The 72,089-nt window shown below is 43.8% G+C and overlaps 1 protein-coding gene across 1 annotated transcript; it reads right to left on the bottom strand.

The window, feature by feature from the left end:
• Window positions 1-1,936: 1,936 nt before the first annotated feature.
• On the bottom strand, window positions 1,937-25,698 carry KCNA10 (potassium voltage-gated channel subfamily A member 10). Its single transcript, XM_081195263.1, has 2 exons — window positions 25,632-25,698; window positions 1,937-3,705 (listed from the first exon to the last, which is right to left on the bottom strand). Exon 2 carries the CDS (start codon window positions 3,626-3,628, stop codon window positions 2,075-2,077), a length of 1,554 nt encoding a protein of 517 aa, XP_081051389.1. The 5' UTR covers window positions 3,629-3,705; window positions 25,632-25,698; the 3' UTR covers window positions 1,937-2,074.
• Between the last annotated feature and the right edge of the window lie 46,391 nt (window positions 25,699-72,089).

Raw genomic sequence — 72,089 nt, forward strand, 5'->3', positions numbered from 1 at the left:
GGTCTAAACAGGTCTAAATTGCAGACAGTAGCATGCCTAGAAATATTGGAGGGGCTCAGAAAGGAGCAGCAGAAAGAAGAATCCTGTCAGAGTGAAATACAAAAGATGCTACCTGAGAACTGGATCTTTCAAGTTCTCTCATACTTAATAGTTGTAGCGTTGTTGCTAAATAAACAAGACAATCTAGAGGTGGTGTGTGTGTGTGTGTGTGTGTGTGTGTGTGTGTGTGTGTGTGTGAATTACATACATAGTCAGATGCTCAGCTGGTAAAATTTGCTATATTTAATATCTGTTTGAAACCAGTGCTGTGGATTTTGCCCTGTTAATCTGACCCACAGGGCAATCCTATGCACCAGAAGGATTGCAGTCGTTGTCTAGTTTTATGCAGGTTCCCTCTTTCTGCTTCTGTAGCTTTTTTTATCTTATACGCAACTTCTATTCAACAAACAGCTTTTGGTAGAAGCTGTGAGAACAGGGGAGCAATCTCAGATTTCATTGGTAAGGACGGGGGGAGAGAGTTTTCAGCAGTGCTGGCGGGAAATGCATAACAAGGTTCAAAAATATATGCTCAGATATATTCTAAATAAATGCAAAAAAATAGATTTATTTTAATAGCACATCTTGTGATCAAAAATGGCTCATAATAACCAGACATCCTGCCAAACAATTGCATATGGGTCAAATTGAGTGAGAAATCCATTGAGGAAGACCATAAAACAGCATTAATTTACCACAGCAATTCATATCGCCTAATATCATGTATATAGTATGAAAACTTGAATCGATGCCATTAATACCTTTCTAACTGTAATTTGATACATGTCTACTTGCAAGAAAGGGGCTTATTTTCAAAGTTAGTGGCTATTAGATTGCAGTGAAAATTTGCATTTTTAAAAACCTACCTTAGTAATATAGTACTACAGACACTGATTAATATTAGGAATGCTGATGTAATTGTTAATTTCTTAAAGCAAAAATAAAACCAAGTGTTCACGGTCAATGAACTGCCAATTATAGAGCTGAACAAAACATTTTTTGCAGCCGGATGTCTTCTCCGACGCTTCTACATGATTACCAAGTGATTCATCATGCATCATGGGATATTTATGCAAAGTTATTATACAGAAATAGTTCCTTTTATCTTCCTTTCTATTTTAAAGTTTCACTTCTTCTTTCCATCCACAGTCAAAATATTAGCACTAATCATTCTTAATGACTGACTTGAAAAAAATCTTCTTTTGGGGAAGTGGTCAGTTTTTGCCAAAGGAAACTGCATGGCATATTCATGATAGCTTCCCTGAGCAGGTATAATTTAGCAGCAGGATTCAGTTCTGAAAGCTGCAATGAAATAAATAATATTCCTGAGCATATGCAGAGCGCCTTCCCTTACTACCAAGGATACCTCCAAATGTTGCTGAAAACTGTAATGAAATGGAGAATATTTCTGAGCATATACAGAGTGCCTTCCCTTACTACCAAGAAAATCTCCAAATTTTGCTGAGATCAGCAATTGTGACAGGCTGACAAAAAGGGCAGCAGGAAGCTTTCCTGTTGCAAGGAGTTGCAGCAACTGCATTTTGGCACAATAGTCAAATTCCTGCTACTTCATCTAGACTAATAGCAATTAAAACAAAGATCAGTTTAAGTTTTTCTTGTTGTTAATTTCAATCAACAATAACCCCATTTGTGTAGAGGAGGCACCCAGAGTATCTATGGCCAACCTAGGATTAAGGGAAAGAGCTTGTTTATAAAACAAAGCAAAAAACAACAACATTGACAATAAATTCTCACATTAGGGAACAAGTATTGACCTCAAAGCAAAGAAGCAAATGTGAGACAGCCTAGCACTTGGTTATAAAAATAGACAGAGGATCAAGGAAGAGAGATAAGAAATACTCTGTTTATTCGAAAAGTCACAAGAAGTCAGATAGCAAAAATGAAAGACTGAAAAACCCAAACCAAGTTGTTGTTGCTGTTTAAAAAAAAAGAGATTGAGTTACACAGTAGACATGGTTTATCAATCGGTCAGTCAGAGACCCTTAGACCCTTCAAGGCTTTTATCTTCTGTGACTGCTCAATATTTTTTTGTCTTGTCTTGAGAACAATTTTCATTTGTGTTGTTCAGGGAGTCCATACTCCCATTCCCTGTAACCACACCGGTGAGTATTCTTTCTACCTCCCTAGGTAATATTTGTCTCTCTTCATTCTCTGTCTCCCTATGGTAGAAATAGTTAAAGTTGGAGACAATGACTGGCACAGGAAGTGCAATGGTGAGCACCCCTGCAATAGCACATAAAGTCCCCACTATCTTTCCCCCCAGGGTGATAGGACACATGTCTCCATAGCCAACAGTCGTCATGGTGACCACAGCCCACCAGAAGCCATCAGGTATGCTGGAGAAATGTGACTGTGGTTCGTCCACCTCTGCAAAGTAGATGGCACTAGAAAACAGGATGACCCCAATGAAAAGGAAGAAGATGAGCAAGCCCAGTTCCCTCATGCTGGCTTTGAGGGTCTGCCCTAAGATTTGTAGCCCCTTGGAGTGCCGGGAAAGCTTGAAGATACGGAAGACCCTCACCAGGCGAATAATCCTGAGAATGGCCAGGGACATGTTCTGTTGGCCGTTTAGCTCAGTCTGTTGAATCAGCTCCGTGGTGAGGGTCACAAAGTAAGGAATGATGGACACAATGTCTATGATGTTCATAATATTCTTGAAGAACTCAGCCTTGCTGGGACAAACAATGAATCTGACAAACAACTCAAAGGAGAACCAGACGATGCAGGCAGTTTCTATCACAAAGAAGGGGTCTGTGAAGGTATTAGGGACCGCAATGGCTTTGGTTAGATTGTTAGCTTCAGCCTTGAGGTCCTTGATCTCCCTCTCATCTCTGAACTCAGGTAAGGTCTCTACACAGAAAATGATAATAGAGATGACAATAACCAGGACCGAGACCAAAGCCACCCCTCTGGCTGCACTAGAGCTTTCAGGGTACTCAAACAGCAGCCAAAACTGCCTATGAAAGTCATTGGTTGGCAGAAGAGTGACAGGGTCCTTGATGAAGCCTTCATCCTCTCTGAATTGGTCCATGGCATCTTCGCCCAGCTCATAGAAAATGATCTCGTCAGCAAAGACATCTATAGGGACGTTGGCTGGGCGCCGGATTTTTCCTCCCGATTGATAGTAGTAGAGTATCCCATCAAAGCTAGGCCTGTTTCTGTCGAAGAAGTACTCGTTCCTCATGGAATCAAAGTAGTGTATCCTCTTCTCAGGATCTCCAAGAAGGGTTTCTGGAAACTGATCAAGAGTCTTGAGCTGCGTCTCAAACCTCAGCCCAGCAATGTTTATGATGACTCTCTGGTCGCCCTCATCCATGCCCACATTCTCCAAGCCCAGGTGGTCACTGAACTCAGTAGACAATTTGGAGAATATGGTCTCATTGTTTGTGTTCTCACTGTTGATGAGAATTCTCCAGTTGGACAGGAGGCTGGTACAGCTGGGATGCCCTTTGTGCGATTGGTCAGCAGCCCTGAGGTCATTTGAAAAACAAGGCTCTTCTGCTACCTCGTCGGTGTTGTCAAAACTAACCAGTGCCACCTCCATTTCCTTCCAAGTGGACACGTCCATCATATGGGGGTAATCAGATTAGCGGCATAAATCCTGAGGTTAGATACCGGCAGCTTGCGTCTTTCCCACGCTATGATGATCTGCAAGTGAACAGACAGAGAGACCGAGAGGATTTTATGTCTATGTGTCGCTTGCTCGCAAAGAGTGAAATCAAACTGAGTCCAGGGTAACTCATCTTCAAACAAACAGAATTAATTACTTTTAATGCTATTAACTTAGTACTGCTGCTGTTATCCCTTCAAGGGAGGATTCGAGTAGGTGTTTCGCATGCACTCGTTATTTCTGCAACACCTCCCAGCACAGTGCTGAAGGTTATAGGGTTTTACAGGGGCAGTGTCTTGGATGGCTTCCAGAAATCCAGCGCCTCTGCTCTTTTCCCAGGCACTGTAGGTTATCCCTATAAGAGTTTCAAAGCAAAGATCCTTGGGGCAGGAAAAGAGGACCTTAATATTTAATTTATTAGCATCTTTTTAGGACCTGCTTCCCCCCTTTCCTTGTTTGGGGTAGAGCAGAGTCGGGCAAGCAACAGAACCCTCAGTGGCCAGTTTGGATGAGTTCAGTCTTAACCTGCTTACTGCAGCTCCCCCCTCCCCCCCCCATCATGGTTTCTGCTCCCATACATATGGGAAATGCATTGCTCTGGCTTCTTCAAAACAAGCAGAAGCTGCAAATTTTGCATGCTTCCATGTGACAAAATGCTAAGAGGACAATATGCAGATGTTCAGCTTCTTCTGGTAACAATGCCTATTTCCCATATGTCTGGGAGCAGAAACCCATGGGAGAGTTATTCCCCATGGGCTCAGAGCAATCATCAAAGCCTCAAGAAGAAGAAAATCAGTTGCCACTAGTAAAGGCCATTGTGAGCACTGGACTGGACACACAATGCATTTTTTACCCTACTACTACTACAACAACAAAGCAATTTTATAGCAGGACCAACACATCAAGGGCAAAATCACACAAACTTGGATTTAAACTCATGGCACCCCAGAAATGCCAGTATCTGAGTGGTCCAAAAATAATCTGGAAAAGGGTTTATAGCATTACAATGAAGTATTGACACTTTTGAGAAAGGAATTTGTGCTACTACAATTATTGAAAAGTATGGCACTCCTCTATAAAAAAGAGGAGCAAAAGTGCTGAAACAAATTTGGGAGGGGGTTGATTTTTGTACTAGAAATGTTTTGCTCAGCTTTTCAAATTCTCTGTTGGCTTGTAGACACCCAAAGTTCTGACAATCTGACTTTGGAATCTGATTTTTAGTTCTGTGTGGTGCTTGTTTGAGAGAAGCCAAACCATTCCCTCCCATGTCTGCACCGTTTTGTGACTATTTCCCCAGCACAGACAGCACCATTGTAAATGTACTTACACAAAGTCCCATGGAGTTCAATCAGACCCACATCCAGATAAATGAATATAGGATTGTAGCCTGAACATCTTACATTTACTCTTGTGATTTTCCCTGTAGAACACAAATTATGTCATGATTGTGCTGGAGAGATATGGCTGAACTTCAGATATAAACGTCTTAAGTATAAAATGGGATGTAGCACACTCTTGATCACGGAGGTTAATTCCTGATATTCCCAAGTGACATAGGAGACATAGGACAAAGCTACCCTGCTCAGCATGCTATCTCTAGCTGCTGCAATCCCAAATAGGAATGGGCAAATCTGTCAATTTCAGTTATCTACCTTTTCCATTTTTTCCATTTTAAAATTCAGTCCTTCACACTTCTGTGCGGGGAGGGGGGGATCCTCATGAAAAATTGTATGCATTTTAATGCAAATGTCCTTCAATGAACACATTTTGATGTGCACTTTTGTCTAATATACACATTTCTGCAACCAATTTTCTGTAATCGAATGTGTTTAAGATGTTATTTCCATGAATACATGCATTTTTTGCACATTTCTCCCCAATATATGTATTGTTTCGTTGGAGAACTGTATCGCAAAATTCAGAATTCAGTGCAAATTGCTGTTTAAATTCATATATTGGCTGGAGAAGTGGGAATTAGGTAGTTTCTCATTAAAATGTGAACAAAATCAAATTTCCCCTCTGCCCCTAGCCCCGGAGGAGGGGTGGGGAGTAGTCAAGATCTAGCAATTGTATTTGCTCTGCATCATTTTTATTTTGGTCTAGTCAAAAATATCTGGTACACTGAGAAGGAGCACTGGAGTGGTTCTACTGGGGCTCCTGTGAAGCCCCTAATCTCACTGCCTTTGTTACACCTCTACACTGTTCCAGAAAATGGCAGTAACACTGGTGTTAGGAGGGCAGCTCTGGTCCATCTCTGTGATCACTCCTGAATGAGCCCAATCCCTCCTCTACAGGAGTACATAGAAACAGATATGAAGGATGTACACTATTCAGAGTTGTGTGACCATAGTTCCCGCCACCCACCATATTTGGGAACTAAATAAGAATTAAAACTGTGTGCAGTTCTTGTGGCTAAGATACTGGCTTTTTTTGCACTGGGTGTGTGGTCATGCATGTAGATGCGTGTGCATATATTTGTATATGGCTCTCTTTAATGCAAGGATGAGGATTCAGAACTGAATATCCCTCCACGAGCCACTTTGACAGGTAGTGGGGTCACCCATCTGCCAGTCATCTGATGCCATAGGACATCAGGTGGTTCCAATTAAAACCTGTGACTACAAAGAAAGAATCAGGAGCGCTCCTGATTTTTCCTTTAAAGCTATGGCTTGAGTAAAAAAATTAAAAAATGAAGTCACAGCTGCACAGATTCTTCCTTTTCAACCCATGCCTTCAAAGGAAGAATGGCACATAGTCTCTCTAAGCAGGCTCCCAATTCTTCCTTACCAGCTTGGGAAATTCAGTGCTTTTTTAATTTGTTGCATTTTCTGTCACAATTCAAAACATTCGGAACTCAAGTAGCAAACTCCTAGTTTTCTTTTCTTTTAATTTTGCACCGCATCATCTTCTGTCATACACACACCTGGCATCACAGAGCATCAGGTGGGCATAGCCTGGGCCAAATCAGAGCATGGGCAAATGCAGGAGGTGCTGCTGGACATTGTTAGGCCCATAGAACAGACGTTCTTGATTGCTGCTTTGATGGAATCCAAAATCTGCTGCATTACTCTGCCTTGGCAACACCAGCAACACAAAGGGGAAAGCTATTGTTACTGAAAGCAGTCACTTTGCATCCATCTGCAGATGCCACAGAGCTCTGTTACCTTCTCCCTCTTACTACGTGAAAGCAATACTTTGATGATGATGATGATGATGATGATGATGATGATGATGATGATGTTCACAGCACACCAAATTAGCCACAGCTCTCCCCTTAATGGAAGAAAGCAGAGCTTGTTCAGCCTGTGTATGTACAAATGACTGGTGAGTCTTATCTGTGTGTATTGGTTACAGTTTGCCGTCGCCACTATTGCTGCACTCTCTCAAGATAGTAATACAATACACCATTGTCTGAGAATGGCGAATGGCAGGTGAAGTTCTAGAACCACCAGACAACTAGACTCATGTGCCAATGAAACTGCTGATATGAAACTGTTTCCAACTTGAGTAATTGCAGCTGTGTCCATTATGTGAAATGACACTTACAAACATCTCCCCACTCATTTTCCCCATGTATGGTCATCAGATCACCCTTTCTATACACCTGAGCAAAACGGCCTTCAAATGCTATCATCTTAAAAGGGAATATTTAGGGGGGTTCTGGGGTCCAAGGATGCGGGAGATGTGGTCTTCCTTTTGCTCATCCTTCACAAGGAATATGGCCTCCCTGGTGCACTGCTTCACTGCAAAACTGCTTATGTTTCGCACATTGTAGACTATGGGCACAATATAATAAATAATAATAATAATAATAATTTATTTATACCCCACCCACCTGGCTGGGCTTCCCCAGCCACTCTGGGCAGCTTCCAACAAAATATGAAAATACAGTAATGCATCAAACATTAAAAGCTTCCCTAAACAGGGCTGCCTTCAGATGTCTTCTAAAAGTCTGGTAGTTCTTGTTCTCTTTGACATCTGGTGGGAGGGCGTTCCACAGGGCTAGAGAAGTCTCTTGCCCAAGTCCAATTGGAATGAATGGGAGCGATATGGAAACCACAGTCATAGATTGCTCTGCATGAGCCCTTTTCTCTGGAATTGCCATCCTTTGCACACTCTTATTTTATGAAGAATCAAGACGTTGAGGCCCAGCCTTTGCATTCTAGTTCACACACACACACACACACACACACACACACACACACACTGTTTTTAATCTATATTTCTCAGGCCAGTTGTTGTTGCTCTTTTGGGGTGAGCAAAGGTGAATCTAGGGGAGCGCAACTGGTTTGGTCGCACTGGGTGCGCAACTTCTGGGGTGCTGTGGTAGGTGCCACAACTATTGACATCCAATGGAAGGTAAGAGGTAGGAGGCAGTGCCAGATTTTGGTATCACACAGGGCAGCACTGAAATTTGAGGTGTCAAGGACCACCACTGGGGGTGGGGGGAATAAAACATAGTTTCTGTGCTAGCTTGTCTGTGTGCACATGCAAAGTTCTTTTGATGCAATTGAGGGATGCTGTACCTTTTAATTAAAAGCTTCCTATTTGCAGCTTCTGCTCATTTGCTACCTCTTCCTGTTTGGTGCAACATAATTTTTTACCTTTTTACCTGCTTGGATGGATTTAAGTACTGGTTTCCTTCCACTATTTTACTTCTTTTAAATTCCATAGCAAAATAGCAATATTTCAAATAATGCAAGGAAATCAATATTCATACTTACACCCAGGCACGAACTTATATAGCTGGAACAGAAGCTGAGTAACTAACAGGCATCACATACCCCCCACTGCATCAAAGAGGAAGCAAGAAAATGGGAAGATGCTGCAGGGAAGAAACTTTTAATTAAGCTCCACTAAGCAGGATTAACTTCTTTAGTATGCATTATGGAAACATTATTGGCCATGTGGATTGCCGTGGCTCAATAATACAGCATAGGAGAACATCCTAACTGTTCCATTTGCACCTGCTATGCAGATTATCGTAGGATCAACATTGATCAGTACCATACTCTGCTCTGCCATAAATGAATGCATCAAAGTCAAACACGGGAACACCAGTAGTCATGTGGACATGCTTCTATTTTCCACTGTATTTTTCTTGTTGCTAATTGCAAAACTTACTCATAGCTAACTGCAAAAAAGCTAACAAAGGAAGCCAGGGGCTGCTGGCCCTATTCATGGACTATTTAAGGGTATTAGTTGGCGTCCTTTTCAGAAAATAAAAGTACAATGTATTTGCAAAGCCACGAGGAAACATGCAATATATAACTTAGTTTTCAGCATTGATTTCAAAATGGAAAGTTGTCTCATTTACTCCTCTCTGTAAATCATCCAACAGCTGCTTCCCAGAATCTGATTAACTAATACTCTTTATCTTAAATCCTCTGCCGGAAAAAAATAAAGGTCATTTTAGGAGGTAGAGTGTTTCTCCCATCACATTCTCTTTCTAAATTAGTATATTTATGCTGTGCTTTCTCTTCCTCCCCCCCCCCCACCAAACAAGCTCTTGCCCTTGTCCCATCCCAAAATGCAGTTACATAAAATTGGTCTCGTTTCAGAGAAGAAGGAGCTCTTGGGTTTCTTCAGTGACTAAAACTCACTGTAAATGGGGGGAAAGCAGCAAAATAGATGCAGCAGTGCATCATTTTGTCCCCACCTCACCCCAGCCCGATTGCTTAGTCAAGATGACCAGTGAGTTTTTAAAAGCAAGTAACCCTCTGTAATATACTTAGCCTCAGGACTTACCGGTACAAGGCTGAGACCCACCAAAGCTCAATGCATCTGTCACATGAAACAATTTTACAATAATATTTTAAATTAAAAAAGAAAAAACTTAGAGGAGGGAAAAAAGATAATTCACATCTGCCTTTGCTAAGTTCTTCCGAATAGGATAAAAGCCGCAGGCAGGCAATGTAACTGACACTGCTCTCTTCTATTTTATTAACTTTACATCCGGATAGCTGGTACCTAAGAGGCTGCAGTAGCATATGGTGCTGTAGCCCAAAACTTTACCCCCCTGTTTTTTCATGGGAAGAAGAAAAGAAAAGAAAAAGAAGACTTTCATCTTATTGTCCGGCTGGCTTCTGGAAGAGGAGCTGAGAAGTACAGTTAATGTTCGAGACGCAGCAAAGTCGCCTTTGAAAGATGTTGATGAAGTAGCCAGGCTTGGTGGAAATGGCAGGTAAGATCAAATAACCTCCGGGGCAATCTCATCTCTTATCCCATTCCACTCCTTCAATATGATCACCCTAAACTGCTTATAGAATCATCCCGCCTGCAATATTTGATATGCTTGTAGTCTAGACAGGAATACATTTACTCCAACGAGCTCCCATGTGCACCACGGGAGGAAAAGCTGGAGCATTTCCCTGTCCCTCGCAAGGAGCATAATGTACACTGCCAGGTTTCAAAACAGAAAACGTGCATGATTTTCCCAGACCCTCTCATAATGCGCCCTGTCACAACAAACAGGTTTGAGGAAGTTGCACATCAGTGTTGAAAGGATGTTTTGCGTTGCTTCAATATGTGGTGTTTTGTTTTGTTTTGAATATGACTTCATTCCTTTCCTGTTGTTATTTACAGCCAATCCTTATCCGGAAACTATATCTTTTAAAGGTACTGAGCTAGACTAGCCGCCCACTGCACCTCCTGCCCCATTCCACAGCTGTTCATGTCATCCACCCCAGTGGCGTAGCGTGGGGGGTGCAGGGGGGGCCGGCCGCACCGGGCGCAACATCTGGGGGTTAGGGTTAGGGGGTGCAAATCCACGGGTTAGGGGGCGCAAATCCACGGGTTAGGGGGCACAAATTACTTGCCTTGCCCCGGGTGCTGACAACCCACGCTACGCCACTGATCCACCCTTCTGTTCCATGTGCTGTAGCCAGCAGGACTCCAAACTCACAGCATGGGGGAGAGGACCAGGGCACACATGGAGAAATTGTTTTATTATTATCAGTTATTTATGTAATGGTTATTAGCATAAAGGGCATTTCAAGTACATGTGTGGCTCTCAGTCATCAGGAATTCATAAGTAAGCAGTGAATGCAAGATTTGGTGGCATATATATATATATATATATATATATATATATATATATCCCACAACCACCCTGCAAGGTAGGTCAGTTATATTATTTTCATTCAAACATGGGAAGCTGCCTTGCCCCAAATCAGGCCATTGGTCCACCTACCTCAGTATTGCTGGATAAGTGTTTAATAGTTATTGTATCTGTATTTGTTTAAAAACCAATAAAAATTTGTTAAAAAACAAAAAACACAGACTGGTAGTAGCTCTCACACAGGGGTCTTTATTGGGCCTACCTGAAGATGCCAGGGATCAAACGTGGGAGCTTTTGCATGCAAAGGGTTGTGTTCTGCCCTTACGCTATCCCCAAATGGCAGGTGAGGGGAGAGGTTAGGAGAAGCAGTAGCTTGCCTATGGCTGGGGCAAGATTAGAACCAGGGACATCCAAGTTCATTGTTCACACTCTTCTTAGCTATGATGCTACACCAGCTCTTACATAGCATCATCAGTGTGCAAGGCACTTCAAAGAAGCAAACGAGAGAGATCCCTGCCCCGAGGCGCTTGCAATCTAAATTTCAAAGGTGAACACAACAAGTGAAGAGGAGGAAAGAGGAAGAAGAACAAATGTGAGCTGCACATACTTACTATAGAATTGTAGAGTTGGAAGGGAACATGGAGGCAAATAATAATAATAATAATAATAATAATAATAATAATAATAATAATAAAATTATCCTGACTAGTCCAACGACCTGTAATGTAGGAATAATTTGGCCACTATGGGGCTTGAACCCACAAACCTGAGATTAAGAGTCTCATGATCTGCCAACTGAGCTATCCCAGGTTACGCTTTGGTTCATTTGGCAGTGAGGTGAGGAATGATGTGGGAGACCCAGTGGCTGCATCCTGCAGTCTTGGTGCTTCAGAGTTTTAAAGGTGACGTGGCAACCCGATGCACAATAACAGTGGGGAAGAGGAAAACCTCAGGAACACTTGCCACAACATGTGCATACAGAGTCAGGAATAACAGTCAATCCCCCCTTTCCTTGGCAGATGTATCTGCATATTACAAGTGGCTGAATCACCTGTCCCTCGTGTGCATGTACTACTTGCTTAGGTGTGCATGTAAAACGTTCAGCAGTTACACCCAAATACCTTAATGTGGGAAGCAGCCTTCAGAATGATCCCGGGCCCCTCTGAGGCCTTTTGCTCAGATATTGCAGCTAATCCCTGATGCTACTCGGTATTTCTCAATGGAGAGGGTACCAGGCAGAGAGCTTGCTCACAGACTTTCTAAAGGACCCACTAATATCTCAGCCCAGAGACCAGATCTCTATGCGAAGAACAAAAGCAAAGATTAATAAACACTCAGTTAGGTGTGCCTACCTCTTGCCTGAGACCATGAGGACAGTAAGCTCCTTTAGCGAGAGTGCGCTCACACTCACTTTGAGGCAGCCGTAGCCACTCTGAATCCCACAAGCAGCTCATTTTAGTCCAGGTTCCTGCCACAGATAGTGGTCAGTGCCTTTCAGACAGCTGTTATGACTCAAGCCATAACGCCGTGAGCGTTTATATCCTTTGCAAATAAATAAATAAAGGAAATGACTTCTATAATGAAGCTGTGGATTAAGCTCACTATTTATACACTTAGCTAATATTTGCCCTCCCTTAATCCTGTTAACTTCTTTGCCTCGGTATCATACTGTTGCAGTGAGTTCCACAAGTTAGATACGTCTCTTGGATTTTTTTTTGTAAAAGAAGTATAGGGTTCCTATATATAAAGCTCAGTAGTTATTAGAATTCAGCAGAATAAATTAATCGTGTAATACAGAGTTACATATTTCACATGCATGGAATATGATAGCTGGTTACTAAAATTGGCTGTGTTACCAAAATTTATAAAACATAACAAATGATAATTCAAAGAAAGTATTGGGCATTTTAATAAGTACTGCTTCACTAAATGCTGACTTTCTTGTGCTTATATTAATCAGTATTTTCACAGCCAGAACAATTTATATGGCTTTTAAAGCCCTACGTATTTTCACCTACATATTTATTTCTGACCAAACTGCAGGAGGCAGTGGAAGACAGGAGTGCCTGGCGTGCTCTGGTCCATGTGGTCACGAAGAGACAGACACAACTAAACAACTACACTAATAATATTTATTTCTGCTGTTTAATGCTGCTGTTTAGTTTTTATCAGTTTTTGTTGCTGTGATTCGATCATTGTATCTGATTTGATGTTGTCAAACCTCTGGAGTCTGTCTGAAGAAGAGTAGGATAGGGGTTGGAGGGGTTCCCCTTAAAGCAACAATTAATGTGTTCCCTAGGAGGAGGTGGTCTTACCCCTGAGCAGGTAGTCATAATTAATGGAGTTGTGAAGGGTGGTGGGATCAGTGCATTATTCCTTATTTGTTAACAGTTCTTTGCTTCTGGAATTCTTGTAGCCTAACAAAAACTGGATCCTAGTTCTGTTGGCTGCTGTTGCTGCTCAGAATATAGCAGAAGAACCTTGCAGGTAGCCTGCTATGTAGGCAGCATGCTGCAGATGTAAGGAACCTTTTAAAGTATGCATGACGTGGAGCTAGACTGGCCATGTACCCTACCTTACAGTGGGTAGTGATCAAAACCCTTAACTGAAGGTCTGTCTGTTCCAAGTCTAGTTCAAAGAAGGAAGAGCAGGGGCTTTGAAAATGCCCATCCATTGGGGAGCAGCTGGATAGCAGATAGCGCATGCTCCTGGTCAGTCTCCCCCATGATGGTGTCATATACTGTATTTCTATCGAAATTACAGTAACTATCTCTAAATGTGCATCTATAGTTCTAGGCCATCTAGGCTCTCGCCCCCTCTATTTGACCCTGTGTAAGCGGCCACCCTTTGTGGAACTGTTTGGGTAAGAGCCCCTTTCTGGTAAAATGTTTGTATCCAACTCAACGGTCATAAAAATATAATAAAACTAAATAAAAAATATAAAATGATATAAATTAAGGATCCCTGCTTCACAGAGGGTTGGACTAAATGATGCTTTGAGGCCCTTCCAACTCTACAATTCTACGATTCTAATTATTACTATTATTATTATTATTATCATCATCAAAACATCCAGTATTCTTGCCATCTGTAATTTTCTGTTGGGCGGGGAGGAAGATCCAGACTTACATATACCAGACTGTGTGTGTGTGTGTGTGTGTGCGCGCGCGCGCATGCGCATATGTATGTGTTTGTCTCTTGCCAGTGCCACCATTAGCACCACTCATCAATGAGAACTATGGGTCCTGGTTGCACTGAAGCCAATCTGAGTCTTCCTGGAGGACAAAAACAGGAAATCTTGCCCTGCCTCCAATCATGCATGCACATCTTTAACATTGGCAAAAGGCTACCAGCAGTAAAGATTCAGCACCACTTGCTCAAGCATGTCAGCTGCTATTTGGAAGACTTGGTCATTGTTGCCTTTAAAAGGCCTTGTCTGAGAAGTTTCTCATTTAAGAAATGCATTGGCTATTGGTCCTCATTTGAAGCATTTAGTGTTGAGTTTTGACCTCTGGTGACATCCCCCCCCCCAAAAAAAAATGTGCTAACAAAGCAGATTATACTGGGGAGAGTTGGAGCAAGTGAGGTTTGCATCTTTTCCAGGTGATTTATGGGTGGTTCTTCTGTTAATCCACACACACTTCAAAGAAGAAGAATTGTCAACAATATTTTAAATATTTCCAAGGGTTGTTGTGTAGCTATATGTACTTCTTGTAATGTGATTTCTACCTTAATTCTAAGCATTGAGAATGTGAGATGTTTTTAAAATCTGATTTGATCTTAATCAAAAGTAATCAACATATGACATACTTATTATTATATTCATATATTTGTAACACAGTACAAGTATTACGTGCAAGCATGAAAACTGGCTTCTCTAATTCAATATTCTGCCCTAACTCACCCTTACTGAAATCAGTGAGTCCAAAAAGGACTCAACTTTGGGTGATCATGCCAAATTTTAACAATTTGTTACAACTGATTTCAAGTTCTATTTCTAGCTGCAGTTTAATTTGATTATACTTTTTCTGTTTCAGGGTGGGGGCAACAGAGATGTTTCATGGGAAGCTATGTATGATGTTCTGTCCTTGAAAGAATTTCTGGCACATGAAGAAGCAAAATGGACTACGCCTCATTTCTCAAAAGGACAATGAGCATCTGCCAATAAACCTATAGGGGATAGCACCAAACATGTCAACGGTTTAAAGACTATGGCTTTGTAGTTGGTTGGTTCATTTTTCTCTACATCAACAACTCCATTACTGTGTAGTGTTTGCTTGGACAGCACAGAGGAAATACTGGGTGTCTTTACAGCCACAACAAATAATCAGAACAGAGAAGCCCAGCTGCATTCCTGCTGCCAAGAAATTGGCTGGTAGTAAGTTCAAGACACACAAAAGGAAGCACTTCGTGCAATTCATAATTAACTCATGCAATTATTGCAAGCTGTGCTGATGGACGCTAGTTCAGATAACTTTGAAGAAGCATCAGGCAACATTTATAAAGAATAGGCCCATCAACATCCATTAGCCATGATAGCTAAACATGGAACCTCTATATACAGACCAAGCTTCCCAGAGGCATCTAGCTAACCAAGAAGACATAATGTTCTGCTAGATGGAATTATTAGTCTGATCCAACAGAGCAATTCTTATTATTTTCAAGATGTATCTCCACTAAAGGAATAAGTGAACCTAGACCAATTTTTAATGTGATACGTGATTCCTAGCTTAATGACCTTCTTCCCAGCGATATGCAATTGACCCTATCAGTGCTGGTCTTCAAAGAGGTTTGGAAGACTCACCTCTTCCAGCTAGCTTTTTAATTAAAATTACCTCATTAAAGTAGCTTCAATAACTTTAAAAGGTTCATGCAGTTTTTCCGGTCATATTTCCATGATGTTATGTGCTGTTCATTATTTGTAAAATAAAACATTACCTTAAAAAGCGGGGGGAGAATATTTTATTAAGGTTGTTGGGATTATAAGAGTATTAGTTTTAGTCTGCTAGCTTATGTCCTGTAAGATGACCTTAAAACCACAGTGTTCTGTGGATTTTGTTTTTGCTTATTAAAATTATGAGAACTGCAAAGAATGTCTGGTCTTTCCTATTGTGTGATTGATTCTAGAAGTTCTTTAAGTTAGTCTAATGGAGTCACCGTAATGATGTGAAATAATGATGTACCTGCAGGTACATCAGAGCAGTGGAGAAAGTGGAGATGGAAAATGCAATGGCTTCACCCTCTTTCACTGTCTGAAACCCTTTAAAACTGAGACAGGATCTCTGAGGATCCCTCAGTTTCATAATTCCTCCCACACCCCATGGAAGTAGCCCCTGTGAATGGGTTGGTTTCGCCCTCTAAGGTCAGAGTCACTCAAGTAGGAAGGTAAAAGGAGGGAGTTGAAGCTGACGCTTCTTTTGCTGGTGATAAGAGTTCAGAAAGTTTTAACAGACCAGAAATATTTCTTCAACTCCGCAGCAGAAATTTGCCTTATGTCTGTATTGGTGTTGCTTTCTGAAAAGATGAACATGCTCACAGAGGATTGGGGGGTACATAGATATAAGAATCTATATATATGTTTTGGTGTCAGGGCAGGGATGGATGTTTAGGACACAGTAATGACAAAGACAGTACCTAAAGCCAAATAATTTGAAGCTGTGCCAATACCACCACACCACTTGGTGTGATTTTTCACCTACATTGTAAGTGTGATGCATCCAGACACAGAGAAGTAAATGTAGACTCAAACCAGACTCAAGAGTTCTCCTTGGAGGCCCATGCTTAGAGTCCCGTCATGAAGTTCTATATAAACTTGCTTAATAAACTATGGCCAACTCTTGTGGGGAGCTTGCATCAATAGTCAAGTTTCAGCACAAGAGAACATAATGAGAGCATATTTCCTGACTCACCATCAGTATTGACCTGTATATCTGCTGTAAGACAGGAATGCTTCATATGAGCAGTACAACATCAGAAGAGGGAGCTTGAGCAAGATTGCAGCTCGTCCATGATTTGAAACATTTGACCTTTTAAGAACGGATGTACTGGCTCTTAGTCTGCTTGCACTGCCAGAATGGCATAGAAGAACTTCTCTGTGCGACTCAGATTCTCGGCCAGTACTGTTGATGCCTGCCAAAACTGCTTCAACTTGAAACCTCAGGCGCAGAGGCTTGTCTTCTTGTGTGAGCAGTGACAGCCAGACTTGTTTAATCCCCTCCTCCAGTTTGCACATTTTATTCAGATTTTTGCTTTATAAATAAAAATCAGATTAACAAAGAACCTGGTACACCCAGTACACACCATGAGACAGAGGAAATCTTTCTGATACCCAGACATTCAGCGCATATTAATCAACCGTGGATTAACCGGGTCAGCCTGTAATTTAATAACGAGAGAGATCAGAGATCAAAGCTAAAAGGCAGACTTTCCACATATAAAAAGCAGCTAAAAACCATCAGCCATTAGAGCCCGCTATCAGTTAAGTGAAACTACATGTGCTTTCACAATGACATATGGGCTTGCCCTAGAAAAACAAGAACTCTGTTTCACAGCAAGTATTTTAGTATGCTCCTCAAAGATCTTTCTCAGTAATATTACAAGATGCAGAACTGTGAGCAGCCTGGTACCTGATAGGAGTTTTGATCACTCTCTGAAGATTTGAGATTCTCAGTCACACAGGAACCACTTTATATATTCTCCACCAATGAGGAGGGAGCACCAAGTTGGTTCTGCAGAGACTACAGCTTCTACAAAGGTATCATCTAGGTGTCAGAGTTGGTTAAGGCCTCTCCAGCTCTGGGGGTCACAGCCCTTCCCCACTCTTCTGCTTTATGCACAGGCAGTGGTTTTGGTGAAGATGACTAGATTTTGTGGGATGTCTCCCTGAATAGATGACAATGAAGGTCTGGCCAGAAACTGCTCTAGATCTGAGGGTGTCTTGTTCAAAGTGAACCCTGGATGGGCTCCCTCCTGTGTGAACAGCCCTACTGGGGCTTACCTGGTGGAAACAGGCAGCAGCACTCTGAGCAATACAACAAGCAGTATTGAGTGATTGAGATTGGCCACCAATTTAATTTCCCATAATGTCCCAGAGTGGCACTACACCAGGGGAATTGTGGGACATTAATATGGTAGCTGGACGCAGCTGGGCAGGAGTGGGCCTGCCGTGCCCTGCCTTGCAGCAGGATAAATCAACCTGCTAAGACAGTACAGACATACCTCATGTTACGTCCGCTTCATGTTACGTTCTTTCAGGTTACGTCCCACAGCGACCCAGAAGTACCAGAAAGGGTTACTTCCAGGGTTTGCTGCTCGCGCATGTGCAGAAGCGCAAAATGATGTCACGTGCATGCGCAGAAGCGGCAAATCGCAACCTGTGCGTGCGCAGATGCGCCACTGTAGGTTGCGCTCTTTTCATGTTGCGAACGGGCCTCCGGAACGGATCCCATTCGCAACCAGAAGTACCACTGTACCCTAAAGGCAAAATGGAGACAAGAACTGGTATCTGATTGGTGCAACCAGACTTATTAAAGTGCTGGCCCTAGCAAATGCATGTAATTTCCAGTTTAGGCAAGAAAATGTTTTGGGCTGGCAGTATGGGGACCCATTAGATCTACTTGAACCCATGAGAAATCTAGTAAGCCTTGGGGGCAGGACAAGATCTTCTGAAAGATTCCTGTTGAATCAAATCAATATTACTGCTCTCTGATCTCTGCTTCTTGGGCATTTTTAGCATGGCAGAAATTTTCTGGCAAAGCAGCACCATAACAATACATTGCTGTAGGAAATGTTTCACTTCAGATCAGTCAATGTATGCTTGCAGTCAGAAAACATTTAAGTGGCCATTTGTCATTTATGATCTTGCTGAGATTCCTGCATTGCAGGGGGTTGGACTAGATGATCCTTGGGGTGACCCTTCCAATTCTGCAATGCTATGATTCTGTGAAGTGCCAATGGTTCTGAATATTCTATTGTTGCTCTCAAGTTATGCTCTAGAGGGGAAGTCAAGGGAGCCACCTAGTGGCACCTGAAAGCATTACAGTAAAGCAAGAACAAAACTTTTAATTAATTGCAACTGATGCTTGCAGAGCAACTTTTCGGAATGGGGGAGGGCTAGGTTCTAAGCTAGAGGCCTGCCCCTTTAAGGCTTTCCATCCCTCAAGGAAAGGGGCAGAGCTTGGAATGGGTGAAATGACCCTGGGAGCAAATTCTTCACTAGGAGATCTTCTTGGAAAAGTTGCTTTGCTGCATCACATCCCACATGGGAGCCTTGTTAGCACTAGGACTGGCAAGACTCCCATTTTTAAAGCTGGTGGTTAGTCAACACCAGATCATGTGGCAGCAAATTCACTATGGTGAAGAGATGCGCTTTCCCTTCTCTGCCAGAATCTTCTGCCAGAATCTTATATTGACTTGTGTCTACAAGAGTAGCTTCTAGAGGTAAGATGTGTGGCCTGTTCACTGGCTCTACATTTCTAGTGAACAAAGATATTTACAGTGGTACCTCAGGTTACAGATGCTTCAGGTTACAGACTCCGCTAACCCAGAAATAGTGCTTCAGGTTAAGAACTTTGCTTCAGGATGAGAACAGAAATCGTGCTCCAGCAGTGCGGCGGCAGCAGGAGGCACCATTAGCTAAGGTTGTGCTTCAGGTTAAGAACAGTTTCAGGTTAAGAACAGACCCCCAGAACAAATTAAGTTCTTAACCCGAGGTACCACTGTACTTTGGTGTGGGATAAATGACAAGGCTACACATGCCTTTCAGTTTTATTTTTACTTTTTAATGTTTTCAGTGTGTTTATACCATTGCAATTTTTTAAGCTGAAGACAATTCTTCAGCAATTTGTAGGGGTAGAGTTGAAAGCAACAGGTAATTTATTAGAAATAGGAGGGGGGTGACAACTCTTATTTTAAACAAGATAGCCAGGGGGGTTATTTCTTTCAAATACATATACATCCTGAAAATTTCTAAGAAACTTGCCTACCCTCTCAGAAACAGCAACCCCCTTTCTTTCTTTCTTTCTTTCTTTCCTTTCTTTCTTTCTTTCTTTCTTTCTTTCTTTCTCTCTCTCTCTCTCTCTCTCTCTCTCTCTCTCTCTCTCTCTCACACACACACACACACACACCGCAACACACTGCTTTTTCACTGTTTGGGGATCAGGGTTTTTATGGGGTGACATAAGTCTGAGTTGCCACAGCAGCATATCACAATTTTTTGCTTCATTTTTTAAAGTAACTTGTCTGATTTAATATACAAAGCACAAAGGAGACAGTTCTTCATCACTTTTCTCAAATACAATGGTAACTCGGGTTACAAACACCTCGGGATACAAACAATTCGGGTTGCAGACTCCGCTAACCTGGAAGTAGTACCTCGGGTTAAGAACTTTACCTCAGGATGAGAACAGAAATCGCGCAGCTAAAGTAGTACCTCAGGTTAAGAATGGTTTCAGGTTAAGAACAGACCTCCGGAACGAATTAAGTACTTAACCCGAGGTAACACTGTACTTGAGATTGTGTTTTGATGGCTGCAATTTTGGCTATTAGTCAGAAAGTATATGAATTATCTGGCACTGGTTGTTTTTCAAATCCCATGAAATAGCTATTAACAGTGTTACAGTAACATACAAAATTGCAGGTCATTCAGCTCCCCTTTTCTTTTTCCCAGTTCAGGTACAAAATATAACAGTGACTCAGAGAGCAGTAAGGAAAAGGGGCAACAACCTCCACTTGCCTTGCCTCTCCTTCTAAATGGTGCAGATTGATCCCACAAGCAAATGGGAAGTAGTGATGAAGACAAAGTGGTGTTACTCAGTTAGGAAGACTCTTGAAGTTGGGTTGCTCAAGCCCTACCTCAGGGGTGGGGAACAAGATCTGGCCCATGAACCAGATTGGTCAGCCCTCGACCCTCTACAGGCCAGCTTTGACCGGCGGGCAGGACCACCCACCAGACAATCCCCTGAGATCACAATGTCAGGTGATTGACACCTGGGAAAGTTCAACGGGGATCGCTGCAAGCACTGATTGGCAAGCACTGAAAGGTGGTGTGGTTACAGCGACCACCTTTCAAGGCACACTTCCAGAGGCTTGCTCCATTAGCACAAAGCAGTTTGCATCAAAAGGGCTCGCTAAGATGTAGGGAACAAGCCCACCTCATCCCCCCTCCACAAAAACCTGGAGATGACATTGCTTTAAAAAGCTTATCACATGGTACCTTTAATTATGTCCAGAAGCACTTGTAACATGGTTAAATCCACAGGGGAGGAAACACCCCCATAGCCACTCCATTCACTTGTAGCCACTGTGCCATAAGCTTTTAAACAGCTACCCCTAGAGAAGCAGGAGTACATCAATTGCTCTACATGTTTAGGTGACCTGACCTGGACTAATACATCAATTGCATTAGTCATTTAGATTTTGCACTTCTCCAAATTTTACAATACAGTTCTTGTCTCAAATCACATACCCCAATGTGTGAAAAGCTTGTCCCAACAATATTTTAGGGCAAAATGTTTAGAAATGCATACGTTAAGGTAAAAAAAGTCATATTTTGCGGTAAAATAGTATTTTAAATACTTTTTAAAATTAAAAAAAAAATCTGTATGAAAATCTGTTTCTTTTTAAAAACAACAAACCCAGATCAGTGCAAAAATGAGACTTACGGTACTTCTGAATGAACGCATGTGAAATTACCATGGACTGAAATTAAACTGAACCCTTAGGGACCGTAGAGCTGCCGGACTTGAATCACCCATACCACAGAAAACATCGAGGGAGACCACTGTCAATACTTTCCCTTATGAGGGTCAGTTCTGAGAAAGATAGAAACGGGATTGGGGTGACGCGGTCAGGGCTGGGGCGCCAACCTCCCACCCGCAAGCCAGGGTGCTACGTGGGCCCAGGTGCCCGGCTGCAATGCCGCCCTTTCTGAGAAAGATAGAAATGGGGAAATGCTAGATCAAGAGGCCGCGGTCACAATGCTATCCCTCATTTTTAGCTGTAAATATCCTCACTTGCACACAAAGCCTGATCCAAGTCCAGTGATATCAGTTAAAGCTCTTTGGCGCTAGCGTGGTTTGCATGAACACTTCTAAGTCAACAGAACATCCCCTGCAGAAGAAAAGCCTCACAGCAGATTAGCTGATTAATGTTAATGCATCCCGAGTATACGTCTAAGGTAGCACACTCTGAGCTTTTGTCATTTTCTGTTCTATGACATTTGATAGTCTAATTACTGTTCTAATTGCTGTACCACAGGACATCAGGTCTAGCCAACAGAGGTGTTTTCATTTCCTTTGGAGAAACACCGGCATTGCCACTCTGCATATTTAGCACATCTTGTGTATTCCACACATTCACTTTTGAATATGGAAACATGCTGTTCTTAAACACACACACACACACGCACACACACACACACACACACACACACACACACACCGCTTTATATTACAAGAATTCATCAACAAAAGGCTTTTTAAGCAGGCACTTAGTTAGAAACAATATTCTCACTGATATAGGTGACTACCTGCAACAGGGTTAGTGATGTCACTGAACTAATATTTCAAGGGTTGCAAGTACAAGTTTCAGGAGACTCATCACAGCTCAACAGCAAGTGAATATTGTAACCTCTGAATTCCCCTTCCACCTCTTCCAGCTGACCTCAAATCTGCTCCCTCCCACCCAAGCAGCCCACTTTCAATGCATCCTGATTCCCCAAGCTTCTTGTAGGAACATAAGAAGCTGCCTGGACCACTGATCCACCTTGTACAATATTGTCTACTCCACACCACCTGGAAGCAGTCCCCCAGGGTGTCAGGAAGGAGTTTCTTGTGGCTCTACCTGGGTTTGAACCTGAGACACCATGCACTTGAACTAGGGACTGCATGTTGAGATTCTTACATTGCAGGGGGTTGGACCCTCGGAATCCCTTCCAACTCTGCAATTCTTTGATTCCTCTTCCATTCCCTTCAATGCTACTAAGCTCCAATGGGTGGTAGAAAGATAAAGATAGGGAGGGAGGGAAGGAAGGAAGGAGGATTCCTATCCCTCCCCATTTAGCACTGCAAAGTAGCACACCAGGCTACAAGACTGGGAAATGTAATTTCCCCAAGGCAACTGACATTACAGGAGCTCTTGGGAAAATTACATCTCCCAGGGGCTACTTCAGCCTGGCTTTCGACACTCCTATGCAGTACGCACAGCTGATTTTGGAGGGGAGAGGAAAAGTAAGTTCCTTCCCCTCCTTCCCTCTTTCTGTGGCTTGTCGTAGTTTGCTGCTGGTGCTTAGGAACCAGACCTCCACTGCAGCTTGGGTCAAATTCACACCATACATTGCAGGCACTCACAACAACAGTCATGGCTTTCCCCCCAAATCCTGGGAAGTGTCGTTTTTTAAAGGGCGCTGAAGATCCAGGCACCCTTAACAAGCTACAGTTCGCAGTACTCACCATGACTGATAAGTGGTTTGAATGTAGGTTGTGGGGGTGACCCCAGTCATTGAGGTGAGAGAATGGGTCAGTGGGTTTGATAGATTGTAGGGACTGTTTCAGTGGAAAAGAAGGGAGGGGTTTCACATTGACTGACAAATAAGCCGATTTAAAATTGACATACAGTGGTGCCTCACAAGACGAAATTAATCCGTTCCACGAGTCTCTTCGTCTTGCGGTTTTTTCGTCTTGCAAAGCATGGCTATTAGCGGCTTAGCGGTTATTAGCGGCTTAGCGGCTTAGCGGCTATTAACAGCTTAGCGGCTATTAACGGCATAGCGGCTTTAAGAAAAAGGAAACAAACTCGCAAGAACTCGCAAGACGTTTCGTCTTGCGAAGCAAGCCCATAGGGAAATTCGTCTTGCGGAACGACTCAAAAAATGGAAAACTCTTTCGTCTTGCGCGTTTTTCGTCTTGCGAGGCATTCATCTTGCGAGGTAACACTGTAGTTTGGTCCATTGAGTAGTTATGGCTTTGCGTAGCTTGTTTTCCCCTTTTGCCAATAGCTAAGCACAGGGACACCACACAAGATTGGAACCACAGTGTGACGGTAGAGGGGCTTTTGACCATTTTGTCTCTAGTTGCAGTCCCATTCCTGACAGGATCCTTACAATATGCAACCATAGAGGACTGGGCACAATCTCCGTTCATAGCATATGATGGTGAGGCCTTGAATATGTTCCAAAACCTCACCAGAGGTCCTGATGAAATGCCCTGGGATCTTTCAGGATAGAGTCATAGAATAATAATAATAATAATAATAATAATAATAATAATAATAATAATAATAATTTATTTATACCCCGGCCTCCCCAGCCAAGGCCAGGCTCAGGGCGGCTAACAACCAATAATAAAAACAAGTTGAATGAATACAACTTAAAAACAAGATTAAAATACAACATTAAAACATTAAAATGCAGCCTCGTAGAATTGTAGAGTTGGAAGGAACACTGAGGATCTCTTAGTCCAACCCCCTGCAAAGCAGGAAGATGCAGCTGTCCCATATGGGGATCAAACCTGCAACCTTGGTGTTATCAGCACCATGTTCTAATCAACTGAGCTAAATGTTCATTGCAGGTAAGGATCTTGAAAGACACCAAGAGAGCACAACACTTTTCTTTCTTTCATAGTTGCACTGAAGGTGCAGCTATTTTCACCCCTGCATACCACACACAAGATCACACAACTAGACGTACAATGAAATTCTGAACAACCTTTAAGAATTCCTTCCTCCTTTGCCTGAGGTCACTCCATTGTGGAATGGTCTAGCCCACTGGAAAGTGGGAAAGAATTCCACTACATTGAATGAAAGGTATCACAGATATCTGAGCAAATGGACATCAAAATCTCATGCAGCATAGTAGTTTAATTTCATTAAATCACATACCAAAATCAGTCATTCATACACCTTCCATTGTCTGAAGCAAGAAGGACTTCAGAGGGCTAGTCAGCTTGCAGGTGAGATCTGGGCCTTACTGATTACCAACTTTTAATAAAGTGTGGCCAAAACAATGGCTTTGATCCCAGATGTCCCTTCTTCAAATGAAAGGGCTCCTTCCATTTGTAGAAGCCCTTTCAAGCCAGTGGAGGAGACCAATGGTAGGAACCAGGTGATCTTCACCACTTCTAGCTCCCACTATAGCACCACCATGCCAACCTACCCTGCACATTGTTCTGCAAGGTTCTCCAACTCAACTAAAGAAACAAAACTTCCAAAAGCTGTGTGAGATGCTGATGCTGCTCCTCCTCCTCTCTCTGTTGAGTGCAACGATCCAGGCACAACCTTAAATTTGATAGACCCCAATTTTCATATAGAGCCTGATCCATAAGAGAGGCAGGATATACATACAGTAAAATCACCACCACTGGTCCATAAAACAGGCAGATAACAACACATTGTGGACATTGACATCCCTAGTCTTGAAGAACACACTGTGAATTTAATGAATTCCCCTTAGGGCCACAATACTGCGAAGGGTGTTCTCCCAGTTTTGTTTCTTCACTTGAACAAAAACTAGTCACCATTCCGACCATTTTTTAAATACAATGCAAATTATTCAAAGCCTTGTAGAGCAAAGTCATCAATAAACATGAATAGTAGGAATATTTATATCAACTCAACACAAGGAAAACAAAAGCTATTGGAAATTCTGATTCACATGGATTTTCCTAAATTGAGGTTATTGTCTTGAGGTCCACAAATGGAGGCATTGTAAGATACTTCATTTAGAATTGTTAAGTAAACAGCTTTTGTTCCATTTTAAATAACTGAGTTGCTGCAAAAGAAATTGTTTTACTACACCCATTGTACCCTGTCTGATTGTATCTTGTTATGTTTCTATCACATCATTCTCCCTGCCCACCAAATGGGCTCTTCTTTTAAAAAACAATGCAATATAAATATTCAGCAGCTCACCTCAGATCCAATTCAGCTGGTCTTTTGAGGGGCAGGAACTTGCATGGGAAAGGCTGAGATATCTCCAATTGTCCCATATGTGACTGGTGTCTGCTTGTTATCTCCGATACAAAGATAAGCATTAGAAAGAGTTTGCCTTGGCTAAGACTCAGATTCAGAAACACTATATGCTGGTGAAATCTTATCTCCTTGTTGTCATAGGCTTTAAAAGGAATTGTTCTCAAAAACGGGAGCAGCACCAAACAGAGACTGGGTGTTCTTGTGCGCTTAAGTGACACAGGCAATGTGATCCACAAATTACTTAAGCAAGCATAATTGCACTCAAGCCAGGTTAATCTCGCTGAAGTCACTGAGACTAAACCACTTTGGAAACAATTAAATCAATTACTTATGGATTCAGACAAGGTTAGGAAATAAATTGTCCGCATGGATAAGACTTCCATCAACTAAGATATTGCTTGATCTTTATGTATACAAAGAACTCTTCACTCCAGATTTGTGCATGGATCAGAAATCGGCAAGCCCTAAGTACCCATTCATATATTCTTATATTTCCTATAGATTTCCAATAAGCTCTACAGTTAGACCATAAGCACATTTCCTTGAAAATAAATTCCACTGAATTCAACTGGGATTTCCTCCCAGGAAAGTGGGCACCAGTTTCAGTCTTACTTCCTAGTATGTATGTCACAACTGTAGCCTTAAAAGTATGAGAAGTCATTTCCCTTTTATTTAATTAATTGTTACATTGATACACTGCCCATATAACTGAATTCTCTTAGTGGGTTAGATGTAGAGAGAGATGGTTAAGTGCCACTGATTTCACTGAAGCCACTTACTTCAATCCTATATATACTGGCAGCAAACTTCTTCCCTGAAGGCCGGTAGCAAAAACAACACCATCCATGCATGAAAAGGAAATACCAAAACAATATTCAGTCAAAAAAAAACTCTAAGTGGAGGATCCCAAAAACAGCCCTTTGGAACTGAGCATACTCCAGTGACTAAGGAATGCCGATGGACCGATGGAATGGAATCTTTTAGGAAAGGGCATGACTGGCAGCGTGGAAATCTAGACAGGTGCACTGCACACTTCACCATTGTGATGCAGCTTCCTCTTATTTTTTTCGTAATTCTACTCAAAGTATGCATTTAGCTAGTTCACTCCATTCTGACTTCCTTCTAAGTAGCATGTTTAAGCTGAAAGTGTATGGTACAGGAAACAAAAACAATTGGATCTTTCTGTTACACATCAGTAGCCGCAGTCCAACAAATTTTTAAGTGCACTTTAAACCATTGATGTCAACTCTTCTCTGACTTATATGGCTAACGGTTATAATCTAAGATTATGGGTGCTTAGGTGGCCCTAATAGCTAACTGGCCCATTATTGTTTTTGTACCTCTAGGGCAGACCCAGTCCTTAACTATGCTGCAGTATGACTGAGCTCAGGCACTCAGGGAACCAGGCAGAGGGCCTTCTTAGTAGTGGCACCCGCCCTGTGGAACGCCCTCCCACCGGATGTCAAAGAGAAGAACAACTACCAGACTTTTAGAAGACATCTGAAGGCAGCCCTGTTTAGGGAAGCTTTTAATGTTTAACAGACCACTGTATTTTAATACTCTGGTGGAAGCTGCCCAGAGTGGCTGGGGAATAAATAATAATATGATGTTGTTGTTGTTGTTGTTGTACCAAGTATCAGTCAATGATACCTGAAATGTCAGTGAACTTCCTTTCCTGGAGTTAGGTCTCCCCCCACCATTCTGTTCAAAACATCTCAAGGGGATCCTACAAAGCCAATAGGTGTTTACTTCCATTTCTCTTTTCCTTTTGGAAGTTTTGTTCACTACCTTCAGTATTTTTCATCCTCGTGTTTTAAGTTTTGTTTCCACATTACCAACAGCAAAACCACCATTAATGGAATCCAGATGGAATCCTGGTTGCGGTTGTTAACTTACAAAAGGCCTCTGTGCACACTTACCCCAATGCCTTCTTGTGACTTTTGCCATGGGGTGAGCTTAGCTGATCAACATATCAGCCATGATGAGAATTGGTTTTATCTCTTTTTGCCAGAGTAATGAGGTATTGCTTTGAATCCAAACAGGGCAAAGGAGGCGAGGTGTTCATTTCTAGCAATTATAAGATGGAAAAGACCAGAACAGAGTTGAAATAATGTATATTAGGTGTGAAGAAACACATGACAGCTTGGGTGATGCTAAGTCATTTTGCCACCCAAGCTTCCTTAGGGTTTGCTAGCTGGTCTCCAGTGAGGAGATGGCCCCAGAATATCACATCACTACTCAGCATCAGGAAGGAGGGGGGAATCCCCCTGAAAAGCAAGGAGCTTGAAAGCAGAGCCTTTGGATGGAAACAAAAGCTCCCTAGGAAAATGTTCTTTCTACTTACTGGCTGTGACCATGTCCTGCCTGCCATCTGGCAAAGAGCAGTCTGCAGATGCTGGTAAGAGATGGTTGCCAACAGCCTTGCATTGTGTTTCTCAGCCAGGCAGGTAGCTGCCCTCAAAGGTCACGTTAGTCAATTTGAAGGTGCTCACTGACTGCTATGTTGGGTCATGAATAGGGGAGAGTAGTGTTGCCATTTTCTCTACTGACCTAGTTCCAGTGGACCTGCCTCCTTCTCCCTATCTCTCAAACACACACCCAGTGAAACTTCCCTCATTCCTTTATTGCCAGTCTACTTCCTTCATTTCTGCATGAGTAGGACCAAAAAACAGTGATGTCCTCAAGTGCAAGCTGCTTGCTCCTCTTAGCACCAGATTGAATTCGTACTTTCAGATTCTGTACAAGCCCAGTAGTTTTTTACAAAGTGAAAGCCGTTTCTGATTTTCAAATTTAGCTTTGTTTTCTTGTCAAGGAAAAGTGAATTGAACTAATTACAGTGGTATCTCTGGTTAAGAACTTAATTCGTTCTGGAGGTCCATTCTTAACTTGAAACTGTTCTTAACCTGAGGTACCACTTCAGCTAATGGGGTCTCCCACTGCTGCTGCGCCGCTGCCACACAATTTCTGTTCTCGTCCTGAGGTAAAGTTCTTAACCCAAGGTACTTCCGGGTTAGCGGAGTCCGTAACTTGAAGTGTTTGTAACCCAAAGCGTTTGTAACCTGAGTTACCACTGTATTACAGTAAATATTGGATTTAACCAAACCTTGAAAAACAGATGGGATTTTCTTCTTCTTCCATGCATACTGAAGTCTGTGGGCATGGATTTTTATTTCCTTGCCTAGATTTATTCTCCCTATGTCATTCATCAGTGGAAGGCAAATGGGATATGTTCATTGTCTTCGTTGAAATATATGCATACAAAAAAGAAAATGACCACCAGGGGAAGCATTGCTCTGGAAGAACAGCTTGCCATTTTAATGCTTGGTATGTAGAGGCTGTGAAGGGCCTGACCTGCAGCGGCGGGCTGCAATGGCAAGTCAGGCTAACAGTGTTCCTCCTTCCCTCACCAGCACCACCCCATATTACGCCTGCCAGTGTCATGATATTGGTGATAGAAACTAAAATCTGTCACTTGACCATGGACTGGGGTCAGCAATGCAAACTGATCACAGTGTAAGAATGGTCAGGGTAGGTCAGCCCCCTCTTCTGATGGAGGGATAGACTTTCAATGTTCATTTAGCTAATGGTTTCATCTTCCATGGAACAATTACCAGGGCTTAATCTGAGCTAAGCCTCAGCTTGGTTTGTAATGCTAAGGTTCAAACCTTTGAACAGCTGGAATGATGAAGAAAAGAAAAAAATCATTGACCACTATATCTTCTGCAGCAAAGTCTTGTGGCACCATATAGACTAATGCATGTATTGTGGCAGAAGTGTTCATGAACCACAGTCTGCTTCTCCAGGTGCATGAAGTATCCAGAGACATGGGAATATGGCTGGGGGTAAACAAGGGTCACACACTGGTGCTGCTGTGAACTGCAAGATGATGAGAAGCAGTGGATTGAGGCCCAGGAGAGTCACAGAGGGACAGACACCAGAAAGAGCAAAGGAGAAGCACTTGGGAGGATCACAAAGTCCTTTCACTTCTGATATTGGTGGTGTAAAGGAAGAGAGGTGCAGAGCCCTTTCCCACTCTCCCACTTCCAACCTTTGATGTTGCAAGTTGAAAAAGTTGATGTGGAGAATGAAGGTTGTTGCTGTCTCTACTAAGCTCATGAACCCACAAGGGATTTTGACAGGTGGGATACCCAGCTAACAACCATGAGACTGTATGTCTTTTCAGAACAGAAAATGTGGCATGCATGCATGAGATCCAGCTCTTTGTAATTTGGAGATGCTCCCATAGGTTTAGTTTGATTTTTTTCATTGTTTACACATAGGACACATCTGCACATATGTGTGAGCACCTGGGGAGGAGATCACAACCTCTTTGTTCCTCCTTGGTCCTTCAGTGCATCATGGCAGCTAAGCCATGGTTCGGCTTAATGTCATCCTATGTGTCCTTGAAGCATGATCAGCCACAGGTGGAGTCACTTGGCCTTCTCCCCTTTCAGGCTGCTATTCAGCAGGTGAAGCTGACTCTTGGTCCATGGAAACTTTTTTTAAAACCAAAGGAAAACCAGAACACCCAAAAATCAAGTCTGCATAATCAAGGCTAAATTTACAGGCCTCTCTTTCATATCCAAAGATGTAAACTCTTCCAGTCAGAGAAATGCATTCTTTATTTCAATGCAATTTACTAATAACACATATGAATCAAAGAGAAACAAAACTGCATGTTTGGATGTGCTGATGTGCTTAAAAGGTAAAGGTAAAGGGACCCCTGACCTTTAGGTCCAGTCATGGCCGACTCTGGGGTTGCGGCATTCATCTCACTTTATTGGCCGAGGGTGCCGGCGTACAGCTTCCGGGTCATGTGGCCAGCATGACTAAGCCGCTTCTGGAGAACCAGAGCATAATAATAATAATAATAATAATAATAATAATAATAATTTATTTGTATCCCGCCCATCTGGTTGGGTTTCCCCAGCCACTCTGGGCGGCTTCCAACAAAGATGAAAAATACACTAAAATGTCACATATTAAAAACTTCCCTGAACAGTGCACAGAGCAGTGCACGGAAACGCCATTTACCTTCCCGCTTTCAAACTGCTTTCAAACTGCTTTCAAACTGCTAGGTTGGCAGGAGCTGGGACCAAACAACAGGAGCTCACCCCGTCGCAGGGATTTGAACCGCCGACCTTCTGATCGGCAAGTCCTAGGCTCAGTGGTTTAACCCACAGCGCCACCTGCGTCCGCTGATGTGCTTAGGAAGTATTCAATAAGACATCCCCAGTTATGCATAAATCTATTCTGGTTCTGTCTTTCTTTTCTTCCCATTTAATATGTTAATTATGTCAGCAAAGTGTAATCCCATAACGTATCAATCCAATCCTTTGTCAAAGGTAATGTACATGACCTCCAATTTTTTGCACAGAGAATTCTAGCTATCTGTGATCATGTAAACAACCATGTCTGTTCATGTCTAAAGTTACATTGGTTTTAATGGCTCTGGATCATACCCAATATGTAATACAGCCGCTTCATGTAACAAAACAATGTTGTTATTTTTTCCTATTTATCAGGGAGGTGAATTATTTTACAGTATGGTCAGAATCAGAACCTTCATGCCTAGGCTTTGCTCTTTACATTAGGAGTAGGGAACTGAATCTAGTTGGTGGACCGGATCATTTTCTCCCCCTGGCCTGTGGATCAAGTGTGACCCTACCCAGCTGTCAATCACCTAATGTCACTATGATTTCAGGTGATCACTGTGCATAGCATTTCTCAAGCCAGCAGATCATCAGGTCTTGTAGAGTGCTGTGCATGGAGCTTTGCAAGATCTGGACAGCCTATTGTCAGGACTTGTGAAACCCCATGTTTGGCACTTTGAGAGATCTGACCATCACTTTACATGTTCCCATGGTGATATGTAGCTCTTCCCCCACCCCCTCCAGCTCATGTTGCCTTTGTCCTTATTGGCCTTCATCTGAGTAGTGACAGCCAATCCCCCTGAAGGTTCGTTTCAGTTTGTAATTCTCACTGCAAAATATCTGTTATGTTATCCTTCCAGCTTGGTGTCACCAGGGAAACAAAACCTTCTCTCGTCTTCTCCATCCCCTGATTCATTTCAAAATATAGTAATTAATACTGGACCCAGCTGTGACCCCGAAGTGAAGCTATCTCTCCCCCTTCTCTTCCCAAACTGATACATTGACATTAATAATTACAGTGATCTCACTGAAGCTGTACTTCCTTTGTGTAAATTTATTGAGATCTGACTGTATCCTGTGCTTTTTGTCTGAAGTAGTGGCACCTCTTCTGTTTGCTGCCCATGGCAGCCAATATGTGCTGGCGCCAGGGCTGGCCCACCTATGAGGCAAGATGAGGTGACTGCCTCAGGCAGCAGGATCCACAGGGACAGCAGATTCAAATGCAGATCTTTAGTCCTCCCTCCCCCCTTGTTCCTGAGACAGACTTTCACTCACGCCTTTATCCTGGTGGGGAAAGAGTCACCATTTCACCGTTCATCTCAGGAGCCAGCCCTGGCTGGCACCCACGACACGTTTGTTATTATACGAATACTGCATTTAAAAAACAAAAACAAAGAAGCACCGACTACATCACTCTGGTTCCTGCATAAGAACATAGTCTGGGAAGCTACTTGGTGCCATCAGAGAAAGGTTCTTGTCCTGGAGATTGGATGAAGATTAAGATTTCCAAATTATGTTATATGCTAAAAGAACCATTGTATCTGATTGTATCTTTACAGATAGTAAAGCAAAGACTGTAGCAAGCGGGGAGAAAGTTGCAAGTGGGCAACAGGCAGGAAACGTAGTTCAGTGTTTCCCAAAGTGAGGGGTATCACTCAGGCAGGGGGTGTGATATTGCCTATGGAGGTGGCAGAGGTGTAAATGACCATCAGACTTGAAAACATGGTACCCCTGGATCTAGTTTATCAATTTTGTTGAATTAATTAAGCTAAATAGTTTTGATTGGATACTGAATAAATGTGCAATTGAACGTTACTGTTTTGAAATTTAATCTTCCTTAGTGGGTCATACAAAGTGCTATTCTAAACAATGCTTTTTATAGGGTAGGGAGATGAGTTTATGGAACCATAGAGGCAGTTTCCCACCACCACCAACTGGGAAAAACTGACGTAGCCTAACTTCCCAGCTGCAGGATCACAACTTGCACAAGCACAACTGGGCCACAGGATTGTGTGTTACTCTATTTTGTTAGGCCATTCACCCACAAGTTAGGATGCTGGATTTAGACTGATGGATGCATTCTGAATGCTTCTGGAGCAGGCAGATTATGCTCAAAATTATTTTAGCGTTGTGTTTAAAGCTTCCCATATGCCTGCTGAATTAGATGGGTGTGTTGTGACCTCTAGTGGCATATTTGTGGATGTGGAGAGGAATATCTGCTCTCACACTTTTTTAGTACATACAGTTTTAAGAGAGCCGTTTCGTTCATTTTAAAACCAGCCCTGCATACACTGTCCCATGTAAATCTCTGCCACTGCAGGGTGTGGGATTTGGAGAAATGAGCCTTGTTACTTTTAAAAGACAAATTCATGGAGGAGACGGCTATCAATGGCTACTAGCCATGATGGCTATACTGTTGCCTCCACAGTTGGAGACAGGAATATTTCTGAATACCAGCTGCTGGAAACCATAGGAGAAAGGGTGCGCTTGTGATCGAATCCTGCTTGTGGGTTTCTTACAGGCATCTGGTCAGCCACTGGGAGAACAGGATACTGGACTAGGGTTACCAGACATCCCCGGTTTCCAGGGACAGTCCCCGGATTTGCAAATCTGTCCCCAGGAAATGTGGCAGCGGCAGCCTCAGCAGCCCAGAGCCAGCCTGGTAGCGCAGTTGGCTCTGGCTGGCTTCAGGAGCTGCTCGCTGCCGTGACGCCCGCCATTTTTCCTCACCGGAAGTCCCCATATGATGGGTCTTGTGTGCAACACATCATATGGGGATTTCCGGAGAGGAAAAATGGTGGGCGCCATGGCAGCGATCAGCTCCTGAAGCCAGCCGGAGCCAACTGCGCTACCAGGCTGGCTCTGGGCTGCTGACTACAGCTGCTGCTGCCAATGCCAAAGGGGAACCGGGGATGTCCGGTGGTACAGATCTCCTTCCCCCTTCCCTCTTTGTTTTGACTGATTGGGGGAGGGTCAGGAGTCACAGGTGGGGGGGCGCACCATTGCCCAGGAGGGGCGCAAGGTGCATGGTTTCTCTGCCGGGCAAGGTGCAAAGCCCTTCTTTCGCACCCTGTGAAATATAAATGCGCAGAGGTTTTTTTTTTAAGAAACTGGGCAACGGCACACTATCAAAACAAGGGGGGAAGGGGGCAGGAGATTAGGGAAGGCTTGGGAGTCACGGGAGGGCAGCGCACCATTGCCCAGTTTTAAAAAAACTATGCAATTAGGTTTCACAGGGTGTAAAAGAAGGGCTTTGCACCTTTATACAATACGCATGTGTGCTTGGGCCCAGGGTCTTTTGCCTCACCATCCCCTCTACTGACTCCCTGTTGCTACTCAGCTTCAAAAAAAAAAAAGTATCCCATTATTCATTGAAAAAAATCTGGTAACCATATACTGAACTAGATGGGACATTGGCCAGATCCAGAAGGTTCTTATTCTATACTTAAAGTGTGCATAATATAATAGTGAAAATAACATAGAAAGATGTTGGGAAAATTCTTTGGCAAAAATGTGTATAGTAGGCAAAACTGCATGCAAAAAATGTGTATAGGAAAAATTCACACTGAAATGCTGATCAATCTTCATGAGAATCTTATTTTAAAAAGTTCACAAACTGTTTGGGAAATGTGGAGAACTGAATTTGAGACTGGAAAAATGAGAAACCGGGAGAAATTGAAAACGGAGAGAGTCCATTAGATCTCTAGGTTGTGACTGGCCTCACTTCAAGCACATCATTGTCATGTTCAGATGGGAATGACTGCATAGGAATCCAACCTAATTTCTCTCATCAGTTATGTCACCATCATGAATAAACAGCATACTCTTGGGCTGCTGTCATTTCAGGCAATCCCCAAGAGGTGACATTTAAAAGAATTGTGTTAAATTAATGTATCTTCCCCAACTTCAGTGCTCAAAATAAAACCAAATCTCTGTGAATTCTCCTACTCTGGTGAATCATTGTTATGACCCATCACATCCTGATCTGTCTGATGTTCTGGTTTGTTACAAAGCTGCATGACTAATGGTGACAATTGAGAACAATGGGACCTCAGCCCAGGATGCAAGGCGGCATTTTTGTTTCATTTCATCTGTTTGGTTTCATTCTCCCACCCTGAACTTTAACTAAGAGGGCCACAAATATAATAAATAGGTGTTAGTTGATACTGTTATTATTATTATTATTATTATTATTATTATTAGCCTGATCTGCCTTTGGTTTCAGCTGGTATGAACAAGGGCTGCTTCAGAGTTGGCTTTAGAGAAGGGGAATGACACCCCCATTTCTTCATCTTGGTATAATCCAAAGGCTCACATATGCAGGACAAGAGCAAGCCAGCATTAAAGCATTGGCCTAGATGAGGTAGTGATCATAAGAGCGTAAGAAGAACCTGATGGATCTGGCCAACAGCCCATCTAGTCCAGCATCCTGTTCTCACAGTGGCCAGCCAGATGCCTCTGAGAAACCAGCAGGTACTGTATTTTTTGCTCTATAAGACTCACTTTTCCCCTCCTAAAAAGTAAGTGTGTGTGCGTCTTATGGAGCGAATGCAGGCTGTGCAGCTATCCCAGAAGCCAGAACAGCAAGAGGGATCACTGCTTTCGCTGCGCAGCGATCCCTCTTGCTGTTCTGGCTTCTGAAATTCAGAATATTTTTTTTTCTTGTTTTCCTCTTCCAAAAACTAGGTGTGTCTTATGGTCTGGTGCATCTTATAGAGCGAAAAATACAGTACACATTTTCTCCTCAGTCTTCCCATAAAACAATGTTCTTTAGTCTTAGGTCAGCAGACGTTGTTAGATCATCTCCAGTTAGCTTAGCCAGTGGTCATGGATGATAGGGGTTGTAGTCCACCACCATCTGGGCAACCAAAAGTAGAAAAACATTGCTGTAAAATATGCCTTCTTCCATGGATTTAGAGACTTTCCGGTGCATTTTCCCCAAAATACACATTTTGTACACCTTTTAAAATGTAAAAATAAGTAATTTTTTGGGTACACTTTGAAGGACCTAATCTGCATTGAAAAATCCAGAAAAATGCGTAACTCAACAGATAGTTGCATTCTGATCTGCAAGCAAGTTTGAGAACACTGAATTGGATTGGTTCACTGTGAAAAGTGATTTTAAAATATGGATGTTGATTTTGGAGAAGCGAATGCACAGATGTACTGAGCATTTGTGTCTGTTGCATTTCTTTCCAGATTTTGCAAAGGAAGGATGTAGTCATAGTTTGATAGAGAAAAATATGTGTCACTGGATTCCAGCGCTTCTGAGACATGAAGTAGTAATCATTTGACATAAGTAACAGATGCATGTGGATCTTGCAAATAAGAAAGTGATTTTGTCTATGTATAACACCAGAATATTGAGATAATTCCATCAACAGATTAATGTTTGCTCATTGTTCCTGTTGTGCTGCTATTGATTTTAACCAGCCAGTGAAAGAAACTGCAGTAAAAATGACTTATTGACTCATATTATCTCTTAAATGGAGTAGAGGACAGGTAAACACACACCCCACAGCCTCAACTTTTCCTGTCATTGTAGTCACTCACAATTTAGCTGTCTGAACAGGGGCAAGAACTGCAGATACCTCAAGAAGGGTGACTCTGCCCAAATGATATTTATGGTGAGAATCCTAGATGAACTTTGGTCAAACCAAAGTCTCAGTGAAGGTTCTTGAGAACTGTCATTTCAGCAGCACTCTCTCATCTTGCTCTTCCTCTCTTCTCTCACCGAAAGAATAGAACAGGCAAAACAAAAGCGAATCACGAATGAAGTTGACATTTATATCATTGCAACTAGGAACTATAACAAGAAGTTGCAATGGAGGGTGCTCCTGTCCAGGATATTCCATTCCATTCCCCCACCCCATTCCTACACCTCACTGGGCGGCATTGAGCTCTGCCATCTCTTTAGGGGTTCCCCCTCCCTTCACAAATATTTGTTATACTTCTGTTAACCTTGGAAGTTATCCAAAGCCTGCTAAATCCTCCCTTGTTTGTGTGGATGCTGCTGCCGATTAAGATTGCCTTGAGTTCAGTGGAACCTTGGTTCTCAAACTTAGTCTGTTTGACTCCTGAAACATTCAAAAACCAAGGTGCAGCTTCCGATTGGCACAGGCACCCCAAAAACAATAGCCGACAGCTGCATTGGACATTCAGCTTCCAAAAAATGTTTGAAAACCAGAACACTTACTTTTGGCGTTCGGGATCCGATTTGTTTGTCAGCTAAGCAGTTTGAGAACCAAGGTTCCACTGTATACCGCTACAGACGTTGCTCCCCACCCCCAATCTCTGCCAAGCAGTAGGCAAGATTCCAGGAGGTTCCAGGCACCTCACCAGGGTTATATTTCCATTGGGAATCCAGGCATGTAAGAGACTGTAGTGTTTTAAGATAGATGGTTGATTTTACACCTATATACACCTGGGTCTAAGCAGAGAAAGTGAATTCATGGCATTGCATCTCAAGAGGGGATTGTTCGTCACAACAGTGCAACACTGAAGTCCAAGGCATCCTGCCCACTATTCTCGTGCCTCTGTCCCAGCCTGCCAATATGGTTCTGCTCCACATGGCCTCTGCCTAGCTACTTCCTGCTTCATGTTCCCAGAACACCTTGCCAAAGGGCAACAACCCCCCACCCCTTTTGTCTGCTTGCCCCCCCTCCTCCTGGCTATTACACACCTAGTTTTTAAAGGTGACCATTTTTCCTGTAACCTACATCATCGCTCCGTGTTACCTTGGCAACCTCCATTGGCCCAGACCCAAGGATTTCCCTGTGATGGGCCATCAACATCTTTTGTCAGGCTTAAAGGCTTCCATCCCAGGTGAGGCCCTGGCCTGAAAAAAGAGCTTAGTCTGTATTTTTCCACTGGCCTGCATCTTCCCTTCAATACTCTTCAAATTTGTAAAATTCAACCATTTTACTAATTTCTAACATTCACTAACTCTAGCAGTTATGGGTGCCCTAGCGCCCCTAAACTATGTTACCCCAAATCTGTATTAATATTTACAACTAGGACCCTGCAACAGTGGCGTAGCGTGGGGGTGCAGGGGGGGCCAGCCGCACCAGGCGCAACATCTGGGGGGCGCGCTCACACTCTCAGCTCTCTGCCCCTACCTGGCTCACTCACACTCTCTCACTGCAGTGCTGGCTGCGCGAATCCGAGCCGAGCCGCCGGGTCGCCGCCCACTGTGGGGGGGGTGCCAGGCGTGCGGTGCGGAGAGAGAGCGAGGGACTATCTGGGGGAGGGACAGTGCAGCGGCCGCCCAGCACAGCGCTGAGCGCGGGAGAGAACCACACCAGCCCAGCCCAGGCAGCAGCAAGAAGAAGCTGGCAGCGGCGGCAGGTTAGGGGGCACAAATTACTTGCCTTGCCCCGGGTTAGGGGGTGCAAATTACTTGCCTTGCCCCGGGTGCTGACAACCCACACTATGCCACTGCCCTGCAATGAAATGTTGAAGTATAGAGTGCTTCTTTTTAACTTCCCAGATGCTCTGTTCCAGTTCACCACTGCCGCACTGGTTTTCTCCCCTACTTCACCCCCAGTATTCTGTATCTACTGAGCAAGCTCAGTACTCTTCACATTGAAAACACTACTGCCTGATCCCAGCTACATTAAAATCTCAGATTTCCCCCATTGATTTCTATGGGCATTCCTCTCTTTCATCCTTGGAGTTATCTAAAAATACTTGTGAACTGCCCTGAGACCTTCAAATGAAGGGTAGTATCCAAATAAATAAATAAAAATTGTGTCTCCCTTTAAATCATGAAATGACCTATGAAGGCAATTAGAGGTTTGTTTGGTTGGTTTTGTTTGGTTTTTTGCTAAACTAGTGATGCATGGAAGTGAGAGCTGGACCACAAAGGCGGCTGATCACCAGAGAATTGGTGCTTTTGAATTATTGTGCTGGAGGAGACTCTTGAGAGTCCCACGGATGGCAAAAAGATCAAACTTCTCCACTCTGAAGGAAATCAACCCTGAGTGCTCACTGGAAGGTTAGATCTTGAAGCTGAGGCTCCAATACTTTGGCCACCTCATGGGAAGAGAAGACTCTCTGGAAAAAGCTCTGATGTTGGGTAAGATTGAGGGCACAAGGAGAAGGAGACGACAGAGGACGAGATGGTTGGACAGTGTTATAGAAGCGACCAACATGAATTTGACGAATCTCCGGGAGGCAGTGGAAGACAGGTGTGCCTGGCGTGCTCTGGTCCATGGGGTCACAAAGAGTTGGACATGACTAATCGACTAAACAACAACAACCCTACTTTTCTAGCATCTCCATTCCATTCCCCCTCCTACCAGGTTGTCAGGTATTTTCTGCTCAGCATTCAGTCAACATTCCATGACCCCTGAGCATGCTCAGTTCTTATTAGGATGTTTTGGGGGATTCCCGCCATTTAGGCCCACTCCTTAAAAGATTTTTTGTACTTCTGCAAACCTCCCAGCTATCTTCAGTCTGCTGATACCTCCCACTTCTGTGGAGGAGATGCAGTTTTGGTCATGCAAACAACTGCACACAAAGTACTGAGCAGGAATTAAAATACAGTATGCGTGATTAACAGGAATCCATTATTTCCAGAATCCCCAAATAGGGCTGTGGAAGATGCTAAATGAGAGGGGGGTGTCTGTGCATGACTGGCTTACACTCTATTGTGGTAGAAGTCTCCTTCCTCTCCATTCACTTACAGATTCTGTATCCGTGCCTTAGCACAGAACTATTAAAATATTTACAGCCGGGCTGGATAAAAAAGACTGAGGCTTGAATTATTCATGCTGTTCCTTTTATCTTGGCAATGGCAACTTTATTTAGTGTGGAGGATTCCTACACTAGAATCCTGGGTAATCTCCCTCAACCAGAATCACTAGATAAACTCTCCGGTATGATTAGCACCAATTAGAAAAGGAGGTGGGGAATCAAATTGTAACTTCTCGCTGGAGACAAGAAGGTTGTCGCTTTGATGAGCTGCAAGAAGGATATATAGTCATACGTCTGATGCCTTGCAGCACAAGGAGAACAGTTGTAGGAAGAAGGGATCTCCCAAGCTTACTTCCAAGAAGCAACTGGGCACATTGCCTAACATCAGGCTGGGCTTCTGGAGGATGGGAAGCAGGCATTGCATCTCAGTCATGCTAATGATAAGGAAGCCAAAGGGTCCTAAGTTGTGGTTTAAAGAGCCCAAACCAAAGCATACCCTAGAGGAAAAGAGCCATAAAGGAAACATGAACTTGACCTAGAATGAGAGACAGGAAAGTTGAACTTTAACTTCACATCACACTTATTGCTATTCATGGCTATGAAAGTGGTATCGTAACATTTTGTGGTGCAAATGTGACCAAGGCCTCTTCTTCTTTGGACTGCAGCTTCTTTCTTGGTGTCCAGTTACCGTATTTTTAGCAATTTCATCATTCTCATTAACAAAACATATGTGGCTCCAATTTCTTCTACACACCTAAGTTCAACTCCGAACCAGCTTTGTCCAATAGCTTTGGTTCCACACGCCCCAAAATGTCAGCCTGTGTATAAGCCTCAAGGCCCCATTATAAAGAGACTGAGGTCCAGAAGTCTGTTCATACATTGTTGCCCACTCTAAATTAGGCGGGAAGAAGTTGCATTGGTCCAACTTGGCACTGGAAAGCCCCATGAACATATATTTTTCATACATGGAAGAAGCCAGGATAAGAAAATCTGTGAGGTAGTGCTGGAAAGCCGGATGGGTTCCAAAGAATTTGACTCATAATTGGCAGGAGGTCTGTTCTAGCAACGGGGAGCATCAATATAAAGCTGGCTTTCACACCACGCCAACAACGAGGAGGAAACATCCCAGACAAGATTCTCAGAAATCAATGAAAAATCGACAACACTGACACCCAGCATCAGGTGTTAATGTCTTTGAAGTTTTCATCCCTTCCTTATAAATGATGTTGGTCTCAAGAGCAGGCTCAGAGAGTCCATGCCAAAAGGAACTGAGTGCAAAACTGTTCCTTGTGTAAAAGTCCTGATATTCTTTGCAGACTCTTCAACAGGATGTGGTCGAGATGGTGATGGTTAATGACTGGACTGGTGTCTCCAAGGGTTTGAGGAATGGAATAAACTTTGCAAAACTACTGCAAAATCTGCACAACTGCTCAAAATGTGAGCTCAAGGCAAGTTGGGGGGGGGGTTCTATTCCATCTCCTTGCCCTTCTCACCATTTGCATGTTCAAAGACAATGAAGGCAAGGAGGAGAAAAAACAACAGGGCAGCCCTATATAAGGATGTGGGCCTCAGCAAGTGCCCTACGCCAGTCCTGTAGGAAGGAGGTGAAATGCCATCACTGCCTATGTTCCCTTACTCCCTTTTGAATATAGTGGTCTTTGGATGTGTTGTATATGTTTAGTAGGGGAAAGGTAAACTAAGGATCCTGCTTTGGTAAAGAAAGAAAACTAGAAGGCCTCATGAGATATCGCCCCCTGAAACCCAATAATTCTACCATTTGTTCAAGATTATTCATATATTGTATACCATGGGCTCAGTTCAGATTGTTGTTAGACAACTCCCCTCATCCCTGCCCAGTGGTTCTGCTGGCTGGAGGTTGAAGGGAGTTGGAGTTCAAGAGCAGCTGGCGGGCTACACATACCCCATCCCTGCCTTAGTGCTATGATTTCCCCTCCCATTTAAATTGAATAATTTCAGGGAAGGTTCTTTACTGTCCCAGCTGCCAAAATGATGCTCTCTTTTAATTTTCTGTTCGTATATATGTTTGCATTCATGAAATGGGTAACATTTGGAATAATAATAAAATATAAATTCAAGGGCAAACAGTCTTTTATCAGTGAATTACTCTTTATGTGTCCAGTTTTACAGTATATTTAAAGAGTCAGCATCAGCATCATAAAATCACCTACAAACATTAGGGCTGCCTAGTCCGGAAGTTCCCAGAGATTATCGGGATTTCAAAGGTGGAATTGGCGCTTCTTTGGGGTTTGTTTTTAAAAAGCTCAACAATTTTGGGTTCCTCCTACAAAAAGCTCAACAAGTTTACTTTTTGAAATATGGCAGCCCTAACTAACACAGGGGAAAGAAGGATGAATTAAGCCCATTATCTTGAGCAGCTCCTCAAAGCACTTAAGGCTGTTCTGGAATTCTGTTTCATTTTATTGTTACATTAGGCATTCTTCTTCTAGATTAGAAGTAGTCTCTTATATCAAGAAGCCTCAAAACGAAAGAAAAAATAAACAGGAAGGAAGAAAACTTACAATCAATTATCTGAAGGCCGCCTTTCTAAAACTGGATGCTTATCACTGCACTATATTCCCACTCATAGATGGATATTGATATGGGATACCTGGGGAAAGGAATTAAGGCCCATCCATTTTCAACCAGGAAGAGGTACAGCCAATTCACTGACACTCTCACAAAGAGGTACATCAGCTAATCCACTTCCCAGGGTCCCCTCACATCATTAATGATGAGTCTGTTGTAGATTATAAATATATATACACATATACATATACATATATATATATATATATACATATACATATACATGTGCACCCACATGCTATATAGCTTTTACACTCAATGCAGGAGCTACTTTGGCTTAGGCTAATGTCACAAAAGGCCAAATACCAACTTGGATGAGTTTGACCCCAAACCCAGCTCAACTATTACAGTCTGGGCCAGGGTTTTATCCCATTTTTGAAATCTGTCTCTTCAGAGTTGTGTTCAGCTGTTGCAGTAATGTTGCCCAAGTCTTTACCTGGCTCCTCCCAACATCTTTGCACTTGAGGGGCTTAGTGTTACTGCAGAAATTAAGGTTGAATTTGAAGAGAGGAAGGAGTCTAGGAGCCCCTTTTTCTTACCTAGAGATCTGTGGGGCATATCCCAACTAGGGCTCCTGTAGGGTGAAAAAAATCTCCAGAACGGAGGGAGCTCTGTGTTAAGGTATCATCTTCCACAGATGACATCTCTACTCCCAGCCCTTATCCTTAACTGTGAGAAAGTCTAAATGCTTAGTGTGATTGCACTGGCACATAGTCATCCCCATATATCTTTGTTTTAGTTTTCTCCCCATCCTATCATATAATCCTCATTGCTTCCCTTCTCCAGTCTCAATATAGTCTGTGTGTCTGCTGCCAAGAAAACTTGTCTCTCCTCCCCATCCCATGCCTGAATTTAAACTGTAAGGTCTCTGGGGCAGAGACGTTCATCTTTTTGCTTCTGTTACTCTTTTGCTCTCGAAAACACTGTGTTGGCTGATAGCATGATATAAAACCTTGTTGCTTCCTCCTCCAAGCCCAAAATGTATCCCGTGTGTGTGTGCATGTATATGTGTGCCCGCACGCTACCACAAAATTTTCCAGTGAAACCCCTCTGGGTCTGAGAAAAGCAGGGGAGAAGCTGCAGCTGTGCCTTTTCCTTTCAACAACAGTTCTCATGGCAGCATCTTGACTCAGGGCTGAGTCCCAGCTGTCAGCGATTACTCCTTCCTTGGAGGAAGCTGCTGCCTTGTCCCTCCATTATTACGTTCCCTTCTCATCTCTTTCTGCAGGCTCACATGGCAAGTCGTGACACACTCACGGCCAAGGGAGGGCAGTCAGCCTTTGTCCTCCTTCCCCCATGTGATAGGAGGCTCTCAGCTGCTATTTGCACTCTATGTGCCCTAAACAAAGGCTTCCCGTCTTTGATGCTGCCTTTCGGATAGGATGCGTTGACGCTGGATGAATCTACAGTCAGTTATATTTTCAGAAATAGGACAGCTCTTATTTAAGTAGCCCTCCGGAGAATCTTCCAGCTCAAAAAACAAAATGCAGTGTGCTTGTGAACACGCCCTCTCCTGTATTTTGGTAGATGAAGATGGGCACCATGGCTTTAGACTGTGAGGTGCTCCCCCTTGAAGCAAGCAGAGACATCCTTGAAGAAGCAATTTCCTATAGAGGAGATGTAGGGAGAGGACTATAGCTCAGTGGTAGAGCATTTGCCTTGCATGCAGAAGGTCGCAGGTTCAATCCCTGGCATTTCCAGGTAGGGTTTGGAAAGACTTCCTGTATGAAGCCCTGAAGGGACACCGCCAGTCAATGTGCGCAAGACTGAGCTAGACAGATCAATGGTCTCATTCTATATTAGGCAGTTTCCTATGTTCCCATAACTTTCTAGTCAAGAATTTATTTACAAATCTACTAATTGTGTAGGCTGCTGCATTATGGAGAAACTAGCAGGGGGTGGTAATGCCAGCTCCAAAGCAAGATCACTCCAGGATACTGAAACACCAACCCAACTCCTAAGGTCAGCCCAAAAGGACAAAATGGCACCCTCACTGCCATTCCATGTACAAAAGCCACCCAACTTAGCTGTTGAATTTTACTTCAGAAGAGGACTGTGTTGTCCACCACATACCTGAAGGCTGCAGGATAGCTCAGAGAGCTTAGGACAGGTTTGTGAGAAGTGAGGTTACAGGGAACCAGGCAGAGGGCCAAATCAGTTGTGGCGCCCGCCCTGTGGAACGCCCTCCCACCAGATGTCAAGGAAATAAACAACTACCTGACTTCTAGGAGACATCTGAGGGCAGCACTGTTTAGGGAAGTGTTTAATGTTTGATGTTTTATTTATTTATATTACAGTGGTACCTTGGGTTAAGAACTTAATTCATTCTGGAGGTCGGTTCTTAACCTGAAACTGTTCTTAACCTGAGGTACCACTTTAGCTTTAGCACTGCCGCCACACAATTTCTGTTCTCATCCTGAAGCAAAGTTCATAACCTGAGGTACTATTTCCGGGTTAGCGGAGTCTGTAACCTGAAGCGTCTGTAACCTGAGGTACCACTGTGTTATTGTTATTGTTATTATTCTGTTGGGAGCCACCCAGAGTGGCTGGGGAAACCAAGCCAGATCAGCGGGGTATAAATATATTATTATTATTATTATTATTATTATTATTATTATTATTATTATTAGGCTACTTTTTATTTAAAAGAAAGCCCACACCACTGAGCGAATGCTACACATCATGCAACATCTACTCTGAGTCTTCCTTTCCTATATAATGAGTGCTTCAAGTTGCCACTGGCAATCTCAATCATATATCAACCTCTGTTCTTATAGTTTATCTCAGGATTGATTACAGGCAATTTCTTCCTTTCATTCCAATGCGCGACCTCTTGATTGGTTGCTTTATTGCTCAGGACTGTGCGCTGGCATAGAGACATTTCTTGCTGAAGCCTATATTTGTTGCAACTGTTTTGGTTTTTGTTTGTTTGTGTAACATTATTTTTGGCCCTAAACTGAACAGAAGTAGCGGGAGTGGGGGAGAGAGAATGACAGCAATAGCTTTTGGATGATGATGCACTTCAAAAATTATTTGTGCTCTCTTGGATCAATGAGAAAAGGGCTCTGGAGGGCAATAATATCTCCTATGGTGCATCAGAACCTTTCCTCCTTTGTGTATCCACGCATAATGTTTACAAAAGAGAAGTTTGCCATAAACCAAATGATTTGCTCTGTCATCGGTGATTCCAGTGGAGATGTGATGGCAGAATGACTGGAGCGCAGGAGAGTGCTTAGCTTGAAAACCCAGTGAAATGCACTCAGTTCTGCAGACTGCTCTTCAATTGCTTCCGTTCATTTTGCAAATATTTGGCCCATATGCTTTTTGGAGCTGCCAATACTGGTGAAAGATTGGAATCAAAAAGTACCTGAAGTATGTTCGTCCATTTGTTGCCAGACCAGTTTAACAAAGAATCCCTATATGACAACATCTGGAACCCCTGGTGTTGCTGGAAAATGAATGCTTAAGTTAGATTTGCATAGTCTTATCTTCTAAAATGTGACTTTCTCTGAGCTGCACTCCACACTAAAGAGACATCTGCAGCTATTCTGCTATTGAACACCTATGGCAAGGGTAGCAGATATTGTTGGACTAAGGCTCCATCCATCCCTGGCCATTGGCCATGCTGGCTGGGGCTGATGGAAGTTGGAGTCCAGCTACATCTGGAGGGCCACCTTTGACCTATTGAAGCTGTTCAACATCACCCAGAGCCCTATGTTAACTGAAAAAGTACATGGAGTGAAATGGACTAGTCCAAGCCAAATGAGATCTTATGCCTGAAGGAAACCCTTGTTCCTTACCGCCAATAATAATAATAATAATAATAATAATAATAATAATAATAATAATAATAATAATAATTTATTTATACCCCGCCCATATGGCTGGGTTTCCCCAGCAACTCTGGGCAGCTTCCACTAAAACACTAAAACACTAAAACACTAAACGGTTGTTGCATATTTGCTGTGCAGGTTGTATGAGGCAAAGAAGGTTCTGATTCAGGTGGGCAGAAGAGAAAGATCTTGCCCCATCCCTCCATTGCCCCTGCCAGAGTGGCACAGCCCTCATATGGCAGCACAATTGTGCAATGTGCAGTAATGTTAATAATAATAATATTTGTATCCCATGTAGCACTAACAGTCCCATCAGCGCAAGGATTTCCAGGCATGCAACAGAACTCCCCCATCTCATTCCCCTGCATGCACCCCCATGTGCTCCCCAAATGTGCTCCAAAGCATTGGGGGGAACCCCATAACAGATTTAGGGGCACTTGGGGGGAGGAGGGGGGAGTCCCATTACACAAGCAAATATACTTGCATGGATGGAATGGTTACTTAGTGCTACGGAGTTTCCGTGCTCTCTGGCACTCATCACAGCGTCCCGTTGCGCCAGAAGTGGTTTAGTCATGCTGGCCACATGACCCAGAAATCTGTCTGTGGACAAACACCAGCTCCCTCAGCTTGAAGCGAGATGAGCATCACACCCCATAGTCAAGATTGACTGGACTTGACCATCCTTTACCTTTTTCATATTGAATATAATCCTATGCATCCATATTACGCCTTATCAGTGTTCAAAGTGCTTGGCATTGTCCTCATAATAATTCTTACCACAAACCTGCAAGGCAGGCCTGTGTCATTCCAGAGAGGAATAGATGGACTAAGACACAGAGAGGTGGGATTTTAGGAACTAAACTATTGAAGCTGCACACTTACTAGGGAGTAAGGTCACTTCCAGGTGACCTGTTTATTGAGCATTCATCCTGATTTGTTTGCAGAAATGTTAGACACCAATGCATCAAGCAAGTGTTGTCCCACACTTTCCAGTGCATTTTCCTATCACTTTCCTTACTGCAAAAATTCTGATGTGTCGTGAAACCAGGTTTGTTGCACAATAGCTCCCAATCGACTTTAATGCAGCAACCTGAATTTGCCAGTATATCACCCAAAATTAGTGACAATCTGGAAGTGCCCTAAGTTCCATTGAAAGAAGTGGAACTTGCATCCAAGTAAAACTGCATAGGATTTTGCTGCACATGGGTCTCTGCATTTAATGTGCGCTTAAAAAAAAATATAAATAGTAGCCACTGGGAGGCTGACCTGGATGGAAATTGCTCCCCTGGCGCTGCTCAGCAAAGTTCCCACTGACAACTGTTTTAGAATATGAGATCTTTTATTCTGCACAGTTATAATTCAAAATTTTAAAAAAAAACTGAATAGCAGAAAGGGAAACAGACTGAGCCAGATGGTGGCTCAGGTAGTGGCTGAGCCAGCGTTTGATTTGCTGGTCTCAATGTCATTTCAGTTGCCAGTCCAGGAGGAAGCTAATATTGCTCTGCAGTTGGTTAAAGCACTTAGAATCTTTTTAAAAATATTGTGATGTCCACCCAAAGTGGTTAAAAATGGTTATGTGAAGCAGCCACATTCAAGCTGCAGAAAAAGAGGTGAATAACAAGAATATTTGAATTGTAAATGTCAGCCAGTGTCCTATTGCATCAGCCCAGAACCCACTTCTTAAACATTCAGATGGCATGAACTAGCTATCGTGATTATATCATTACACAGGAAATAATGGCTTCTTCTGGCTAAAAGGAAGCCTTTGCCACTATGCATGTGGGGAGAAATCGAGCTGACTGTTCTGTGTATTTATTCCTCTTCTTCTGAACTTGTTGTTATTCCTGTATTTGATACTCCACAGCAGAGTCTGAAAGCTGCATTGCAGACAATCAGATCCGCCTTGCCTGTTTTAGCAGGTATCAAGCTCAGAGCCACACATATTGCTTGGATTACGTCTATATCTGCTTGCTGCAGCTCGGATTCCCTTAGGACTTAATTATTTCTCCACAATGTGTTTTTTTTTAGAGGCAGGACAACTTTACCCCATCGGTTTCATGGCATCACCCATACCACATAAGCCACACTGCATTATCCACACAGCAAAAAAGAAAATTGCCATTAGGACACAGTATTGCACATAAACAGGATGCTGGCAGGATGCCTTAGTTAAAAGATTATTGAATATCTTTGTGCATTCAGGGAGACTTTGATAAGACCTTTATCACAAGGACTTGCATCCTCAAATCTTTTTTTAACGATGTTATAATCATGCGAATGGGAAGTCCTAATGAATTAGCAGCTTGTTGCATGGACAAAAAATGATCGGTTCTCCCACAAAGCAGATTTCCACTTTATGTGCAGAGACATCTTGTGTCCTCATGTGTACCCCATTGTGGATATGTACATTGTGGATATGCGGGGTTTCCCGGTGTCTTTAGAGCAGCCACCCCAAACCTAGTGCACTCCAGATGTTGCTACACTACAACTCCCATTATTCACTGCCATTGAACATACTTGCTAGAGCTTATGGGAAATGGAGTCCAACAATAACTAGAGGACAACTGGTTCTGGGAAGGCTATTATTATTATTATTATTATTATTATTATTATTATTATTATTCTGCCCTCCACCAGCAGGTCCCAGATGTGTAAGATCTGGAACTTTGGAGTGACCTTGAACTGAACTGCGATGATCCATATAGAGCGATTTAGAGCCCTGATGACCAGATAGAGAGATTTAGCTCTCAGGCCTGAGGTTCCCCAACCCTGGTGTATATACATGTCTCAACTGAGGACAGCACATCATGTGCTTCTGATGTAAGTGGGACACTAATCCACAAAAGCTTGTGCCATTAAAAAATGCATGAGTCTTCTAAGGTGCTACAAGGCTCCTTGGTGTCTTTGCTGCAGCAGGCAAACACAGCTGTTTCTCTGGATGCTGCACTTTTAGGAACTGCATGAAGAGGAAACTTCCACCAAATGTGGCTTTTTACATTTCAGAAATGCACATTACATTCCAGTGCTGGGGAAAGCCAGGTATGCTGGATGTCTCCCATCTGTGCCACTCTTAAAGGTCCAGGATCCGGTCACCTCCAGGGCACTTCTACATCCGAGCTTCCAGATCTCCTTCTTTTAAGGACAAGTCTTTAGGCTTAAGCACTGACACCTCTCTTATTAAAAACTGATCACTTGCCCTTTCTAAGTTTGCCTAAGATTAGCCAAGCAGGATTTGCATAGCACAAGCAGGATTTAGGAATATGATCTCCCCCTGTGCCAGAGGGAGGTTCATGTGACTGCAGAGAATTCGCCTCTGCAGGATGCAACATCTGTGTGCCCTTGCGACTGGCCTCTGCAGGGATGCAAACGCCACACCCTGTGCCGGCCACCGCTCTGGTCGGTGCAATACGTACTGGAACACTGCCTTGCAGATTCTTGTGGATGTTCTCTTTTGGGATTTGTGCCCTTACCACACACATTAAATGTTGGCACATTGCTTCTGGGCTTCCCACATTCCCAGTCATCTGTTAAAATGGCATTGTGCCCAGTCTCACTTTCAAAAGTTGCAATGGAAACTCACCAAGCATACACAGTCAAGGCAACCCGGAAAACACAGAAGGTTCAGTGTCTTGGAGGATTAGAAGCCTAGCATATGGAGAGCAGAAGAGCTCTTGCAACTAGAGGCAGGAAATGTTTTGTGTCAGAGCATATGATGCAGAAAGCAAGAAATGCAAGTCACCTATAACAGATCCAGAACCATGTGCGAGAATAACCATTCCATCTGATGCTATTTTCAGTATCATTTCCAGTCCTTTCTTAAGAATCCCTAATATTCTGTTTGCCTTTTAATTTGACATTTTGCACAGGTGTTTTTCACAAAGTGGTCCGTAATTATTCCCATTCAGACATTCAGGAGCTGAAGAGGATCCCTCTCTTTCACAGGCCTCTGCCATCTCAACTTTTACATGGAGGGTTGTTTGTTTGAAGGCAGGTACTTTACACCAGTGTTTTTCAATGCTGGGCCCACAGCAGCTGTTGGATGACAACTCCCATCACCCCAGGCAACTTAGCTAGTAGGCAGGGATGATGGGACTTGTAGTCCTGGTTACTGAAGCTTGAAGGACACTGCCTTACATGACTTCCACACCTTATGTCAGAATTTACCAGCTCACCTGAGAGAGAGCTTGAGAGCTAACCCAAATCCACAGTCAAACAGGCTATAAATAAAAAGGAGCGCTCTTTCTCTGTTTCTGTGTCCATCCCACCTCCCAGAAAAACAGAATCTTTCTGCCAGTTTTCAGAAGTCTCCTTCAGATTGACTCACAGTGATTTTGGGAGAAGCTGGCCTTTCGAATTTATGTATGAAATGACCCGATCTGCTCTTCTTGGACTAAAGTGTAGCTTTCATGCTTCTCCAAATGTTGCTATACTGCTGTCAACATTTTAAACCCTGAAGGAAAATCTGTACCTGCTGCCTTGCGGCACATCTTCGGGAGGCTAAGGAGTAAACCCTATACAAATCCAGAGTGGAGTGCCTAAGACCATTGGATGGCATCTTCCTTCTGGCAACTCCTGCAGCCAAGCTGGTGCCAAACATATTGCTCTGCTTTCCTTTGGACCACATCAGTGAGGATGAAAGTGAGGGTGGGGGAGTCTTGTTGTTTGGGCACCCCAGGACTTATATACACACTGCCCAAAGGTCGCTTCGCTGCTGCTAACACAGCAAAAACAACATGGGAGGCAGCAGTTATGAGTTACCGGTCTCTGCAGCTACAGCAGGTGCTGTGATTCTCCAGCAGTTTGACTTCACCTCCAGAGGTGCACTCCATTGTTTCTTGAGACAGATGGATACCAATGATACTGAATTTTAAAATGATGTGAACTGCCCTGGGACCTGCTGCAAAGTTCCAGATCTGCGCAGCCCTAGTAGAAGCAAAGGTAACTGTACGGATGTAATGTTTACATTAGTTGTCCCACCCACTTTTGCCTCTGGCCCCACCCACCACTGGCATGTGGAGTCCTGGTAGATTGTCCAGAAGGGAATGAAGCCCTTGGGTTGCAAAGGGTTCCCTGCCCTGGGGGGGGGCACACTGGTGTGGACAAGGGGGAGGGCTTTGACAACAGAGGGCTCAGAATAGCAAATGCATCAGTCAGTATAGCAGGTGAGAATTCATGCAGAGCTTGTTAAATGTACACAAAATAAGCGCCGTGATCATTCACAACAGCAGGAATGGGAGGAATTCTTCCTCTCTGAATTAGGTCCTTTGTTAGACATGACCCAACAAACAAGGACTGACCAAAAAGGAAAGCACCACCAATAGCTAATGGTGTAAACCATCTTGCCCAGGTTACCTCACCCCTGTTGCATCACATTGTCTTATTCAATGCACTTCTCTCTCTCTCTCTTAAAATGGGGAGAGAGTGTCTAATTTTCAAGCTGTGACTTTGCATTTTGTGCAGAGGAGGTGGCAGTATTGGTATTGATGAGAGCAAAGGGAGGAGGATTCCTGAACATCGCTGACTGCAGTGGCAGCTGCACTGCAGAGCAACACACTTAACTCCTTCAGAAAATAACAAAGGTACATGCAAACCAGGAACACTGAAACAGCAGCTGTCTGGAGCATTCAAAGCTCTCCCAAATGGATTCAGAAGGTCTTGGTGTGATTTATAGTTCAAAATTACTGTTTGTGTACAGTATGTGGACAAGAGAAAGAGAGATGCAATGAGAGTATGCAAGAAATGCAAAAGAAAGGATGCATACATGTTCTCTTTTTTATATATGGCTCAAGAGCCAGTTTTGATCCAGACCTACTACAATCTGTTCACAGCTTTAGAAACTTTAACAAGCAGATTCCCTGGAGGTGATTAGGCATCTAAATAAAGTATCTTTGATAGTGGTTACCATCACACAATTCTAGTCTGGTTAAAAAAAATAAATCCTGCAGTTAAAGGGATGTATGCATATCCCAAGTCATACCCCTTGCAGTTACTGGTCAGAACAAATTTTGGTGCATTCATTTCAATGGTTTTACTCTGAGTAGAACTTAGATGGCTTCCCAAGAACCTTTTGTTTCATTTTATGAACCAGTAAAACTGCCTTCTCACCCTTGTGGTATCTCTAAAATATAAGGTGCCCACTGAAATATAGGTTTTCTGTATGCTCACTGGTGACATGATCTGTGTGACCTGTACAGATGGCATAGTGGAGGCTCAGCCCCTGTTTGTCCCAAGGGTGCATGGAATCCCCTGCCATAGGGAAATAAACAGAAGTTGCTTTCAGCAATAGCAGATCAGACTCTCTCTATGTCTTTAGTATGTTCCATAGTCTTCAAGATTCCAGTCACCACATGGGATGGGAGAAATCTGGATTTAATGTTCCTCCTGTCCACCACAAAGAGAAATGATGGCCCAAGGAAGGTGGTGATTGGCAGGAGCAGGATTCTGCACCAGGCTGGAAGCTCAGGCAAGGTCAAGGACTGCCTTTGCTGCAGCATTCAGAAAAAGGCAAAGAGTCTTGTGGCACCTTAAAGGCCAAACAGATATATGCCACTATAAATATGTTAGTCTTGAACATACCATAAGACTCCGCGGTTATTATTTTCCTGCAACAGACCCTGTGGAAATTTTTGCAGGTTACAATTACAATTTCAAAAGACCTTCAATCAGGGATTTTGCATTTCAGCACCATGGTCAGCTGAGTTCCGCAGCCTGGAAGCGAACATCCTGTGTGGCGAGGAAACTAATATTTTAAAAGGCAATTCCATCTCTCTCTCTCTCTCTCTCTCTCTCTCTCTCTCTCTCTCTCTCTCTCTCTCTCTCTCTCTCACACACACACACACACACACACACAATATATGCTTGCAGCCAATCTTGAGAACTGTTCTCAGAGGTTAAAAGGTTTAATACAGATCTCTGATGTAACCATTCTGGCCAGCCGTTACAGAAATGTTAAAGTGCAAAATTCCCAGGCAGTTTGCAGGAAGAGTCTGTAGAACTTTAAAACTAAATATCAGATATTTTGCTGGCAGCAATTTTTGCTGAATCAAACAAAAAAGTACTGATTTGATGGATTTTCTGGTAGGTAAAGGTAAAGGGACCCCTGACCATAAGGTCCACTTGTGACCAACTTTGGGATTGCAGCACTCATCTCTCTTTATTGGCCGAGGGAGCCGGCGTACAGCATGACTAAGCTGCTTCTGGCGAACCAGAGCAGTGCATGGAAACGCCATTTACCTTCCCGCCGGAGCGGTACCTATTTATCTACTTGCACTGGCGTGCTTTCGAACTGCTAGGTGGGCAGGAGCTGGGACCGAACAACGGGAGCTCACCCCGTCACGGGGCTTCGAACTGCCAACCTTCTGATCGGCAAGCCCTAGGCTCTGTGGTTTAACCCACAGTGCCACCAACGTCCCTAGAATTTCCTGGTAGGTCTTCTTAATTATATACAGTATAGCTGTGTGTGGTTTGATGTGTCTATGAGACCTGAGCATCATTGCTGTTATCACCACCATTATTCTACTTAATCTCCTCAAGACCACAGTGGTAATTCAATTTGAGAACAGCCCTATTACTAACTATTTGGTTTAAGAACTCCGCAAAACCAGAAGTAGTGTCCCGATTTGTGAACTTTACCTCAGTCTAAGTATGGAAGCCGAAGGGTGGAAGGGCACCGGTGGTGGGAGGCCTCATTAGGGAAAACACACCTCGGTTTAAGAACAGTTTTGGTTTAAGAACAGACTTCCAGAACAGATTAAGTTTGTAAACCGAGGTACCACTGTACCGAATTAAGCTTTATGCAAGCTGATGAAATAAAGATAAAAGTAACCACCATACGCAATGTTGTCAGCATACAAAGTGTCATACAACAAATGCAATACACAGGCAGGATGTTACTCCAGGGAATTACAATCAACAATTTGAGAACAGGGAAAATAACAGAAGGGGAAGAGAGATAGAAGATGGGATAAGGATAACAAGGGATGTGTGAGAGTAAATCCAGTTACCTGTGTGTGGCATATCGGTTTTCCCTCAGGTGAATCCTTTGACTGCCAAAAAGACACAGAGTTATGATTATATCATCTCTAATATTGTGTAATAACCACAAAACCCCTTTCTCATTGCACTGTGTAACAGTACCATGAAGTAGAAGGAGATAAAATGCAGACTTATGCAAGTTATCCTATGGGGGAAAGCAATGGGAGTGCCTTCCCCCTTTTAGTACTCTTGTGGTCTGGCCCTGATTTTGCAGCAGTGGTATGATCTCCAGACAATGGGCAAGGAATGAACTGGCACCACTGGAATAGCTAAGCAGTAGGGGAAGGAAACCTATTCACATTTTTAAGAAAAATTAAATGGGTGAGATGTGTGTTCTAATGCTGGGAGTGATGCTGTGTGCCTATTCTACAAGTACAGTGGTGCCTCGCAAGACGAAATTAATTCGTTCCGCAAGTTTTTTCTTCTTGCGAGTTTTTCGTCTTGCGAAGCACGGTTTCCCATAGGAATGCATTGAAAATCAATTAATGCGTTCCTAGGGAAACCACCTTCAGACCAGGTCCGGGGACAGTCTGTCCCCCGACCTCTTCTGAAGGCTGGGGGGGAACAAGGGCTTTTCTTCCCACCCCCAGCCTTCAGAAGGCTGTTCTGAAGGCTGGTGGTGGGAAGAAAAGCCCTTCTTCCCACCTCCCGCCCCGCAAGCTCCAGGGACAGGAGGGCTTTGCTGCCCACCGCCAGCATTTTAAAAGCCCCTGCTGTCCCGGGGAGATTTTAAAATGCTGGGGGTCGGGAGCGATAGGCGCGCGTCACCTCTCCAGCCGGGAGAGGGTCGCAGGGGGCTGCTTTAGCCCCCCGCGCGCTCTCCCAGCTGGAGAGGTGACGCGCGCCTATGGAGGCTCCTGCCATAGGCGCACGTCACCTCTCCAGCCGGGGGAGGGTCGCAGGGGGCTGCTTTAGCCCCGCACGTGCTCTCCCAGCTGGAGAGGTGACGTGCGCCTATGGAGGCTCCTGCCATAGGTGCGCGTCACCTCTCCAGCCGGGAGAGGGTCGCAGGGGGCTGCTTTAGCCCCGCGCGCGCTCTCCCAGCTGGAGAGGTGACGCGCGCCTATGGAGGCTCCTGCCATAGGCGTGCGTCACCTCTCCAGCCGGGGGAGGGTCGCAGGGCGCTGCTTTAGCCCCGCGCGCGCTCTCCCAGCTGGAGAGGTGACCCGCGCCTATGGAGGCTCCTGCCATAGGCGCACGTCACCTCTCCAGCCGGGGGAGGGTCGCAGGGGGCTGCTTTAGCCCCGCGCGCGCTCTCCCAGCTGGAGAGGTGACGTGCGCCTATGGAGGCTCCTGCCATAGGTGCGCGTCACCTCTCCAGCCGGGAGAGGGTCGCAGGGGGCTGCTTTAGCCCCGCGCGCGCTCTCCCAGCTGGAGAGGTGACGCGCGCCTATGGAGGCTCCTGCCATAGGCGCACGTCACCTCTCCAGCCAGGAGAGGGTCGCAGGGGGCTGCTTCTCTGCTGTCCCGGGGAGATTTTAAAATGCTGGCGGGCGGGAGCGAACGCTTCGCTCCCGCCCGCCAGCATTTTAAGATCGCCCGGGGCAGCGGAGAAGTCTCCGCTGTCCCGGGAAGGCAGGCGGGGGGGGAGCAAAGACTCCCCCAGGACCTCTTCTGAAGGCCGGCTGTGGGCGAAAGTCTTTGCTCCCGACCGCCAGCAATTTAAAACAGGTCCCCGGAGATTTCCCTATGGGCTTTCGTCTTGCGAATGAAGCCCATAGGGAAATTCGTCTTGCGAAGCGCCTCCAAAACAGAAAACCCTTTCGTCTTGCGGGTTTTCCGTCTTGCGAGGCATTCGTCTTGCGGGGTACCACTGTAAAATACATAGGCAAGTGTTCTTCAAATGGCAAGACATTACTTCAGGTGAAGGCACAATGCTGCATGGAAAGGCTACATAAGCATTCGTGTGGCAAAGCGGATAAGCATTCACCCTTTACAAAACACACACACACACACACACACACACACACACACACATATATATATATATATATATATATATATATATATATAAACTTTAAAAATAGTTTTCAAAACCACACATGCAATAGATGGCAGGGAGAGGGAGACTGTGCCTGATGTCAGCAATGGCATTTATTTTTATTCATTTGAAGAATTTCTAACCTGCAGTTCACCAATGCTCTGAAAACATGTTAAAATGTTAACAATTACAATTTTAATCGTAAAGCATACAATTACAACCAGCCGCTAAAATTTCCAAGCATAACATATTGCCTGCAGAAGCCTTGAGGAGGGTTGATGAAAAGTTGGGGGACTGACCTTGCTTAATGGCCAGAGTTCACCAGGGTTAGTTCTTGAACAACTTCAAGATGCTTGGCTTCATCCTGCCAATTTTTGGAGAGACATTCTTTCTGTTCTTCTGCTTCCTCCTTGCTGCTACAGTGTTCTTCATCACTGGCTGCATGACTTGTATAAAGTGCTGCTTCACAGATAGGAGTCATTCTCAGCCATTATGTCAAAGAGATAAACTACCATTGCTGAAAAGTCCCCTTCTACACAAGTATTGAAAAGGCAGGAGCTCTGTCCTCGTGTGCATCTGGCCACCTGGGGAAAAGGGAAGGAGAGTTGGAATTCACAGGCTTGGGTTGTCCACCCTTTCTCTATTTGTGTTGGTGCCTAGCATTCCTACTACCACAAACATTAACTTGCCCTGCAGGTCACCAGTATAACAATCTATCAAACATTTTCCTGCAGCTGGAATAGATTTTCACATTTCTCTAGCCCAGCATACCAGCTTACATCCTTTGAAAACATGTTGGATTAATCAAGCACAATAGTCTTCCCTTCAATATTTGTTCCAAGGCTTGATTCAAGATTCATTCAAGTTTGAAGCAATGCATTCTGTGTGCAGCATACTCTCTCGCATGTTCACTCAGAACAAGCCCCTCTGTCTTCCGTGGGGCTTTCTCCAAGGAAAGTGTGCATAGGTTTACAGTCTTAGAATAATCAAGGGCAAAAGGGTGAACGTGAAGCCACAAAATGGAAGTCCTAAGTGCTAAGAGAAAGAATATTTCCTTCCAATACTTTGCAGCTTTCTTTTTTTGCAAGGAAAGGAGCAGCTGCTTAGTGAATTGAACTTATTCTGCTCTTGTGTAAAGCATCTCTTTAGGAGACACGTTCTGATATGGCCGTTGCTGGTGCACAGGAGTCAAGAAGCAAGCCCAATAGCTAAGGTCAATGATCCCTCAGATGGCAAAGACTCATACCTTATTCATGGTGAAATGCCGGATAGCTTTGTTACATTCAGCCTTGTACAGGTCTAGAGGGCATTTGACTTTAAAAAAGAAAGAACGAAAAACTGAACGCTTTACAATTCTGCAGATAATGGCTAGCTCTTCAATTCCATTCCCAGTTGTAGTGGATCAATAGATCTACTGCCGTTTTCTTCCGTATTCAGGTCCAGCGCTCCAATATTGCAGCATGTATCAGGAGCAAAGGGAGATTTGTTTAACAAACCCTAGTAAACCCTAGGCATTTGCACTGATTTATCAGACTGAAACATGGTATGAGATCTATGTGATATCAGGTTGTTTTGTGATTAGCCACCATTTCGTCTGTATAGCTTCTGTGTCTCGAACCGGTAGATGAGGCTGAAATTCAAGAGGTGCAGTTTCCCCTTCTGTAGCACAATGACAAGAAAAGTTGCATCTGCTGACTTGTCTTTCATGCTATCTTCAAAGGCACAACATATCTGTCTATTTTAAAAGTGGCCATTCTGTGTGTGGCACTGTGCCACATTCCCCACTGGTCCTGCCCTGCATGTCCCATGATACTTTTGTTAATCCATTCTGTGCTCATAGAGTGGGTTATACAAGCAGCCATAAGTAAAGGAGAAGAATGTGCTAAGTTCACAGCTACATAAGGCAGCCAGTGATGGGGAAAGAAGACTGGGCTCTTGCACCTTTAATAGATATGCCTGCTGAACTTTCCCTGTTCTATATAACTATTAAAGATGCAAGTGCCCCTCTCCTCTTTTGTATTGCTGACCACCCTACTGTGGCATCAGGCCACCTACCCCCCCATCCTAAATCCTCAATTATCTTTCATTCGAGAAACTTATTGGCTACCCTATAAAACAATTCCAAACTCTTTCTATTTAGTTCCCTTAGCACCCCCTTCTCACATTTCAGAATGGCTTGCAGCTCATGAACACTACATCTGTAAACTAGTTTTAATAGTCGTCCTCTGTCCTCTGCAGACCTGCAGAACTGCATTTTGCTAATGGACACCATGCTAAAACTGTCAGGACTCCTTAGGGGAGGTCCTGACAGTTAAAATGATACCAACTGTGATGAGTGTGCCATGACTATGCACCCTCAGTCTCCCCACCCACACCCCCACACCCAAGATGTACTGTAAGCCAGCCAGCTCTGGACAAAGGGCAGCTGAATCGCCTGCCCCATCTATGACAACGCACTATCCAAAAGGAAGTTTTACATAAGAGGTCATAGGCCACACAACAACATGAAGGAGGTGATCTGCATAAGGCATGCAAGGGCACAGCTGTTTCTCCCAGTTAATGTCCTTCTGTAGCAAATGCTGCTACATACTTGCTGGAGGACCTCAAAGAGGATCCCAGGACGCTGGCATTTTTCTGAATCTCAATGATCGGGAGCCAACCCACGGATGTTACTATAAGCATGGATCTTTGGCACAAATCAGAGCAGAGATTGGGAAGAATCTTTGTAGGCTGAGAGAGCTTTTTACATAGATATGAGCCACTGTTGATTGGGATGGGGGTGGGGGATGGATGTCTCCTGGGCATTGAGTTTGACAGTAAGGAAGGAAGAGCTCAGAGAAGGAAATGCCCAGAAAGTAGGTCACCTATCACAAGCGTTACCAGCCAGCCTGTACTCGGTGGGGGATCAGCTGTTCTCTGCAATCAAGCTCATTGGCCATGAGCAACCACTGTGCATTGTAGGGCCGAAAGGCCTTTTGTGTAAGCAAAGGGAGCCCTTTGTGTTTGCCTGCCAGAATAATTAGCCTGCAAATATTGCTGTCTATTTTAAATTATGTAAATGTGCCAAACTGCCTTGTTAGCAGTAAGACATAGATTACTGACTGCATTTCCATGTATTTGAAGCCTGCTTCTGCTAGTGCTTAATAGCTCGGCTGTTTACAATAATTACCCACACATCTTGCAGACTTGTCCTTACATTTCTCTGAGAGTGGGGCTCGGCAACTTAATGGCATGGTGCAAACCCCTCGCACTAGCTTGTGGTTCTCCATTTATGATCGCGTAATCCAAAAAGAGACACTGAAAACAGAGGCTGCATCCTTTGCATCTCTGTAAACACCCATGCGGGCATAATGGTGTGGCTATTGGAAAGTAAGCAATTAAAATATTTTTTAGATATCCATTTCAATCATGGATCACTCCTGATTCACAGTTCAGGTCAGTTATAGATGTATCATTTCCTGAAACTTCTCTCTCTCTCTCTCTCTCTCTCTCTCTCTCTCTCTCTCTCTCTCTCTCTCTCTATTTCAAAACACCCTACAAATTACTATTATCTGTTGTTATTATTATTATTATTTATTAAATTTCTATACCACCATTCATCTGAAGATCACAGGGCGGCTACAATATATAAACACAACTATATATGGCACAAAAACAATACCCCCCCTTCCAAACATACACAGTTTAAAAGGCCTGGGAGAAAATAAATATTTTTGCCTAGTGCCTAAAGATACGTAACAAGGGCACCAGGTGAAGCTCCCCAAGGAGCATTCAACATGCGGGGCAGCACTGCAAAAAGGCCCTTTCTCATGTTGTCACCTGTCAGGGAACTGCCATCAGAGGCGAGAGGAGAGGTAAGGCTCCCCAATGATGCAGGGGAGGGAACCAGCAAGGAGAGAGAGAGAGCTTCCGCTGGGGAAGGAAATCCAGGGGACACCAGGAAGAAAGGGGAGGCTGAGAGTACTGCGGAGGGAAGGCTCCGAGACTCTTCCAGTGAGATCAGCGGAGAGAGCACAGGACCTCCGCTTGGCACGCCTACGCTGCGCAGAAAGCTTCCACGCAAAGAATCTAGGCGGAGACTTGGAGTCAAGGAACTTTTATGTTGGAAGAAGTTTAGGAAACGCCCACTGACGGATTCTGCCAGTGACTGAGACAGTCGCGTTGTAAGGGCTGTCAAACCAGGGAAAGGTTTAGCTATGCAACCAGCTTGGAGCAGTTTGCAGTTTACGCACAAGCAACCCCAATTCCCATTACATCACCCTCCAGACCTCTTGCGAAGGAAGCACATGAAGAAGAACCTCAGATGACGATTGCAGAGTCCAGGTCAGTTCATATGGTGAGAGACAGTCCTTGAGGTATTGCAGTCCTGAGTCTTTTAAGACTTTATAGGTGAAAACCAGCACTTTGAATTAGGCCTAGAAGCTAATTGACAGCCAGTGCAGTCAGGCCAGAATTTGTGTAATACACCCAAACCGTCTTGTCCTGGTGAGCAACCTGGCCGCTGAGTTTTGCACCAGCTGAAGTTTCCGAACCATCTTCAGAGACAGCCCTACATATAACATACTGCAGTAATCTAACCTAGAGGTTATCAGACGACAAAAGTTAGGCTGTCCCTGTTCAGATAGGTGCAACTGGGCCACCAGCCGAAGCTTACAGAAGGTGGCTGTGTTTCAATTCGCACATTGCTTCGGGAAGTTAATTGGGTGGGTCCAATTTTCATGTGAACTCAATCAGTTCCCCCACTCCCTGGACCCCAGGGGTTTACCGCTCTTGCTCTCTTTTTGAAATGTGGCACATATGGAAGCTCTCTTACAAGAAAACTGAGGCTAGCACAGCTTCTTGCAAGGCTGGCTGTGTAACGCAGCTAGAAAGGAAAATAACAAGGGTGGTCATGAATATATTGGAGCATTTGCCACACACTGTCAATTCAAAGCTATTACCTAGTGGATGTATTGAGTGCTGACCAGGTTCCATCCTATTAAACTAACTGGTCCTGACAAATGCTGGAAGCATGAATCTTCCTGAGACTTCATAATCACTTTGCTATGGCACTGCCCCAAGGTCCCCCCCATCCTGTCTTTGGCAGGGTTTTTCTGACAAAATCAATTTAGGAGTAAAATCAAAACTAGTGACCATGTTTTCCTGCTGGCTAAATGCCACGTTAGTGGAGTTTTTGTCTGTGCCCTCAGCTAATAGTATGCACAGCCTCACAATCCATTGCCTGGCAGAGGCACCATTTAGGGATGGCATGGGAGGGACAACCTCCCTGCCCCCCTCCATTGCAGGCCACATGTGAACATTGCACACTATCGTTCTGATTTCACGTAGAGATTTTGCTGAGACTCGTGGTTCTTGGCTCAGAAATAGGAGTCTCTGGGGCTCATAATGCTCACCTCACATTATAACTGTGTGTTCAACTGCTTTTCAGATGTCAGTAGCCTTTGGCAATGCTACATTTCCTGCTTGTATACTGTATATCAGCTGCTGGAGGGGAGGCGGGAGAGATTTCCTCTTGTCACTGGTGGAATAGCATCAGCCTGGGTAAGGAGGAAGCAGGATTTGGAGGTGGAAGGGAGGAACGAAGGAGGGCATGGGGAGAGACTTGGAGTTTCATGGAGTCACAATAGTATCAAAACAGATTCAGATTGATTTGGATTAGGAACGGGGGAGAAATTCTGTTTGGGTTTTAATGTGAACCTAATGTATATTTTCCAAAACAATTTGCATACCGAAACACTGCTAACCACAGCTCTGAATTTTGTGATTCAGTTGTCCAACCCAACAATGTGTACAGAAATATGTGTATAAGTAAAAAAACAACAACACGGCCACCATATATTATTAAAAATAATATATAAAATGCATTATATCAGGCAATATTGCATGCAGAAATGTGTATGTTGGAAGAAATTTGCACTAAGTTGTTGATCTTCAGATATTTTGTAAACAATTTAAATGGAAAATCAGGAAATGAAGAAATCTTTATTTATTTTTAAGGAAACACTCACTTCTGAATGCTTTTCCGAAAATTAAGAGACAATCTTTTTCACCTACTTTTGAGGAAACTTTTTAGTTGTGCTCATGAATGTTAAGGTGCTTACAAAAAAAAGAGAAAGGAAAAAAATAAAGAGATTGCGGTCACCAACAGAATGTTAAGGGCTGAGGAGCATGACCTGGAGAGAGCTTCTAGCAAATGAGAAGATGAGGCTAATGTTAACAAGCTACAGAATTTGAACAAAGTTCACTAATTTTCCTGCTGATCAGTTTGGTTCAGTCTTTAAAGCCAAAGGACCCTTTATCTAGTTCTTTGGTGTTTAGTTTCTGACACCAGTTGGCTACATTATTATAAGACTGGGACTAAATGACTTCCCAGCACCCCATTCTTTCTTTATTTATTTTATGAAACTCATATCCCGCTCTTCCTCTCAGAGGAGCCCAGGGCAGCTCTTGATTCTCAAAGAGAAGATTCACAGCCCTGAAACCTGTGGGCCAGTTTTGGTCCAGGCACATCCCTTTACAGGTAAATTAAAGGTGAGGTGTTTCTATGAGAACTAAACAAGAAGCAGGAGATAGCTTTTAATGGCTGGCCTTATCAGCAAATATCTGAATCTGGATGCCTCTTGCTCCCCAGCCAGTTAAGAAATATAGTAATCCAAATGCCTGTGTGAAAACCAAGGTGGGACAACCTGTAGTTTAGGGGAACAGACTGAGAAGGCTGAGGTTTGTCTCTGTAAAAACATATTGGTGGTGTTTCTCTAGAAATCTGATCTGATTTTAGATCATCCTCAGAACTGTACCCCTATCAATGTTCAACCTGCAAATTTGTTAATAAATGCAAATATTAGCCAAATCCCTCAAAGGAAGAGCTGTCTGCAGTCCGACTGCTTGTTGCGGTGGTATAAATCTTTGTACCCTTTCAACAGTTCCTGAATCTGTTCTCTTCAATGTTCTATGTCCCCATTACACCATCTGGTTTGCATCTGGTTTGTGATGTCCTGGAACTGAGTAATATTCCAGTAGCCTGAAGCAAGTGACAGATATAACTCATCAACACTCCAGTTTGTAGGGAGCTCCTTGTCCTGGCTTCAGTCCATGAAAGTGTGTGTGTGTGTGTGTGTGTGTGTGTGTGTGTGTGTGTGTGTGTGTGTACATGCCTATAGCAGGCACTGGCGGAGGAAGAGGAGTGGGGGGGGGAGCGCACCGCCCCCAGCAGCATGATCCCTGTGGGGTGCCATCGCAGCTGCCCTCCCCTGACCGTGCTGGGTGCCATACCCCTGCAGGCAGCGTGTCATGCCCCCAGGACGCACATCATGCCCCTGGGATGCACACTAGCCCTGCCCCCACCTGCTCTCCGCACCTCAGTGCCGGAGCATGAAGCTCTGCCACTGATAGCAGGACCAACAACAAATACAATGTTTGAATATAAAAAGTGACGATGGGCTGGCTGCTATCACACAGCCCCTCCAAACACAGACATAATTGTAGGTGTCAGCCAGTGTCAGCCAGAGAATAAAGTACTGGCCTGGCCTATTTTCAACTCTCAGATTCACTATCATGCATCACTTTCAGCTTCAGTTTCCCTTCTGTGTGAAGATATTATGCTGCAGTCCTAAACATTAAACCCAGCAGAATTTCCTTCTGAGAAAGCATGGCTTGTGCTGTCGAATAGCCTACCTCACAGGACTCTTGTGAAGGAGATTGAGGTAAGTGCTACAAAGTACTCTGCATACTGAAATCCTGTTTACTGAGAAGTCTAATTAGTTTCAATGGGGATTTCTGGAAAGTGTGACTGTGTCAAGGGCACTTCCCAGCCAAGGAATGCACACGACAGAGAGCTAACTCTTTACTGTCAAAGATAACACAGCTCTGGGGACCTAGGCACACCAATCTAGCATTAGGCAGCTATTCCTAGGTCCGTGCTCTATGGAGCAGTTGCAGCTTGCAGGTGGATTGATAAAGAAAGCTAAAAGAGAGGTTTTTGCAAATGGAAAAAGATTAAGTGGTCACCTGGAGCTACAGGTGCTGGGGAGCAGCAGTGCGGTTCGGAGAGATCTGTGTGTGCCACATGACCTGTTCTCCGCCAAGCTATCCTGCTGCCTTCAGATGACATGGAGGGCAGTGTCCCACCACCAGTGTTGAAATAAGCTCCAGCTGCAGGCCAAGTGGCTTCTGTAAATAGACTAGAGGGGAGCACTATCAGAAGCATCATTGGAATTAGGCAGGAAGGTACCTAATATTGCCAAACCCTTGGTCCGTCTCACTCAGTATTATCAACAATGAGTTTCAAACAGAAGTCTTTACCTACCTGTAGATACCAGGGATTGATTGGACGTGGGGACTTTCATACCTATGCTCTGCCACGGAGCTATAATCCTTTTCTGCACCATAATATCTTAGGTGACCCCTGGCTACACCCAAAATGAATGGATAGGGTTAGTGATGTGCGAAAATTCGTGAGTTGTTTTGGTATACAGATCTATGCAGCTTGCCATGCTCCGTGACCTAATAAATCAATAACAATTTCCCTTGAAAAGTTCTTATCTACACATGTGCAGACCAGACAACCAAAGCCAGCTGTTTTGTAGGCACATCCACAAAGGTAATTTGGAGTTAGCCTCTTCAATGATAGTCTAGTTTGTTGCTCTGACTGTCACCAGATCACTGGGCCATGTAGCCTTTCATTTGATGAGTCTCTTTCTTCTCTTTGCAGTCTTTGGAGTTTTTACTCCCATCCAGCTATAAAACTGCTTCATGTTCCCTATACCAAATCAGACTATTGGTTCATCTAAGCCAATATTATTTATTTATCCATCAAAATTCATATCCTGGTTGATTGTACTAAAACCTCAAAATGGTTTACAATCAAATAAAATAAACATTAAAATAATCAATAACAGACAGTTTAAAAACAAATATTTTCCACCAGGGTATTGCCAGCAGCTCTCCAGAGTCTCGAGCAGAAGAAGGCCTTTCACATCCCCTGATTCTTGATCCTTTTCTTAAGTGGGGATGCCTGGAGTTGAACCTGGGACCTCCTGTATGCAGAGTTGTGCTCTGTCACTAAGCTATAATTCTCTCCCCCTTCTTGGACAGTCACCAAGAAAGCTAATAAAGATTGAACTGGTTCCAAAGCTGAGCCAAAGGGAGTTTGCCTACTACTGGTTAAGAGTTCTTCCAGGTCACTGAGAAAGCTGGAATATGGTATTCATGTGCAGCCTAGCACACTGATTGCTAAAGAAATATAAAAACAAGCCACGTTTGCACCAACTAACAATAAAGCACAGGGGCATAGCGTGGTGGGTGCCAGAGGGGCCGTGGCCCTGGAAGGGAATTTTTGATGAGGCATGAAGCCTCTAGGAAGACAAGCACACTGTAAGCACAAGAAAAGCAAGAAAAGGAGAAGCAATGCCATAATAATAATAATAATAATAATAATAATAATAATAATAATAATAATAATAATTTTATTTATATCCCGCCCTCCCCAACTGAAGCTGGGCTCAGGGCGGCTAACAACAATAAAACAGTACAAAAGTGCAACACAAACAACACTCTAAAATCATTCATTATAAAATTAATTCAAATCAAGCCACTGGCAACCATTGGGCCAGAGCTCCGTGAAGATTGCCGAGGGAGGGAGTCAGGCTGCACCCTGGCCAAAGGCCTGGTGGAACAGCTCTGTCTTGCAGGCCCTGCGGAAAGATGTCAAGTCCCGCAGGGCCCTAGTCTCTTGTGACAGAGTGTTCCACCAGATCGGAGCCACAGCCGAAAAAGCCCTGGCTCTAGTTGAGGCCAGCCTAACCTCTCTGTGGCCTGAGACCTTCAAGATGTTTTTATTTGAAGACCGTAAGTTTCTCTGTGGGACATACCAGGAGAGGCGGTCCCGTAGATACGAGGGTCCTAGGCCTTATAGGGCTTTAAAGGTTAAAACCAGTACCTTAAACCTGATCCTGTACTCCACCAGGAGCCAGTGCAGCTGGTATAGCACCGGGGGAATGTTATCTCGCAGCGAAGACCCCGTAAGGAGTTTCGCTGCAGCATTCTGCACCCGCTGGAGTCAGTCTCAAGGGCAGCCCCACGTAGAGCGAGTTACAATAATTCAGTCTGGAGGTGACCGTCACGTGGATCACAGTGGCTAGGTCAGGGCGAGAGAGGTAAGGAGCCAACTGCTTAGCTTGGCGGAGATGGAAAAATGCTGCCTTTGTTATAGCTGCAATCTGCGCCTCCATGGAAAGGGAGGTGTCGAAGATTACACCCAAACTCTTAACGGACAGTGCTGGCTCTAATTGCGCCCCTGCAAGAGATGGGAGTTGCCCCCTCAATCCCATATCGTCCCGCCCCAGCCAGAGGACCTCTGTCTTCGAAGGATTTAGCTTCAACCGGCTCCCACGTAACCATCCAGCCACAGCTTCCAAACATCTGGTCAGTGTGTCTGGGGCCGAGTCAGGATGGCCATCCATCAACAGATAGAGTTGGGTGTCATCAGCATACTGATGGCAACCCAGCCCAAAACTCCGGACAAGCTGGGCGAGGAGGCGCATAAAGATGTTAAAAAGCATCGGGGAGAGAATCGCACCCTGAGGTACTCCACACACCAAGGAGTGGCGCGATGACAATTCCCCCCCAAGCGCCACCCTCTGTCCCCGACCAGCCATGGTTCCCATCAAGGTACATGGGATGAAGAAAATTGACTTCAGGTAAGAAGATGGCTGAGATGTGGCTAAAAATGTGATCCCCTCTTTGAAAATGGGATCACCACTGCCTATAGCAAGGGGCATTTTATTTGCCTCCACCTCCAATATATCCTCCTCGGAAGCAGCTTCCTACATATCTTGACTGAATTAGAAGGCAGACAGTGTTGCCTGGTGCCTTTTTCCTGACGGCAGGACTACTCGTTTGTTAAGATGATTTATGGTGCTGAGGGTAAATAATGCAGTGTGTGTGTGTGTGTGTGTAGGTGTGCAGGGTACCTCACTTGAGAGCCTCAAGATATGTCGTGAATGCACATAGCCTTAATTTCTCCACTCTGCTTTGGTCTGCCTGGCTCTGGGCCCATGGCAAAAGCAATGTTGCTAGCCAAACTTTTGTTTTTGTCACCATGGAGACTTAAAAACCATTTCCTCTGTTTTGACTAGGCTGACTTTGACCAGTGCTGTTCATATTTCCTGTACTATGCAAGGATGGAATTTGGAATGTAGCATGCATCTCTGCATCTCAACTATGTCTCTAGTCCTCATAGTTATGGAGATAAACTTGACCATTCATAAGCCCAGCGAGGCTTCTAATTGCCAGGGGTTGGTGCTTCAGTGCTCTACATAGATCCTTTCCCCCTCAAGTTTGGCAGGAACCTAAAATATATGAAAATTAAGCAAATTTGCTTAATTTGCTTAATCTGTACAGGTAGCTTTGATTGGTGAAGAATTTATATAGACCAGACACTTTTCGTAAACCCATGTAATTACTGTTTATTCATATCTTAAGCAAATTTCCGAATAATTAATAGGCTTTATAGGGAAACATGTTTGCCTTTTGTTAGCGAAGTATCCCTTGCTTCAGAACACCAGAGTTTTATGAAACCCTATAAAATATTGAAATGGTGGTCCAGTTTATAGAAAACAACCACCTTCCTATGGCTGCATGCTCCATCTGCCTTCTACTTGCTTCTCACAAGCTGCAAATGAAAATTTCTAGTGCTTATTAAATTCCATATTCCCACTACATCTGAACCTGGAAACTGTTACTTAACCACAGGCACTGATCTCATATCCTGGTTTATATTCTGTAGTTAAGACTACAGTGTCCCTGTTCACATGTAACAGGAAACCGTGGTTTAACCAACACCAGAAGTTTTCAGTTGTTGTGCATGTGAGAAGGGAGAAAGGAAAGGCCCAAAGCCAGCACAAAACATTGAGTCTAACAGACTGCACCACGGCTGCTTCCGCCCCTCCGCCTCCTTGCCACTGCCACTGCCTATTTTCCTCCCAACCATGACTTTGTCTCCTACTGCTTGCTGGCCTTTGCTGGATTCTGTCAAAGCAGCTGCAACACAGACATCCCATTCTTCACTCTGAAGGAGAGGTCCAACCTCAGAGTGAGGAATTGTTCCACCCAGAGAGGATCTGTTCCATCAGTGCTTTGTCACAATTGTGGCAAATTGTTGTTTCACATTAGTGCTAAAAGGAGAAGGGAAGGGGGGAGGGATGGAGTGAGAAGGTAGCAGCAGGACGGAGGGAATGGTGGTGGTAGTGTTGACCAATCAATCAACTGCAGGGGGTGGCTGGCCCTGAGGGCAGTGTGTGAGAGGGCAAATGATCTTCAGCCCCTCCCCTTCCATCAACTGAGCCATTTGGCCAACTCTGAGGAAGTACATGGACACAAGACTTGTCCTTGGCCTAATAATCCATGCTTTATTAGACCAAGTTCATTGTGTCTGAGTTGGACCATGGTGTACAATCAGCTGCCAAAGAAATCTATCCTCCCACCCCGTAAACCACCACGGAGCAACTACCATTGGATCATATTTTTGTTCACTCACCTCTGGGATCAGCTGCAGGCATCCACATTCAACATCTGCATTCAACAAAGGCTCTCCTCTCATGGTCCAGAATCAGGCAGGCACAGGAGAGCTCTTGGAAGACAACAGACTTTATTATTTGCAACAAGACTGTGAGCTATAGCTGACCAGAAAGGAAGCAGAGGAAGTTTTATGGAAGGACAGGAAGTGTGATCCTCAGACAACTTCTCTATAAGGCATTGTCACATTCCTGAGCTCCAATTATATTTTCCTATTGTCGAAACGTTCCTTGGGTTACATTGGTTACCCCTGCCTATTTGTAAAATAGTCCAGAAGGGTAACACAGATATCAGAGAGAAGGTATGGAATGATCAGAAAGACAACTTCTAAGGCCATAGTGGCCAGTGAAGTGGAACGGGAGGCCATTCTGATGCTCCTACCACCACATGCTACACCAGACCAAGTTCCCCACACATCATACCTCCCCTCTCCCTCTCAGTAGGTAGCAGCAACTCACTGTGTAAAGAAGCCAGGAGAGCAATGGACTCACTGGCTGCTACTGCACCAGGGTTGCCTACCTGAAGACCATTCCTGTATTTCCAATACAACAGGAGATAGGTCAGCTGTGGCTATTCCTGCTGGTTCCTTCCCTGAATGACAGAACCAGAGAAGGAGTGAATGGTGGGGGGTATTTCCCACTAAATCAGGAACTTAAATGCATAAGTGCAGATCTCTGGATCACAACCTGGCAACTTTACATTTTCACTGAGAGGACCAGGGGACTTCCCTACACAGTGGGTTACTGCTGCTTACTGAGAGGAAGAGAGTCAGGGGGACTAGTCCAGAGTATTGGGCCAGCGGCTGAGAAGACCCAGTTTGAATCCCCACTCAACCCTGGCGCTCACTGGGTGGCATCTAGACAGTCACTTTCTCTTCACCTAACCAACTCACAGGTTTCTTGTAACATATATACTGCTCTGGGCTTCTTGGAAGAAAGGAAGGATATCAATGTTGTAAATAAGCAATGGCTTCTCTTATGTCCTCACTATAGTTATTTCCAGGCTTCCCCTCTGTTTATCTCTGCACATTCATTTGCTCATTTGCTTATTGGCCAACATGAAGGATTCATTAGAAAGGCCTATTCAACTTGTACTGAGGCCCTTAGATGATTTCTGTAGCTCAATGTTGACTTCTCATCAGGAATGATTTTCCTGTGGGGACATACTAGCATTTACATTCACACCAGCAGAAGACACAGAGGTCCATGGTATATTAAAAAAAAGGGGGGGACTGCCTACAACAACACTATCACCAAGAAGAAAAAGGCTCTGCTTCATAAGATGGATATTAATGGTGCATGTATTTAATGATGAAACGTTGCATGTTTTGCTCTGTCTCTGTTCATTAGGGGTATCCAAAGCTATGCGTTAAGGCAGGCAGTTTCATAAAATGCTTTGGAATACATATAGAAATTGGCATATATAATTTGGACCCCAGATTATGAGTAGGCTTTTATCATTATATCATGCAAGAGAAACTCATATTTGTAACAGCTGCGTTTTTAAAAGTATTCAAACATTTATATTTGCAAATGCCACCTACTAGAAAGTTGGGGGTCCTTTCTTTCCATTGGGAAAAGATTCAAAAACGAAACAGAAACTATGAGGTCCAACAATAACAGGGTCCTTGAAACGCTGATCTTCAGGGAATTCCTTTTAGGCAAGCGCTGAGCCAATTGCAACATCTTAGAGGTCACAGGCCACATATCTTGGTGCTCAGGATCTACAAATAGACTGGATATTTTAAAAGTTTTGATGTCAGCCATTCCTACACACAAACACATTCACGCTACGCCAGCCTGGTATTCTCAAGATGTTTTGAACTACAACTCCTATTAGCCCTGGTGAGCATGGCATTTTTTGCAACCAGTATTCCGATCCAATCTAAGCAGGAGTCACACTACGGGCAGCACTTGTTACATGATACCGGGGCTGGAATCGGATCTCAGAAACAGATTGCGTTGTGTGGCATTGTGCCAGAATTGGGATCCAGTATCTATTTGTCCCAGATCTGTGTGCTGCTTTGCCAAAGCAATGGTTAATGGATCAGTATAAAAGTTTTAAAACAGATGCTGGGGGGGGGGTGAGAAGCAACAGGGAGGTGGGAAACCAAAGTAGATGTGTCATGACGACTTCCCTGCAGTTCGGGGTGGATGAACCTGTCAATTTTCAGTTTCTCTCTGTTTCCCATTTTTTTCAGCCTTAAGTGCAGTTCTGCACATTTCCACATCAGTTTGCATTTTTTTAAATTCCTCATGAATATTCATCTGTGAATGCCCCCAAATGCACACATGTTCGTATGCAATTTTGCCTAATAAACACCTTTTTTCCAAAGTTTCCCTAATAGAGTTTCTTTCTAATGCTATTTTGACTCATATATGCATTTTAGGCACATTCTACCATAGTCTGTGGATCTTTGCACACATTACTTGGCTGGAGAATTGCACTGCAAAATTCAGAGAAGTGCGAATGTTGAAGGGTGGCTGTATTTTGGCTCATGAGTTGTTTTGGAAAGGGAATATTAAGAAGGTTCACCATAAAATGCAAAGTGAATGGACTTGCTCCCCTATACTTTCTTACCTGTACCTTCCAACATGGCCTGCTGCCCAGAGCTGCAATGGAGGACATCATCCTGTCCCCAGCAGTAAGATAAGATCCAGGTGCCAGTCTAGATGGCATCTGTATTTTAAATAGGAAGGGAGGTGCCATCTTCTCTGTCTCAGGAAACAAATCTTTGGGGCTTTAAAAACCTGGATGTCAACACTGTCTTCAAATCCCAAGGAGGCTTCATTGTTGAAAGTGGACAGAATTGATAAGATATACACAAAATGGTTGGCTTACCTTACAATGAACTGCTTCCAAGGTTTTGCAATCACCTGGTGCTCCAACATTGGAAGGGGAGAAATCATCTTCATCCGCTAAGCAGCGGGTTGTTGGCCTACATTCCCTGGCCCTCCTTGAACTTTCATGAACACTAAGCAGACCTCTATAGAGACATCTGGGCTGGTTTTACCCATCAATTGCTCAAATGTTCTTTTTGTTTCCAACTGACACTAATGCAATACACCTAACACCATCCCTCCCTCCTCCTCCATATTCCTTTGTTTCTCCCAAGTGCATTTCTTTGTTACTCTGCTCTTGGGGGGGGGGGACTATAAAAAAAATTAAATCCTTAGGAAGCCTTTTCTGAAGTACTGCTTATATGACTTGCTGCTTCTCCAAGAAGACAAAAACAGCCACTTAGAACTTTGTCAATGTCACGTCCTCTTTCAGACTAACTCCAATGAACTGCTGGGCTGGCAGAAAATGGGCTCCTTACTTGCCTTGCCTCAGCTTCTCTTGTGTATGTTGCAGAGTTGTTTTTTTTTTTTTTTTTTTGTCATTGCAAGGCAGAGCTATATGACCAGGGTTCCCAGAAGGTATTTTGTTCTACCACAAGGCCTGTTCTGAAGAAAGCAGCGTGTCACCATGGATTTACAATGGATTCTGCAAACAACGTAGGCACTTTTGTTCAGAAAGA

Source organism: Podarcis bocagei (genome assembly GCF_964188305.1).
Source record: "Podarcis bocagei genome assembly, chromosome: 5".
NCBI classification, from domain to species: domain Eukaryota; kingdom Metazoa; phylum Chordata; class Lepidosauria; order Squamata; family Lacertidae; genus Podarcis; species Podarcis bocagei.

Coding starts and splice junctions, on each gene's coding strand:
- KCNA10 (XM_081195263.1), bottom strand. CDS start 3,628: ATGATGGACGTGTCCACTTGGAAGGAAATGGAGGTGGCACTGGTTAGT.